This window comes from Natrix helvetica, assembly GCF_964273705.1.
Source record: "Natrix helvetica genome assembly, chromosome: 1".
Taxonomy (NCBI): domain Eukaryota; kingdom Metazoa; phylum Chordata; class Lepidosauria; order Squamata; family Natricidae; genus Natrix; species Natrix helvetica.
This window is the reverse complement of record NC_138548.1, coordinates 271,057,277-271,129,365: the sequence shown is the minus strand read 5'-3', so window position 1 is coordinate 271,129,365 and position 72,089 is coordinate 271,057,277. Positions and strand designations below refer to the sequence as shown.

The following is a 72,089-nucleotide window of genomic DNA, read 5'->3' as shown; positions in this document are numbered from 1 at the left end:
CCACATTGGCTGGGGGAATTCTGGAAACTGAAACCCACATACCTGAAAAGAATCTGGGTTGGGGTAGACTGCCTAACTTTTTATAATATCAAACTGATCCAATAAAAATATTTTAGGAGCAATATTCTGAATCTGTACAGCAGACAATAAAATCATTAAACCTTTTAAAATCAAGGGTCAGGGTCAGGGTCAGGGAATGGCAATATAATGGTTATCAACATATAGGAATTTGACATTTTAAATGCTTTGGTCTTTAAATAAATGGTTTCCTGTAATGCTGCAGTACAAAATGTTTGGCTCTGGTGTTTACAATATCTCTTTCTCCAATCCACTCACTCGATAAATGCAGTGATTTTTTAAATAATCATGGTAATTGTTGCATCTTTGTATTTGGAAAAGGTTCACTCACGATCCTCTCCCCCCGCCCCCGGAAAGAAACCCACACAAAGATAAGATGAGGTTGGTAAAGGCCACTCAGTGAGACAAAGGGTGTGGCAGGGATCAAGATAATCTGTTTGCCTTTTGAGAATCAAGAATTATGTTTGACTTTCCAGAGCCCCCGTGATGATCTGGATAAACCCCTATAAAGAATTGTGTTTGATAATCCACAAGTTTAAAAGACTAACTACACCTAATCTACTGTGAAAGCATTACTAAGTTAAGCAGTGATGAGTTGCTACCTAGTTTTTCTGAAAAATAATCATTAGTATGCATGTTAAATATGCAAATTAATGTTAACTGGGGGGTTTTTTCCTTCCATGGTACTTCCACCTACATGTAAATGTACCTACTTTCTCCTTTGCTCATCATTCATTGTTAAACTTTTGGAGGGAATAATTTACTTCATGTTCAGAATAGCCGTTGGTCCTCAACATCCAGGAAGAATCTATTTTCTAAAAGTTGTGAACCCAAGTAAGGTCCTTTCCTTGCTTGCCATTTAAACCGGTACCAGAACACACTGGTAACACTTGATCTCATGACACTAATGTTATCTTGTCCCCAAACCCAAAAATGCAGATTATTTCTGCTTTTGGAAAAGGAAGTTCATGTGAACAGACTAGCCTTGATTAAACTTTGGTAAGAACCCAAGGAGATGCCTGTAATTTCAGAAGATGGACAGGCAACATCTGCCTTTAACTATTCAATGGCTATTCAATACTCTTAAAATATTTTCCCTCAACAATTAAAATAATTCATTTTGCTACCCTCCGGGCAATTACCAGAAGCAAGACAGCATATCACTCTTCTGGCCAGAAATTATTTCAATAGAATAAGAGCTAAGTTTTGCAAAAGATCCTCACTGAAGGTTATTTCAGTCGTTTTTATCATTAAAAATGCACATACACATATGATCTGTTCTCTGACTTGAAGGCAAAAGTGGTTGGGGGTGGGGGTTGCCACCTGAACAGAAGTTCAGGAATAAAGAGGTTGCTATTATGGACAGATAATCTTTGCTTTGTTTTTGGTCTGTAGGAGTTGTCCTTAAAATAGCTCTGGTACAATCTGTACATTCCTTCCCATCCTTACTTCTTTCTTTTCAGGCTAATAAAAACACCAAGCATTCACTTCTCAGATAAAAAGCCATTGATTACATGGGTAAATAACCTGTTTTTAAAATATCTCAGTACAACTTCCTATTGTTCTAAGTATGCGTGAAAAATACTAGGCAGGGTTTGACCCCTATAAATCTTACAAACATTTCATATTTTATCAAATGACTAGGCCTTACTATAAATTCAAAAAATAACTCCTGCCTGAAATAATTGTTCAAATACTCGAAGAACAAACTGGAGAGGGGAGAAAATATTCCAAATCACTTTAAATATCATTCCTTCTGCTATTTTTCTCCATAGCATTAGCTTTATTTCTTTTACTTTATAGGCGTGTAAAAATAGTTATTGGTATTTATTGTAAATAATTACTAAACAAAGTTTCAAAATAGAAAGAAAAGGATATGAAAGTAGCAAAGCACCTAGAATAATCCTTGTAGCTACAGATATTGGGGAAGGAGGAAGGGAGGGAGAAAGGGAGGGAGACTACTCAATCCTATTTATACTACTCCCAGAGAATTACAGTATTTATCATTCAAAGGAAAGGTATTGGACTTTGCCTTATCTCACAGATAAGGCTGACCTTTTCTGATCAGCCTCTGTGTTCATAAAAAGTGATTCAATATTAAGAACAACCAACAAAACAAAACTTCTTCCTGGATCAGATAAAAATCCACTTGATACTGAATCTGGCACCAGGATATGGACACAATAGTGCCCTTTTATGTGAGCCCTCCAGTAGCTGAATGTAAAGCATATACCCTCTAATCCTACAAGTAGGGTGTACTGTTTCTGATTCAAAGCCATTCTGGTAACCTTATCTCCTATGGATTTCCCTAACACTCTTGGAAAGTCAGTTAACATGCCATCTGTCATTATAGCCTCTGATAAAGATTTCTGTAGTTTCATCATGTGTTATTTGAAGAAGTAAAATATTTGACAGTGACTCAAGCTTTCACTACATGCATATACAATTGTAACTACAACTTGGCTTTCTTTTAACGAACTATTTATTCGAGGTTGGACCTGCTCCGCCTGCGGGAGGCCCCGCTCTCGCAGGTATGGCCCTTGGCTCTCTCAAGGGCCTGCCTTGATGACGGGTTTGTGAACCCCGAGAGGTGGAAGAAACGGAGGCTGAGGGGCTTTTTATCCAGAAGTTTTTTATTGTTATTAAGGGGTTCCAGGGAGGGTGTGTGTGATAACCAGGCCGGGAGAGGCGCCAGTGCCAGTGCCAGACGGACAGGTGAGTCCGGGAAGGAAGTGAGCGGAGCGGGGGGGGGGAGAGGGAACAAGTGATTCCAATAGAGGGTTGTTTGATTACAACGGTCGCGGGGAGGGGGGGATGCGAGGACAAGAGAAGATCACAAGGTTGGTTGGGAGACCGTGGTTGTTGGCTATGCCCGGTCGTTTGCACCAACCCCCGCAACCTAGGTGGCCAGGAACTACAGAGCCCGGGCCTACAGCTGATGCTTTGCAATGCAAGGTCCGTAACCAACAAGGCCCCCCTCATTAATGAGTGATCTCTGAGGGGGAGCTAGACCTTGCAGGGATAACGGAAACCTGGTTGGGCCACGAGGGTGGTTTACCCCTCGTGGAAATGTGCCCACCAGGTTTCCGTGCATTCCATCAGCCTCGGGCCCTGGGTAAGGGTGGTGGGGTGGCGGTAGTTATACGGGAAGGTCTAGAGCCGAGGGAGTTCACTGTTCCTCAGATATCCGGGTGTGAGTCCCTTGGTGTGAAATGGGGCCCAGGGAGGCAGTTGGGTTTGCTGATTGTATACTTGGCTCCTCGCTATACATCAGCAGCCCTGCCCGAGCTCCTCGAGCTGATCTCGGAGACGGCGGTTGAGATCCCCAGGCTTGTGGTTATGGGGGATTTCAACCTGCCGTCGACGGGAGCAGCGTCTGAGGTAGCTAGGGAGTTCATGGCTTCCATGACAGCCATGGGCCTGACCCAGTTAATTCAGGGCCCCACACACGAAGGAGGCCACACATTGGACCTTGTTTTTGTATCTGAGCAGTGGACGAGTGATCTGGGTAGAGGGGATTTTACTGTTACACCCCTGTCATGGTCAGATCACTCATGTCTCCGGCTTGACTTCCCTGGCGCTACCCCCCACCGCGAGGAGGCGGGACCAGACGGTCCACGCTGGTACCGCCCCAAGCACCTGATGGAGCCAGATAGGTTCCAGACGGAGCTTGGGCCATTACCTGTAGCCCTGACCCGCGCTCGGTCGGAGGACCTAGCGGCCGCCTGGAATAGGGCGGCGGCTGGGGCCTTGGACCGGGTTGCGCCTTTGCGACCTCTCCTGCGGCAGCGACCCACCCGGGCTCCTTGGTATACCGAGGAGCTGAGGGTGATGAAGCGCCACAGGAGACGTCTAGAGAGCAGGTGGAGGTCCTCACGCTCCGAATCTGATCGAACACAGGTAAGATCCTACTTGCGGACCTACCTTGTGGCATTAAGGGTGGCCAAACGTAGATATTGCGCCACCCTTATTGCGTCCGCGGATAACCGCCCTGCCGCCCTGTTTAGGGTGACCCGCTCCCTCTTGTCACAGAGGACACAGGGGGCACCCTTACAGGGCAGAGCAGAGGAATTTGGGGAATATCTGCAGGACAAAGTCGCTCAGATCTGGAGCGGATGGGCCCCACTCAGTGGACCAGACGGGCCGCCAACAGCGAGTCTTGTGAGACCATCCTGGGAGGAGTTTGATTCTGTTGCCCCCGAGGATTTAGATAGGTTGCGTGGACAGCTGCGACCCACCACATGTTTAATGGACCCGTGTCCCTCCTGGTTGGTACTGGCATCTTGGGAGGTGACCCGAGGCTGGCTTCTGGGCCTGGTGAATGCCTCATTGGGTGAGGGATCCTTACCAACCGCCTTGAAAGAGGCGGTGGTGAGGCCCTTGCTTAAGAGGCCTTCACTCGACCCAATGGAGCTAGCTAATTAGAGGTTAGGTTGTAGAGAATGTGGTGGCGCAGCAGTTTCCACGACACCTTGACGAATCCGAGTATCTAGACTCACGCCAGTCCGGCTTCCGACCCGGGCACAGCACAGAGACAGCCTTGGTCGCGTTGGTTGATGATCTCTGGAGGGCCAGAGATAGAGGTTGTTCCTCTATCCTGGTCCTATTAGACCTCTCGGCGGCTTTTGATACCATCGACCATGGTATCCTATTGCGCCGGTTGGAGGGGATAGGAGTCGGAGGTACCGTTTTGCGGTGGTTTGGCTCCTACCTCTCCGACCGGAGGCAATGTGTGTTGACAGGGGGACAGAGGTCGACCCCGAGGCCACTCACTTGTGGAGTGCCACAGGGGACGGTCCTCTCGCCTCTCCTGTTCAACACATATGTGAAGCCGCTGGGTGAGATCATCCGTGGTTTTGGGGTTGAGTATCACCTCTACACTGATGATACTCAGCTGTATATTTCAACTCCAAACCACCCCAACGAGGCTGTCGAAGTGATGTCCCGGTGTTTGGAGGCCGTTGGGGTCTGGATGGGGGACAACAGACTTAAACTCAACCCCTCCAAGACTGAGTGGCTGTGGCTACCGGCACCTCAGTTCAGCCAGCTGATCCCATCGCTGGCCATAGGGGGCGAACAATTGCCCCCTGTGGAACGGGCGCGCAATTTGGGCGTCCTTCTTGATGCCCGGCTGTCAATGGATGACCATGTGGCAGCCGTGGCAAGGGGGGCGTTCCACCAGGTTCGCCTGGTGCGCCAATTGCACCCCCTACTGGACCGGGATGCCCTACGCATGGTCACTCATGCGCTGGTGACGTCCCGCCTGGATTACTGCAACGCTCTCTACATGGGGCTGCCCTTGGGACGCGCCCGGAGACTGCAGTTAGTTCAGAACGCAGCCGCGCGGGCTGTGATTGGGAGTACGAGGTACTCCCACGTAACACCTCTCCTGCGCGAGCTGCACTGGCTGCCTGTGGTTTTCCGGGTGCGTTTCAAGGTGCTGATTACCATCTTTGAAGCGCTCCATGGCACGGGACCTAGTTACTTGCGGGATCGCATCCTCCCACATACATCCCTGCGGCCAATACGCTCACACAGGGAGGGACTTCTCCTGGTGCCGTCCACTAGGCAATGCCAGCGGGCGACACCGAGGAGTAGGGCCTTCTCTGTGATGGGCCCAACCCTCTGGAATGACCTCCCCCCCCCCGACATTAGAACCACTTCTGACCTCCGCTCCTTCCGGCAAAAACTGAAGACCCACCTGTTCCGACTGGCAGGCCTGGCATAATTCAACTGTCCCTCCTGGCAAATGTATTATATCTGGTTATTTTAGGGGTTTTTTAATTTACTGTATTTGTTTTTAGGGGTTTGAATTTATTTTATATCTGCTTTGTACAGTTCTTTTAACTACATTTTAACCTCCTCCATGTCAATTGTCAACTGTACATATTTAATTTAATTTTATTGTATCCTGTTTTATTTTGTATGAACTGTACACCGCCCCGAGTCCCTTGCGGGAGAGGGGGCGGTCTAGAAGCATTAAATATTATTATTATTATTATTAAAGCTGGAAATAATTTCAGAACAAAATATACTAAGGCCCTTTCCCATCTTTGAATAAAAATACTATCTCCCATCTTGAGTCAACAGAAAGCAATACCAGCATAAAATTTGCTCTATGCATTGACAATTCTTACCCAGCCTCTATTGCATGTGATCTAAATCAATACCACTAAATGGCATTGTCCTTTCTTATTTGTGAGTGTGCCACGCCTTACAGGTTTGCTGCTGTTCTCCTTCAGTGAATGACGAGCCAGCAGGAAAAACATTAATCAGTGGCACAAGGGAGGAGACAGTCTGGCCACTGGCCACGATAGTCATCTGGAATGGAGTTGTTTGCCTATGATTAAATGAAGTTTAGCAGTTACTGCAAATTAAGATAGTACCACTTGATCCAGCACCAGTCAGGAAACAGGGAAAAGATGGCCGACGGTTGCCTTCTGAATGGACTGGATAATATGATGCACTTTTGCCTATAAGAAATTGCCAGCCTTACAAGATAAATTAGGCTAAAAAGCCAATAGCATATAGGTCAGTACTATTTTTATTGAAACTGCTATTGCAACAGAGTCTTGCAAATCTGAATGTGCTTTTCCATACATATGAACTTCATGAGAGGGCTTACTTGATACATTTCCTCAAGTTACTTCCTTGGCCAAGGCTCAGCTCCTTCTTATCTGACTGTTGTCTTGTTGGTAAGCCCTGTTCTTCAAAATCATGCTATCTTCCCTCTATCTATAGAAATGGCCATTGCCTGTAATTGCACAAACTGGTCAAGAGTTACCAGTTACAATCAAATATAGATGTCATCTCAGAGCTTTTCTTTGATCTTTGAGAAAGGGATAGTTCAAGGAGTGAACAATGTTGTTCATGTCTTCAAAAGTGGGAGAGGGGAAGACCCCTACAACTATGTAAAAATCAGCTTAACAATCATACTGGGGAAAATGCTGTTTTAAAAAATTAAGCAATCCACTTATGGGAATTTAGAAAATAATGTAATATCTAAAAGGAGCCATTGATGGTTTATCAAAACTAAATCATGCCCAATAAACCTGTTTATTTAACCATGGGAAAGTAGTGGGGAATGTGTATCTTGACTTGAGCAAAGCATTTAACAAAGTCTCCCTCGAAGATTCTGGTAAAAAAGATGACAAAATGTGGGTGTGACTATACTATCTGTAGATGGGAACAGAATTGGTACTATAAATGCACCCAACTAGTGCGCATCAAGCCAGAGGAAAATACTGAACAGGATACTACAGTGCTCTATCCAGGCGCCATACTGAACAACCTGTTTATAAAAGATTTGGGTGATGGATTAAAATATGATTATCAAATCTTGCGTGACACAATGATAAGGGGATAGCAAAAAAACTCAAGAGGACAGTTTCAGGAAGCCCTTTATAAGCTGGAGCACTATGAAAACCCCAGCAAGATGAATGTCAATAGGAATAAATGCAAAGTTCTACAAGATCAAAGGTTTGACTCAGGGGTGGGTTGCTGTTGGTGTTACTGCGGTTCTCAACCCGCACGCAACAAGCACGGGCATGCACTGTTCTATGTAAATTGTTCTGCGCACTTGCGCAGAGCAATTTACAGTGAACTGCACACGCGCAGTCACTAAAATTCAAAATGGCGGTGCCCAAGTGACAGTGAGGGAACTGGTTCAGAAGCGTGTCAGGCCTGGGTCACTGTCAGTTCTGCGACCCAGGCCAGAATTCCACTACCAGTTCAGCCAAACCAGCAGCAACCCACCTCTGGTGTGACTATTGAATGGGGGAAGCAGTAATATATACATCGGGGTAACTTAATGGATCATAAACTGAACATGAAACAACATGTCATGCAACTGAAAAAAAATTGTGTGGTGCTGGACTTTGATATGTAATATCAAAAACAAGATAAATCATTGTTTCTCTTTATTCTGCATTTGTCAGACTGCACTTAGAATTTCATGCCCCACACTGGACACTTTTTAGGAATATTAATAATAAATTAAAGTATGTCTGGAACAGGGCAACTAAGATGATAAGGAAGGAAAAACTCATGAAGAACATTTAAAGGCATTGGGAATGATAGCTAACTTCACTATCTCAAGGACTCTCGTATACAGGGGAGAATTCTTCAAAGTTGTTCCAGAAGATGACAAGAAATTAAAAAGAAATAGATGTTAGAAACAATTGGAAAAGCTGTGGTCACAATTAATTTTGCTAGTAGTGGCCAGAACTAGAATTCATGTCCTGATTGACTGGATTTACATCTGCCTCAGACTGATCTTCTGCCTTCCCCTTTTAGTACAAATCATCAAAAACTTTGCAATGCAATATGTCCTCAAGAGCTTGACACCCACCAACAACTACAAGAGCCATCCCTTTGGTCAACATTCCTGTGATTTTGACACAGGAAACCATTTCCCTCACCCTTAAATGCCTAGGAGACATGAATAAAGTGCTAACCACCACCGAAGTACAAAAGTGAAGGGTTATGTAATTGCACCCAGAATGCTCTGCATTTCCCTTACACAAGCATTTGCCATGAACACAGATGAGTTCCTGGCTTCAAGTAACGAGAGACGTTGTTCATGGAAACAACTAGGGAACTAAGGAAACAAATTCTGGGAAAAGAAGAGTGCTAAGACACATTATTGGCACAATCACAGAAGGTCAGCATCCTTCTGATCCTTGTATTGATATGACTCTCAGCCACATGATAATGACCACAAGGGCAGTAAAAGCTTGTACATGAACAGAAATGCCAATCAGGCATTATGTGGCAGGTGCCATGTACTAACTGTACAATCTCTTCTGCCTCCTAAGCCAAAATGGCCACAGAATGCAGTGCTAGTGACTGGAAGGAGGGACCGTGTCTGTAGCAACCTAAAATGGGCAATGGGAATTCTGCAAATCCTCACCCAGATCAGGAGCTGAGAGGAATAAATAAGGAAGAGCTGTAAGGCAGTTCCAGTCAAGGGCCAAGATGAGATCAAGATACTATTGCATGAGCCGAAGAGAAGATCAAGGTCATCAGGGCAGATTTGCGCCATGGGGGAGTCAAGCGAGGACACGGCATAAAACTGGCTATCATCACCTTTCACTGAGTTGATATTTCAGGACAAGGGATTTGCATATGTCACAACAGATGTAAATTAAAGATTGAATAACATTCTGTAACGATATTTGCATTACATGCTAATTCAAACCGGGACCAAAAAAAACCACTACAGATTTTAAAAGAGAGATAAATCATACTTGCTAAATGATAATTAAATTCTAGGAGTGTTAAATTGATAAGTAGCATCACCATCTCTCAGATTTCCTCTGCCTATTTACTGCACTCTTTTCTGGCAAAACTAAATCTTACTTTAGTCAACAAGTACTTTTAAGAATAAAATAACAATATTCTTGGGGAGAAAAACCAATTATTCAAAGAGTCAGAAGATGGAAACTCATTAATCTTTTAACAGCTTTACTAACTGGTGTATGTTTCAGATGTTATTATAGATGTTTACGTAACCCAACAACTGTAGATAAGATTTCCTTATGTTATTCTGAGTTTGCCCCCTTCCCATAAGGTATTTAGTAAATGGGCATTACATTTTTTAAGTAATACATCCATAATGGACTCCCAAGAAATGTTTACTTAGCCACATGGCTGCCGTCATTTACCTAATCAGAAGATGTGATTTATCTTAGAAGGCTTTTCTGAAATACAGCTTTTTTCTTAAGGATTTTCCAAGGTGCTTTTTAATCACTTTGTGAACTAAATTGCTTCAGCTGCTATTTTATTCCAATAGATTGCTGCTTTACTGTTTATAAGCCACTTGAATACAAAAGTAGAGTACAAATGTCAGATTCTTTAGAATTTCCTATTAATGATTAAATACAAACATGAACCATGTCAAGATTTCAGAAGAAATAAATAAAAAATATGACAAGAGGATTCAACATTTTCAGATGTGTTAATGAACCATTCCTGAATAATATTCAAGATTTAATTGTTGTGACTGTAATAGTAGCAGTTGTATAGTAGTGTAATATAGTAGTAGTAACATTTATCATAAACAAAGAGAAAGAAAGGGGAAAAATCTTGTCTATAGTTCCACTTAGCATGGAAAATCATGGGACTCCAAGACATTGCTCATATCTCATCCCCAGCCAATGAGTAGGACAGCCTTCAGTTATCCTTAATGTTACCATTGTAAAAATAATTTCCCCATTGAAGTTGATATTACCTCATCACAGCTTTAAAACATGTAAAGTTTGATATGCTCTGTCAGCATTCTCTTGAAAATAAGATCAGACAATCTGTTGTACATAGGATCAAAGGCGCCTTTTGAATGTTTCAGATGATGAAGGCATAGTCTTATATCTCATCACTAGTCATTTATCCTCCAGTCTCTACCCTCTCCATTACTCCTTTGTACCCCGAGTTCCTTTTATATACTAGCTTCCTCTGCCTCATTTTTGACACCAATTTCTTTCTATAGAGAAGTTTTGCCATAGAGTAAAAAAGAGCAGATACAGGTTCAATACAGAGATAGAAGTGAACCCTCTTATTTATGATATTTGGCTGGATCAAAGATAGAGCTACTGTGAGTCTCTTGGTACTATTCAATTTCTCAACAGCTTTCAGTTCCATCAATCATGATTATCTTCTGAGCTGTCACCAATAGTTAGGAATTGGAACAGAGTAGTCCTCCTTCCTCAAGGGACAGCTCCAACTGGTGATGGTACAGGGTAGTCCTAGGCCCCTTAAGTGGGTTCAACACTTACCCCACTCCTATTCAAGATCTACTTGAAATTGCTGGGTGAGATCATCCATTTTCCTGGAGTCAGGTTTCATCAGTAAGAAGATGTTATCTAATTGTACTGTACACCTCTCTCTGAATAGGGGCAAACAGGTTGAAACACAATTCTGACAAGGCAGAATACTTGTGGATTCCAAAACCCACCAATTCCAGCAAGATTCTACGATTAACTCTGAATTTGGTTACACAACTCTGGGCAGAGTTGTTTCTCAATTTGGGGCTGCTACTTGAACAGCAGATGAGAACGATGGTGAAGAAATTGCATAGCCCCATCCTATGCACCTATTGCAAATTTTCTTGAAAAGGCAGGCATCACTTTCATTCATGACTTAGTCACTTACAGAGTGTAATTCAAGATGTTGGTTCTCACATTTGAAGCCTTTCATGGTTCGTTAATCAATTACTTTAATTCATCCATAGCTGATGTATGAAATAGGCTGTGTCATCATTACCTACAGGTACAGTATACTGGTACAAAAGCATTTTCTTCCCTATTCTAATACAGTCCAAAGCCAGGATGATAGTAATGGGAGATTTTAACTACCCTGACATCAACTGGGAAACAAACTCTGCACCAAGTGGAAGATCCAACAGGTTCCTAACAAACCTAGCAGACAACTTTGTTTTCCAAAAAGTAGAGAAGGAAACAAGGGGATCAGCCATACTGGACTTAATTCTCACTAACAGAGAGGAAATGATAGAAGGTGTTGAAGCCATAGGAACCCTGGGGGCAAGTGACCATGCAATATTGGAATTCAACATTATCCAAACACAAGTAGTAGAACAAAGTCAAACTAGAGTCTTGGACTTTAAGAAAGCTAATTTCAATAAACTTAGAGAGAGCTTGGGAAAAATTCCATGGATGAGAATCCTCGAGGGGAAAACAACTCAAGAAGCTTGGGAAATTTTGAAAAATGAGATTAGAAAAGCCCAGTCTAACACAATACCAATGAAGAAGAAAAACAACAGCTCCCAAAAGAAACCAGCATGGCTGCATAAACAACTATCTGACAAACTGAAAGACAAAAAAAGTAAGTATAAAAAGTGGAAGGAGGGGGACATAACTAAGGCAGAATATCAGCAAATAGCCCGAGCCTGTAAAGATGAAGTGAGGAAAGCTAAGGCTCACAATGAAGAAAGGCTTGCCACAAAAGTAAAAATTAACAAAAAAAGCTTCTTCCAACATGTTAAAAACAAGAAAAAAGTTAAGGAAACAATTGGTCCATTGCTAGGAGAAAGTGGCAAGAAGGTGACAAGCAACAGGGAGAAAGCAGAACTATTTAACTCATGTTTTGCATCTGTCTTTACACAAAGGGATAAAACAGTCCAACCTATCAAAAGCAGCACCACAAAATTAGGAACACAAATTGAAATAGGGAAGAAAATGGTAAGTGAGCACCTGTCTACCCTAGATGAGTTCAAATCACCAGGACCGGATGGATTACACCCCAGAGTTCTGAAGGAACTAGCAGACGAGATCTCAGAACCACTGAATTATATCTTTCAGAGATCCTGGAACACCGGGGAACTACCAGAGGACTGGAAAAGAGCTGATGTGGTTCCCATCTTCAAAAAAGGGAAAAAATTAGATCCAGGAAACTACAGACCTATCAGCCTAACCTCAATACCAGGAAAGATTCTGGAAAAAATAATCAAGCAACGAATTTGCGAACACCTAGAAGCAAACAAAGTAATAGCCAAAAGCCAACATGGATTTGTCAAAAACAGATCATGCCAGACTAATCTTATTGCATTCTTTGATAATGTGACAAAATTAGTGGACCAGAGGAATGCCGTTGATATAGTTTACTTGGACTTCAGTAAGGCTTTTGATAAGGTAGACCATAACCTACTACTAGATAAAGTAGAAGAATGTGGGTTAGACAGCATCACCACCAGATGGATTGGTAACTGGCTGACCAACCGCACTCAACGTGTAGTTCTCAATGGAACTGCATCTACATGGAGGGAAGTATGCAGTGGAGTACCCCAAGGCTCTGTTTTAGGCCCAGTACTCTTCAACATCTTCATCAATGATTTGGATGAGGGAATAAATGGGGAACTCATCAAATTTGCAGATGATACCAAGCTGGCAGGAATAGCCAACACTCCAGAAGATAGGCTTAAGATACAGAAGGATCTTGACAAACTTGAACATTGGGCACTATCTAATAAAATGAAATTCAATGGTGAAAAGAGTAAGGTTCTACATTTAGGCAACAAAAACGGAATGCACAGGTACAGTATAGGTGATACCATACTCAGTAGTAGTAACTGTGAAAGGGATCTTGGAGTCCTAGTGGACAACCATTTAAATATGAGCCAGCAGTGTGCAGCAGCTGCCAAAAAAGCCAACACAGTTCTAGGCTGCATCAACAGAGGGATAGAATCAAGATCACGTGAAGTGTTAATACCACTTTATAATGCCTTGGTAAGGCCACACTTGGAATACTGCATTCAGTTCTGGTCGCCACGATGTAAAAAAGATGTGGAGACTCTAGAAAGAGTGCAGAGAAGAGCAACAAAGATGATTAGGGGACTGGAGACTAAAACATATGAAGAACGGTTGCAGGAACTGGGTATGTTTAGCTTAAGAGAAAGAAGGACTAGGGGAGACATGATAGCATTATTCCAATATCTCAGAGGTTGCCACAAAGAAGAGGGAGTCAAACTATTCTCCAAAGCACCTGAGGGTAGAACAAGAAGCAATGGGTGGAAACTAATCAAGGAGAGAAGCAATTTAGAACTGAGGAGGAATTTCCTGACAGTGAGAACAATTAATCAGTGGAACAGCTTGCCTCCAGAAGTTGTGAATGCCCCAACACTGGAAGTCTTTAAGAAGATGTTGGATAGCTATTTGTCTGAAACGGTATAGGGTTTCCTGCCTAGGCAGGGGGTTGGACTAGAAGACCTCCAAGGTCCCTTCCAACTCTACTATTGTATTGTATTGTATTGTATTGTATTGTATATAAAACCGAAAGTATATAAAACCTATGACATTTTGCCTTCCTCAACTTTAGAGAGATCTGATGACAAGTTCTTAGGGTGAACAGAAGTGTTTTGTGGTCTATCAGTTTGCTGCAGGCATATCTCTTCCTCTCTAGCCAGCATTCACTATATTATTTCTCTCCTAACCTATTGCACTATTCGTACTTTATTTTCTGAATTTCTTCCAGATCCATTATGTCTCCAACTCCCTTTTTTACTCCATCTTGTCAGAAAGGTAGAGAAAGGAACAAGCCTCCACCAATTAATATAGGAAAGGATGAGATGAATCAGTCCTTGTTTCCCACTTTCTTCTTATCACAGATAACAAAATATTCAGGTCATTGCTCTGAAGTCTTCCCATTCCTTCGCCAACTGGTGCAGTGCTGTGATTGGTGGATGTTTTCCCTACTTACTGGTGAGATGCTAAAAGGGAGCTTCAGCAAAATCAGAAAAATCCACTCACCTTAACTATAACAAGTGGCATACCCACAGGAGACAAAAACATTTTGCAATTTACTCTGAATAGACCCAAAATAGAAAATATAGAGGTTGGCAGTAAGGACAGCTAATTTTATGCTAGTTTTGTTTTGTGATGACTCACCGATGGAGAACAACAGGGAAAGACCCAGAAGAGAGAGGCAACTGAACTCTACAAAATGTGAGGCTAAACACAGTCTCTCACAAGCACTCATTTAGAATGGATAAATATTACAAGATTTAGGCAAGGTCTCACCATATGCCACCACATCTTAGTTTTAGAGAAGAAATTTAAATCTTTCCTTCAAAATCTCCAAAAACAGCAGAGATATTTAATAACTGGAATATTCAAAGATTTCTTGCCCAGCAGTAAATTGAAAATATGAATTATTATTATTGGAACTTTAGTGGGAAGGATACAGCTACTAGGATAAGAGAGGAAGGGAAAAAGAAAATTATTTGGCAAACGTAAGAAATCCCTATAATTAGTTTACAAATTAAAACAATACATTAATAATTATGCTTCAAATGTTCTGAAAATTCTGTTATTTATTATTTCACTTCTATTACCAGCTCTAAGTTTAATTCTCCTATCCTCTTAACCAAGAACTGTTCTATATATCATGTTCCTGATACCTATCTATCTTCCACCTTCAGGAGTTTAAACACAAGATTTGAAATCTGATGCAACATTTCTATGACTCCAATTATAATATTTTTTTAAATGTTGAGAGTGTTTCTGGTGCTTGTTTTTAATACACCCTAGTAATTATAATCATTTTTAAAACACAGGCCAGATCATTATTGTTTCATTTAATGATTTAATGCATACTTTTCACATACTGTGTATTACCTAGTATACAATAGAGCTAGGTAAGGGCTTGGATTTGATTCCAGAAAAATGCTTCAGAGCACACAGCAGTGCAAATGTAATACTCGTGTGCATCTCTTTAAAACAGCTGCCAAGTACAGCTATGTGATCTCAACAAAAGAGTTGCGAAGAGGTGCTGTGTTTTTGCTCCTACCACTCCAAAGCATTTTTCTGGTAGAGTTAAATCCTCAAATTACAATCATTCATTTAGCAACTGTTCAAAATAACAACAGCGTTAAAAAAAGTAACTTAGAACTGAGCCTTGTACTTACGACTGTCACAGCATCTCCATGGTCACATGATCAAATCTGGCAATCAGCATGTAGTCATGACGGTGGCAGTGACCCAAGGTCATGTGATCACTGTTTGCAAGCTTCCCAGCCAACTTCCAACAAGAAAGCCAATGGGAAAAGTAGGGTTCGCTTAACAACTGTGTGATTTAGTTAACAACTGCTGCAATTTGCTTAAAAACCATGGCAAAAAATGACCATAAAATGGAATACGATCACTTAACAGCCACCTTGTTTAGCAACAGAAATTCTGTCTAAAATGTGGTTTCAAGTTGAGGACTATCTGTATTGCATCTGAAGCACTGTGTAGTCCCAAGTAAATAAGTCCCCTTAGAGGATAATACCAAAAACATGTCCAAAATATTTTTCTGACCTGATTGATGTATAGGTGTTCCTGATGAATATTACTTGCATTCCTATAAAGGGAGACAAGAAATTCAGCATGTAAAAATGTAACTTGTTTCTTCCTATAAAGTTCTTATTTACCTTTAAAGCTTCTTGGATGAGAAGCGAAACATCTTCAAAGAAAAAACCAGAAAGTTCAATTGCCTCTTGAAAAAGCACTTTTGGGACAACCATGACCTGGATGACTGAGAATTTCCATAGACATTTATCTTTAAAGTTACTAATTTATGTGTGACACTATCCAGTAGCTTTGTTCTACACGGAACTAAGTCCTAATGAGGTTTGTAAGGTTCAGGGTTTCACACGTTATCTAAGAACGTGTTACAGTTAGTATAGCAGAGTTTACAGTTTGGTACTTTGCAAGACATTCCCCATGGCCTAATTCTTAAGAAACATATTCTATTCTCAAATATGTCGGCCACTAAAGTGTTTCATATTTATTACAACGCACACACATACACACACACACAAAGAATACTTTAGTTTTGATATCTAAACTATGTGAGTCTTACTGCTGAAATAACTACACTAACGTCCAAGAATAAAAGCACCCTGGGGAACACTAGTTTGCTAGAACATCATGCACCGCATTAGGGTATTTTCAGCATTAATTTAGTATGAGATATGTATGGTCTCCAGGATTAAAGGCATTTTTAGGTCTAACGCATCACTAAAAGAAAAGCAAAAGCAGTAGATGGAAACCTAACTAGCTATAGTTTGCAGTTTTTGAATGGACGTCCCACATGTCCGTTTTGCTCCATTTGACTACTCCTTCCACAGCTTCTAGAATAGAAAGTACATCCTGCCCTGGGTTATAAAATCTGATGTAAGAGATTTGTAATATTTTGGGTGCCTCAGGAACTGGAAGGAGGTCCAGATCTGCTCTCTCCACTAAAAGCACATAAAACCGTAACCTCTTGAAACACACTATTTCTGATTGTATGAATACTTCATGTTACAATGATTCCCCACATTATGCAGTGACCACAATACACTGCATAGGAGGAATTTATATATCATTGCATAATCTTTTTCTGTGACATCCTAGCCTCCCTTGTGCTCTGTGTCTTTACTTGGGGATTTTTTTGATGCTAGATATTTAAACATATTCTACCTTACCTGCAATTTGTAGCTCACCTGGTCTTTGGAAGCCTTTGCCATGTGCTGCTTCTTCCCATTTGAATCAGTCCTGGATCAGCCACAACCTCAAATCAACATTTAACAATGGAAGAGGGAGAGGAGTAAACTGAATTTTCAGAGTAAAAAAAGCCTCCAAAAATGTGGAAAACAGATGAGACTGGGATCCAGAGTTTATCCAGCTAGATCACACTAGCTCTATGAAAAAGGTGGGATTTAAATATAAAAAATAAGTAAGACCTTCTGAAGACTGGGATGGGGAGTAATAAGAGAAGAAGCAGCAGGATAGGGATCGACACGAGAGATCAACAAATTTCATCCTGGTATAGTTTGCTGCCAGCTCATCAATGGGAGGAAAGCACTTCAAGAGAAAAAACTCAATGTTGCCATTATTTTCTCTGCAGTCCATAAGGGAAACTGTCTTGAATCATAATCAGTTCTACTGGCATTAAGAAATTTTCTTCCTTTTTCCGTCATCCAGGGTTAGATTCAAGGTGTGCAAAACCTATTATGTTTTGCCACTCTCCACCTTGAACAGGAGGTGGTTAACTCCTATTTCTGCCATGGTGCCCCAGCTGGCTGATGTTTTCCTGCTCTGTAGTATTATACAGTACTTAAAAGGGAGTGTAACAAAGTCAACCAGGAAAACCAATCACTTAGCTATTACAGCTGGTGTACTCACCATCTAGAAGTGAGTCTGAAGAAATGCAGTAGGGAAAGGATAGAAATTAATTATAAGAACATCATTAGTGTTGCCATTATTTTATTCTTATTAAATATATTATTATATTGTGATGATTCATAGACAGATGGCCATAGTTCAGCAGTGGAGAAAGACTCTACATTGTCAATTTGTCCATTGGAATGACAATAGTATTTTGGATGCATTCCCAAACCTTGAGCTCCTAGAAGAAAGATGACAGATTATTTGCACGTAAATAAAAGGTGACAAAGCATAAACATTTTGAAAATGTTGAAGCTATAAGAGGGCATTGGCTGAAAGGTAAAAAAAATGCCACTATTATTCCAGTATAGCTAGTTCAGAGCCTTTCAACATTCCAAAAATTAAAGTGCTACACATTCATTCTTGATTCAGCGGAGTGAGGGGGGGATGGGGGGGGAGAGGAAGAACAGCTTTAAATTTTCTATCTGCCTGCCAATCTCTATTCTGCTTCTACTGCATCTATTGTAACTCACTCCTGGAAGGTGCTATCCCAATGTTGTATGTGTGCACAGCATAAGATAAGCACAGTTAGTTTTGGTTGATTCACCTATTTGCTTTCCTGTGTTCTGTATGTAGCCAGCCACCCAGGAAATCTGCCAATCATAGAACTGCAGTAAGATCTTCCCTCAAGACCTGGGCTCTCTCCTGTGTCCATGCTCATATACCCATCCTGTCGTGATATAAGGTGAATAAAGGGTTTTTAAAAAAAAGAAGACTGGAATTGTGAAAAGAAATCAATCCCAAACACTACTCTCCTCTCCTTCATTTCCTTTCTTTACAAAGAGAATAAATGCCAGATTCTGAATTTCTCTGTGCTTTATCCTTGAGAGACAAAGGGGCAGGGTATCATTGCAGTCATTTGTTCCTTTAGGCCTGCACAAAAACAGGAAGGGCCATAGAGTTAAAGTACTTACAGTTCTGCGCGCTAAGCAATCTGGCATTATCATACAATTCTGACAGGTTGTCAGCCCTGGGTTTAGCTTTTTTGGAGTCAACTACAGGTAGTCCTCGACTTACAACAGTTCGTTTAGTGACCGTTCAAAGTTACCACAGCACTGAAAAAAGTGAATGATGATCATTTTTCAGTTATGACCTTTGCAGCATCCCCATGTACATGTGATCAAAATTTAAGTTTTTGGCAACTAACTCATATTTATAATGGTTGCAGTGTCCCAGGGTCATGTGATCACCTATTGCGACCTTCTGACAAGCAAAGTCAACGGGGAAGTCAGATTCACTTAACAACCGGGTTACTAACATATAAACTGCAATGATTCACTTAACAACTGTGGCAAGAAATGTCGTAAAATGGGGCAAAATTCACTAAATGTCTCACTTAACAAGAACAATTTGGGGCTCAATTGTGATCATAAGTAGAGGACTACCTATACATGAGATTAATCAGGGAAAAGTTAAGAAGGAACACTCCAACATTAGACTGAAACATCTAACTATCAGATGTTTTGATCCCATCCACTACTCATTACCTGAACTTATTTTCCAAAATGGTGAAATATAAAAGATTTTAGACAAATTATGGCTACTGTTGGATGCCATTAGCTTGAGGGAAAACTCATTACTTTAACATCAGTTATAGCTAGACAACTTAAAACCATTTCACTTCAGATCAAAGCAACATCAGGAGACAGGAAAGGAAAAATATGTTGTTGGAACATGTTTGTACACAGTTAGACATGCATGAGGAATACCCTTTATCCGTAGTGGGCAAAGGCCCAGAAAGGGAGCTGAATTGAAAGAGAGCATGGAATAGCCACGAGTCATCCTATGTGCTGAAACGGTATGGCAATAAAGTTAGAAATCACCTTGATGGCAGTGGCTGTATCAGTGGAATCAAGATAGATACCATTTATCAGTGATTTAGTAGAAGCCGTGACCAAAGGACACAATGGGAGAATCAATTTCATGCTAGCGTTATTTGGTACCCACTCAACAGCATTTTAATTCAGGAGCAATGCAAGGTCTTTGTGCTTTCAGTTAACCAGGTAAAAGCACCGAGTTGTAAATGAATCTATGCCTAAGCCAGTGTTTCTCAAACTTGGCGACTTTAAGTCCTGTGGACTTCAACTCCCAGAATCCCCCAGCCAGCTATGCTGGCTGGGGGATTCTGGGAGTTGAAGTCCACAGGACTTAAAGTCGCCAAGTTTGAGAAACACTGGCCTAAGCGTACTTAGCAGAGTAAACTACTGCTAGGCATTTTATAGTAAACTATTAAAAAAAAACTCATCATTTTTGTTAGTCTCTTTCTCCTCTGGTAAAACCTGTAAATTCTCCATCTTTTCTCAAAATAATCTTTTTTTTTCAATTCAGTCATGCATACTGGGGAACTATATTAGAATATGGTGGCATGTTAATCTATTGAACACAGGACTTTTTCAGTGGTGGCAGCCCAATGTTTTTTGGAATCTCCCCTCTCCCCAAATGCAAAAAAATATATACATCTTTACTAGCATTCAGAAGGGTCTTAAAAATTATATTCCAGGCTCGCTTTTAATTAAAAATGGAACTCCACAGACTTTGTCTTTTGTTTTAAACTGCTACTGTTCTGAGCGTCTGGCTTGTGGCCTACAACAATTATTTTTGGCTTTTAATGGTCCTTGAGAAATCAATGACCACTATTTTGTGAAAAAAAATAGTGAACATAATGTGAAAAAAGCGGACTGTCCGCTCAAATAGTGGACACCTGGCAACCTTAGAAGTCATTGCGATGAAAGGCATGGTAACTATTGGAAGGAATGACCCGGGTTCCATCATAAGTAAAAAGCCAAAGCCCACAAAATAATCTTCCCCTGAATTACCCTCCCTTCTTTTTTCTCTCTCTCCACAACGCAGGGCCTGGAAAAAATCTTAACAAAGAAACTTGGTGATGCTTTGTACAGGAGGCGGCTTGAAAGGAAGCGTGGTCTCTATGCCTGGCGCTGGATGAGGCTGAGGGGGGTGGGGGAGCTAAAGAAGGGATCTCCATGGCTCTGCCGCGCAGTGTCACGTCTTCCTCCCAGAACACCGCTTGCTGCTGGAGGTGTGAGTGGATTCTCTCAACTGCAGTTTGACAGCTGGGAGCAGGAGAACCGCGGCGGCGGCGGCAGCTGAAGACATTCCTCCCTGCGCTGCGCCGCCCCTCCTCCTCCGGGAAGTCAGCTTGGCCCGGCCCTAACCTAGAGCGCCGGGATCGAGCCGTCTGCTCTTTCTCCTCCTCCTCCTCGGCTCGCAGCTTCGCTCGCACTAGCCAGACAGGCTCGGGGAGTCCGCGTCGCCTTTCCCTCGCAGTACAGCGCTGGAGGCAAGAAGTTGGTGGCGCGTCTGATGAAATTTCCCAAGTCGGTTGCCGCAGCTTCAATGCAGGGAAGGCGGGAGAGAGTTAAAAGGCGCGCCCCGCCAGCCGCCACCTGCTTTTCCCGCCTTCCTCTCTTAAGCAAATAGGGAGGTGGCCGCTTGATTTGAATCGATGATATCGATAGTTTGCACTTAGCGGCCGCCGGATGACTCAGCCCGGAAGGTTTGGTTTCGGCGAGAATCCGAGGTGGGACCCACTTCACCGTCCTTACAAGAGGTTTCAATTGCTTCAGGTTCCATGCGGACCGGGGGTAGGGGTAGGACAGGACTTTTTAAAAGCAAATCCATGAGTATAAAACAGAGATGATGCAATAACAGCGGTGGAGTTACAGAAGAAAGGGTTTCATCTCTTCCCGCGCCCCCCCCTCCCCACTAGTAATCCGCAGGCCTGCAAATTGAAATCCTCGTGACCGGGAGCGCGGTAAAATCGGGCATGGAGACGGTTCAATATGGAGCAAGCCCAACTCTTTTTTCCCCCCAATGGAACATTGTCCATCTTTATTTTTCCATTCAGCAAAAAAGGCACAAACCCTCCCACCCCGTTTCAGTGAAGGGAGCATTGAGTTGTATGCAGTTATAAACGCCTCGTGCTACACACTTAGTTGCAAATACAATGAACCCAGATCATCCAAAAGGCTGCTCGTAACATCAACCTGGGCGTGCATGAGTATTGTGCGCGCGCCTTTTCCCAATGGAAGAGCCCTCTGGGACGGACCCAGAAACTCAAGTGGGTCTCGAGTCAAATCTCGACCGTCTTTCCCTTCCACTTTTCAGAGCAGATTGCAAATGCTGTAGGCTTCTCTTGCCACGGTATGCTCTCTCTTATTCGAAATTGGATCTTCGCAACCTACCCCCAGGTCGCGCCTTTTGCTATTCGTACTAATTCAGTGTGCTGTTATACAAGGCAGAATCTTCCATTTACCCAGAAGAAATTTCTCTTGAACTAGTGACCTTTATCTACCTTGACAATTTATTTATTTTTTGCTAGCATCACCGGTGGGTATGGTCTCCTGCTTACGTACAGAGGGGGGGTTACACTAAATTAATGAATAAATTAAATTACTCCAAATCCTGTTCTCTTCCACTGCAATAGCGTGGCTTTTCCCGCCGATCTTGCATACGATGCAAAGCCCTCGGCGTTGTCGCGGTTCTCCTTAAGCGCGACCACCGCTGCTTGCTTTTGCAACCTGCAGTTTGATGCAGCAACTTCGCATCCCGAGATATAATCGCGGCTTCCTCGAGTGCGTAGTAATACTTTGGGGGAGGCCACGCCCCCGAGCGTTGTGTCAGAGTGAAATAGAGGCTCCGGTTGGTCGGGTTGGCGGACAACATCTGCTGGACTCCTTCATTCAAGTGACACCCGAGCTTTGAGACGTATTTGAGGAACCATCCGTTGCCTTTCCGGGCCACTTTCAGTACTATCAGCGCCGTTGGCTTCGCACAGTCTCCGCGTAGTTGGGACGGTAGGAAGAGTGTGGGTCTTTCGCAAAGGAAGCCGAGAGAGAAGGGCGGAGAGGGGGGGCTTGGCGGCCTCCAAGTCGGCGTGGTTTGGGTACCCACAAGGACCATGTGTGCAGAGTACTTACGGAAATTGGTGACCCTGGTGTTGGTCTTTGCAAGTGTGGATGCGGTAGTGGGCACCGAAGCCACGCATCCTCCGGAAGGTGCCCAAGACAGAGCTCCTCAGCAAAAAGGGCGGATGTCTCTGCAAAATTCAGGTACGTGGTTATTTCTTGGAGGATCTAAACGCATCCGTGCATGGCTTGGGTTTCGGAGGCGAGGAAGCTGCGTTTCAAGCCCAGGACCAGGTGTGCGGGGATTGCGTCGCTAGGTGATAAGCATCGTTCATACAGACGCTGGGAGTCGACAAGCAGAAGAAGTCAGCGAAAGAAATAGAAGTGCTTCCCCAGCAGCTTGGAAGCTCCGGCTAGCCAAGCACGTGTTCCACCATTTGAACTACTCTAGAGAGCCGACACTTACATCTTTTTAACTACTAGGCAAAGAGTCGTCCCACGGGGAATGCAATCCCGTGGTCAAAGTTAAACCAGGTTACCATCTTCATCGGAAGGACGGGGCTTCCCTCCGCTCTCTTGCTCTACTTTGAAATAAAAGCCCGCGATTAGAAGGGCAGCTTGCAAGAACCATGTTTGCTTTTGCACGCCTTAAACTGCGCAGTTCCCATCCTCTTAAGTAAAAGGAAGGCAGGGGGGGAGGGCGCAGGCGTCGGCGGAGGTTTAGTATTTAATGCAGAAAGGGGGAAGACGTTCAGAGGCGACTGGGCTCGGACAAAAGTCCCGAAGACCCTTTTTCGGCTGCAAGCGAGGCATCCAACTAGTAGGGGTGGGGTGGGGTTATTTTCTCCCATCCTTTTTGCTTTTTTAAAATAATGTTACCGGGTCCTTTGCCTAGCATAAATGTAAAGACCTTTGGGAGACCACTTCCCGGGTTATTCCCCACTTGTTCACAGTAGGGGCGCTGGCTGCCCAAGTCTTTGAAGCTACCAGGCAAGCAGGATATATAGACGCTTCTGATGCCGGGAGTAGACAACTGCGTCCACACGTGAATCCCCCCATCCAGGCAACGCTGAGCCTGCGGAGGCCAGGGCATGTGATCGGAACTCTTACATCCGACCCGGTGCCAGCGTAAAGCTAAAAACGGCTCCGCACCTAAATCCAAGCTGCACACTTACACAACGCTGGACAAAGAAACACTTTCCCTCTTAGTTATGTGCAGCTTCCCCTTTCTGTATAAAACAGCGCAGGCAGCCTGGTTGAAAAGAAGGCAGTATCACCTTTTGCTTTTTAAGGCTCTGGTCTGATCTCTTCTCCCCCGCCCCCTTAAAGGAGAGGTTGGCTGCATTATTTCTTTTGCAGTATTCTATTTCTATGCAACTCCTGTAATCCCAGGATTGGCTTGTACTTGCCCTTTTTAGACATTCCTGTTTTCTGTAACTATTAGAAGGAAATCTCTAGGGTCTTCTGGGGCTTGAATATCCTTGGAGGAGGCAATTGTAGAATGTCTAATTTTTTCTATTACTGTTGTCAGTGACCTGGGTTTCTCTTTGATATTGAACTCATTTAACAATGTTGTATGCTGGTAAATATGCATAGAATAGAAAAAATATAATCCATTTTCAAGAGTAGTCAAGGAAACCAGAAAATTTAGGGGTGGGGAGCTCTGACCTGCAGATTTATCTGAAACTTTGTGAATGATTTCACTAATTTAAAGATGAGCTTGCTTTAAAAGAAGTATTTGGGGTCACTGATTCAGATGAGAAGACCCAATAAATAGTTGCATCACTTACTCAGATGCAGTTTTCTTTGAACTAATATTGAATTTTGGACCTTAATTCATGACGGTCAAATCAATCCAATATTTTAATTACCTTTCCTTACATGATGATGATCAAAAAGGTATACTTGAATCTCATTCCATTTATCTATATAACAACCCTTTGAGATAAATTAAAATTAGAGTGATTTTCATAACTACCCAGTGATTTTTGTGGCCTGGATGGGGATTTGAACTTGTCTCTCCAATTTAGTGTAATAATTTAAACTACTGCATCATATTGACTTGTGTCATTAAATTAATTCAGATATGGATTTAACACTGACTTTCTCTTCTGATTATATAATTATTTGCAAAGCAATAATCTCCTACATTATCACTCTGTTCCCCTTTTGGAATGAAGAAGTTGTTAACAAGTATTCTTTTGCCTACAGGTATATATAATAGTTGTAGACATTTACTGTGGTGACTGTTCATTTTCAGCTGAAATCCAGCACTGCCTGGTCAGTGCTGGTGATGTTGGCTGCAGTGTATTTGAATGCTTTGAAAACAACTCTTGTGAGATTCGAGGTTTGCATGAGATCTGCATGACATTTCTCCACAATGCTGGAAAGTTTGATGCCCAGGTAAGCAAATGCAATAATTTCAGGCATAGACAACTAGACCCAGAATCTGTTAATGTGAAAGTATAAAATAGTGTGGACTTTTATGAAAATGACTAGTTAAGGTTTTAATCAAACAGAGCAACTTACTTGAACAGAATATACCGTATTTTATAAGATACACCTTAGTTTTGGGGAGGAAAATTGGGGGGGGGGGTTCTGCCTCTGCCTATCAGGTATTCATCTGGCTAGCATCCTTAGCCTGGTCAGCTTCAGCTGGTTGTGATCATGTGTTTACATTGCCGCCGATCATTGCCCAAAATGTGACACACACAGACCAAAAACAGGGCATGCAGAGCCTAAAACATGATGCGGAGAGGCCAAAAATGTGATGCGTGGAGGCAGCGATCGGCGGCAATGTGCTCTCAAATGGAGCTTTTGGAGGGTGAAAATGCGAGGCGCGGAGCCAAAAAATGCGAGCCATTGTCTGTGGCAGTCTCTGCAGCCAGGAAGAGGACGCGTGGAGGCCGAAGGGTGGGGGATTGGTGGGTGGGCGCGGCTACATTTGGAGTATAAGACGCACCCAAATTTTCAGCCTCTTGGGGGGGGGGGAGTGAGTCTTATACTCCGAAAAATAAGGTACTTATAATGTAGAGTATTAATTCTTTGTAAATATTCTGTTGGTTAACCTATCTGACCTTTATCGCCTCTTTTAGTGCCCTAACATATACTGCAGCTCTCTTTCAAGCCCTTGCAGTGAAATCATCATTCCACATAAGGAGCTTTTAGATCTATAGATAAAACAAGAATGGATGTTACACATTTGTACAACACTGATTGTACTACTGTATGTGAAATACCAAATGCATAGTTAGGAAAGTGTTGATAGGGGGTAGGTTAATATATATGGGAAATAAGTTTCAACCCACAAATAATTGTGAAAAGACTACACAGTAGAAAATCCCATTGCTAAAGAAAATTGTTGGGTTTGAAAAGCATTTTGCCTCCTGTTTTAAGGATACATCACTGATCCAGTGGAAACGAGGTTTGGATTAATGGATACTTATTCCCATCCAATATTCCTTATTTGAGGGGTCCTTGGTGCTCTCTGAGCTTGCTTGTTTTCTTGAAGACTTTTCATTACCCTGACTAGCACTGATGATGTTACCTAGTTAGGGTAATGAAATGTCTGCAAAAAAATAAGCTCAGAGAGCACTAATTCAATCCTGAGCTACAAATATTCTCCTTTATTGATACTCCTTAGTTATTTGATCTTACTATTTCATGTCTCGTGCAGCATCTTTCTTAGGTATTCTACAATTAAATATATTAAAATAGTACAATAAATACAATATGAAAAAATACTAGGGGAAGGACTATAAAACTATTCATAACATTCACACAGAGGAAACCTGGATGAAGAGGAAAAAAATTCAGCACATGCCTAAACAATATAGTAGATGCCCTGTGAATTTAGAAGAAGAGCTATTGATTTGGAAAGCTCATTGTTCCTGGTACAAATTAATAAGTATGGCAGATCCAAGCCATAGTGACATTTTAAACAAATTAATTCTGGATGATAATGCAATGATATAACAGTAGGTCATCCTTTAATGTCATGTCAAGGCAGCTCTTGCTGCTTTGAAGTGCCAGCATTTCCAATTTATCTTAAAGTCCAGAAGTTGAAACCTTTCTAAAGTGACTGAGCCCTCGGTGGTTCTTAGCACATTAAAATGGAAGGGGAGGAGGAGGGTTTATTTTGGATGCCTCAGTCCAAGGACGCCAAGAGAGGAATTCTCTTTTGTTCAAACTTATCTCTGACTCCCTTTATATGATCAGTTGGATTCATTTCTGCAGATGAATACTGAGCCACACTGTCATTGGAAGTAACTGTCTCTGCTGCTTTATTCTAGTGATTCCTTGGCAGCCCACCAACATCGAAGTACATTCCTTAGCAAGAATCTGATATTAAGTTTGCCTCTTTCAGTTTCTCTCCAAACTGTTTGTACATTGTTGAATCATCCTGTTATTATGCCTTGTACGACAATTTTCCCATTTCAGCAAAGATAACAAAAAGATTACATTGGTTAGATGTACTTGGCTTCCCTGGCAATTTACAGAATGTGCATTGCTAATTAAAAGTTTAAACTTAGGGCTTAAAAACAGATTTTTCTAGAAATGTTTTATTTGCTTTTCCAGAAATATAACAATAAATGTTTCCTTCCAAATTAATAGGATTTTTTTTAATCTTCTCATTACTGTTTTGAAAAGCTTTGAAAAAATATTCTACTTTGGCCTTTTCTTTCTTTACAAGACCTCATTTTATATTATGATGTACATTTGTCAAAATAGGATTTTCATTCAAGTCCATAGCGCATTATCCCATAATATTTTTAAGTAAAGACGTCTAAGTAACAGTATGTTTATTCAAGTGTCACTTCAATATTTTTCATATTCTTGCTGACCATTTCTATGAGAAAATAATCTCTTATATACTCCAAATAATATTGAAATTTCTTCCTTTGCTATTACCAAATGAATAAAATATTTTGTTGCTGATTAGCGGAGAGTACCCTTCCCTTCAAATGCACGGTAGTTTTGTAAGACAAAAATCTAATCTGTTTAAGCAATGAAGAACCAATAGAAGTTCCAGTTTAACAGATAAAATTATATTGCCATAAAATTTGAGTAGGAAAAGTTAGCTTCTATCGGTATGCCTTATTGATTAATGACGGACTGCTCATTAGCTAGGATGAGGAAACTTTTTTAAAAAGGAGGGATGCCATCAACTATTCAGCAAAATTTGCAGAAGTTTAAAAAAAGTACTCCAACCAATCTACATTCATATCAGAATGCTGTGTGCTTTCTGGGCTTGGGAATGATGTTTTTTAGCATTGAAAAGTTTATCTGAATGGTCATGGGCAAAAGGAAAAAATGAGAAAGAGAGAAATAGACTTTAACAATTACAAGAGATAGAACCTCGGTCCTAGGATACACACCTGCTTATCAACAAATGTTAACTGAATTTAATAGACTTGGTCAATGCATAGGATAACACTTTTTCACTAGGAAGCATCATTGTATACATGTGGGTTTATTTCCACACACAAATAGGGTTGTGCCTCTGAAGATAAAACCCACATTGCGTAACCTGCAGAGTGGGAAAGAAGATACTTAGGATAGCAAATCCCCATCTCTTGACAACTGGAAACTCATTTTAGTCTTCTTTTACTTCCTCCAACTTCCATGATTCCTCTAATGGTTGAAATATAAAAATCATCTTTTTAAGGGCTGAAAGCTTTATGATACAACATATCATAAAGTCATTATGATTTCTATAATGGATGGGCCCACATAATTATATTAAGCCATGAACAAACCTTATTATTGTGCAGTGTGTGAATCCATCCATTATATACTGGCTATCTTTCAAGACCATACTGTGATACTAGTTGTGTTACCAATTTAATATTGGGATTGGGTTGTTCTTGCCAATTACCATTATCAAGGTTTTTCTCTCTCCAGAAAAAGTGGAAAATAAATCCCTGTCCAGGTCTTGATTTGGCCCAAGCCAGGGTGGAATGGGGAGGGCACAAGCCTTATAGAGGTCAACTAATAGCAAGATTGCTTTGCACATTGGTAAATCAACTCACTGGTTTCATCAGAACTGTGGAATCTTCTTAGCTTCAGGTTGTGATGAAGCTTTAAACTCAGAAAACTCAATTTTTCAACAGAGCCTCCTTTCCCTCCATAATCATTATGAATGAAGTATTTCCAGTCTATCTGAGTAACTCTGAAAAGCCTATCCAAACAGTGAAAGTGAGCAAGCAGAGTCCTGAAGAGAACAAACAAGTGGCATGGACACATTGGATTTTTGTTCTCCTTGCATTCTCTCTTCATCTTTGCATTGTGTGAAGTAGATTTGGGTATCCTCATTTGAGAAGGAGTTCCCTCACAATATAAAATCAGGGTCTCTTCCTAGATACTCTGCAGTAGCACGGGATTGGTCTTGCAGTGTACTTCCTGGTAGCTTACTTGGTAGTGACTGGCAATATTGCATTAATTGGATTTTCCACAGCAATAAGGACAGGATCACTCAAATACATTGTGAAAAGTTGAAGTGGTTGCTTTCACCTGCTAAGCATGATGGATGGCAAGCAGGGGACTAGGACAGTGCAACTGTTGGCAACGACAACTATCCAAAGAATGTTATATTCTACAGCCTGATTTTGGACTCTTCCAATAGACACTACTTGTAGGATAATGAGTAACGTCAGCTTGACAGGTCAGTTTCCAGAAGGATGTCACAGCACGACAATAATAGTAATGGCAGATTGGTATTTTTGTACCAAACTTTATCACAATATAGTCTCACAGCCTCATGGAGAGATTTTAGGCTGACTTCTGCTGGCATGAGAATGAGCTGCAAATCAGCAAAGATAATGCACTGGTTTTGAATTGTCTGGTCCTCACCAATGGATATGTTACAGTAAAGCATATTCAAATCCTATGCATAAGTATCATTGATAAGAATTGCTGGCTAATTACAGTTTGCAGGATAGAAGACATTAAAAGAGAGCCAGTTTGGTCTAGTGGCTACAGCACCAGACAAAAAACCAGGACACCATGAGTTCTAGTCTTGCCTTAACCATGAAAGTTGACTTTGGGCCAGTCACACTGTTTCAGCCCAACTCATCTCACAGGTTTGTTGTTGTGGAAAAAATAAGAGGAATAAGGTGTGTTGGATATGTTTCCTGCCTTATCTGTAAAAATAATAAAGGCAGGATATTTTTTAAAAATAAATAATAATTATTATGTGTAGAAAGCAGAATTGTGTTGATTGAAATTGTTCCCATTAATTACCCTCAACACCAAGGGCCCTCCTCCTCCTGCCACAAGGAGCCCAAGTGGTAAAGATGGTCTCCAGAATTTGCCTCACAAAGGGGTTGCTTTCAGGGAACAGGTTTTATAGCACTGTAACTCTCTTTTCCCCCTCTACTTTCAAAATTGCTCGGTTTAGGCACCAGTAAAGGGGGAGGTTAGATATTATTAAGGATTCAGTGTCTAGCAGACACTGAGCACCTGCTACAATCAAAGAAAGAAATTATCTGATTGGGATTAGAGCAAAATATTTGTTATTTTAGAACAGGCCTGTCAAACTGCCGGCCCGCAGGCCACGCCCACCCTTGCTCTGCAAAGGCAAAAAATGTTGTGAAATGTCATGATACATCACATGACGTGATCGAGTTTGACACCCATGTCTTAGAACTTTTAAGAGTAAATAAAGCAACTTCCTTTCCAGCTGTTAATTGAAAAATGGAGATGGATCTCAAGACATATGCTTAATGGACATGAGTTTAGTTTTGCTTTTTCTTCTTTTCTCATCTCAGGGGAAATCCTTCATTAAAGACGCCCTGAGATGTAAGGCACATGCCTTGCGGCACAAGTTTAGTTGTATCAGTCGCAAATGTCCTGCTATCAAAGAAATGGTGTTCCAGTTACAGCGAGAATGCTATCAGAAGCACGATCTCTGCTCTGCAGCCAAAGAGAACGTCCAGGTCATTGTGGAGATGATTCATTTCAAAGACTTACTACAACTTGAGTAAGTAAAGAGGGAGCATCTAATCTGCTAGTGTAAGTTCCGGAAAGTTGCATGTCGCTTAATTTTACTCATTAGAGGAAAATTTTAGTCCACAGCATTTAGCCATACAAATGAGCCATAGAGTTGTACATGGCTACAACACTATGGCCATGCCACAAAGGTGAACTAAAACGCCCAATTTTTTAGAATCCTTCTGTATAAAATGGATTCCTTTCCTTTTCTTTTTTGAACAAATAAATGAATGATCATTTTCTGATCATTCTCAGATTTTTCCCTTTAATATACTCAGATATAACAGTGAGATCTGAGGTTTATTTTTACATGTTATAACAATGGAATAAAATTAAACCATGTTTTATATATAAAATGACTTTTTTTGTTGTTGGTCATTTGCGATGAAAACCCTCTGCTTTCTAATGTATTGTTCAGCTTACAATACAATAGTAGAGTTGGAAGGGACCTTGGAGGTCTTCTAGTCCAACCCCCTGCCTAGGCAGGAAACCCTATACCGTTTCAGACAAATAGCTATCCAACATCTTCTTAAAGACTTCCAGTGTTGGGGCATTCACAACTTCTGGAGGCAAGCTGTTCCACTGATTAATTGTTCTCACTGTCAGGAAATTTCTCCTCAGTTCTAAGTTGCTTCTCTCCTTGATTAGTTTCCACCCATTGCTTCTTGTTCTACCCTCAGGTGCTTTGGAGAATAGTTTGACTCCCTCTTCTTTGTGGCAACCTCTGAGATATTGGAACAATGCTATCATGTCTCCCCTAGTCCTTCTTTCTCTTAAGCTAAACATACCCAGTTCCTGCAACCGTTCTTCATATGTTTTAGTCTCCAGTCCCCTAATCATCTTTGTTGCTCTTCTCTGCACTCTTTCTAGAGTCTCCACATCTTTTTTACATCGTGGTGACCAGAACTGAATGCAGTATTCCAAGTGTGGCCTTATCAAGGCATTATAAAGTGGTATTAACACTTCACGTGATCTTGATTCTATCCCTCTGTTGATGCAGCCTAGAACTGTGTTGGCTTTTTTGGCAGCTGCTGCACACTGCTGGCTCATATTTAAATGGTTGTCCACTAGGACTCCAAGATCCCTTTCACAGTTACTACTACTGAGCAAGGTATCACCTATACTGTACCTGTGCATTCCGTTTTTGTTGCCTAAATGTAGAACCTTACTCTTTTCACCATTGAATTTCATTTTATTAGATAGTGCCCAATGTTCAAGTTTGTCAAGATCCTTCTGTATTTTAAGCCTGTCTTCTGGAGTGTTGGCTATTCCTGCCAGCTTGGTATCATCTGCAAATTTGATGAGTTTCCCATTTATTCCCTCATCCAAATCATTGATGAAGATGTTGAAGAGTACTGGGCCTAAAACAGAGCCTTGGGGTACTCCACTGCATACTTCCCTCCATGTAGATGCAGTTCCATTGAGAACTACACGTTGAGTGCGGTTGGTCAGCCAGTTACGAATCCATCTGGTGGTGATGCTGTCTAACCCACATTCTTCTACTTTATCTAGTAGTAGGTTATGGTCTACCTTATCAAAAGCCTTACTGAAGTCCAAGTAAACTATATCAACAGCATTCCTCTGGTCCACTAATTTTGTCACATTATCAAAGAATGCAATAAGATTAGTCTGGCATGATCTGTTTTTGACAAATCCATGTTGGCTTTTGGCTATTACTTTGTTTGCTTCTAGGTGTTCGCAAATTCGTTGCTTGATTATTTTTTCCAGAATCTTTCCTGGTATTGAGGTTAGGCTGATAGGTCTGTAGTTTCCTGGATCTAATTTTTTCCCTTTTTTGAAGATGGGAACCACATCAGCTCTTTTCCAGTCCTCTGGTAGTTCCCCGGTGTTCCAGGATCTCTGAAAGATATAATTCAGTGGTTCTGAGATCTCGTCTGCTAGTTCCTTCAGAACTCTGGGGTGTAATCCATCCGGTCCTGGTGATTTGAACTCGTCTAGGGTAGACAGGTGCTCACTTACCATTTTCTTCCCTATTTCAATTTGTGTTCCTAATTTTGTGGTGCTGCTTTTGATAGGTTGGACTGTTTTATCCCTTTGTGTAAAGACAGATGCAAAACATGAGTTAAATAGTTCTGCTTTCTCCCTGTTGCTTGTCACCTTCTTGCCACTTTCTCCTAGCAATGGACCAATTGTTTCCTTAACTTTTTTCTTGTTTTTAACATGTTGGAAGAAGCTTTTTTTGTTAATTTTTACTTTTGTGGCAAGCCTTTCTTCATTGTGAGCCTTAGCTTTCCTCACTTCATCTTTACAGGCTCGGGCTATTTGCTGATATTCTGCCTTAGTTATGTCCCCCTCCTTCCACTTTTTATACTTACTTTTTTTGTCTTTCAGTTTGTCAGATAGTTGTTTATGCAGCCATGCTGGTTTCTTTTGGGAGCTGTTATTTTTCTTCTTCATTGGTATTGTGTTAGACTGGGCTTTTATAATCTCATTTTTCAAAATTTCCCAAGCTTCTTGAGTTGTTTTCCCCTCGAGGATTCTCATCCATGGAATTTTTCCCAAGCTCTCTCTAAGTTTATTGAAATTAGCTTTCTTAAAGTCCAAGACTCTAGTTTGACTTTGTTCTACTACTTGTGTTTGGATAATGTTGAATTCCAATATTGCATGGTCACTTGCCCCCAGGGTTCCTATGGCTTCAACACCTTCTATCATTTCTTCTCTGTTAGTGAGAATTAAGTCCAGTATGGCTGATCCCCTTGTTTCCTTCTCTACTTTTTGGAAAACAAAGTTGTCTGCTAGGTTTGTTAGGAACCTGTTGGATCTTCCACTTGGTGCAGAGTTTGTTTCCCAGTTGATGTCAGGGTAGTTAAAATCTCCCATTACTATTGTGGTGTGCTTCCTACATACCTTAGTTAGCTGACTAGCAAAAAGTTCATCTTCTTCCTCTGCTTGGTTGGGTGGCCTGTAGTATAGACCTATGGCAATGTCATTTCCCCCACAACCTTTAATATTGACCCAAATGCATTCAAGATAGTTCTCATTATTGTTGTGCTCTATTTCTGTAGAGACGTAGTTATTTCTTATATATAATGCAACTCCACCTCCTCTTTTATTTGGTCTATTTCTTTTAAATAATTTAAATCCTTCTAGCTGTATGTTCCATTTGTCAGTTTCATCCCACCAAGTTTCTGTAATGGCAATAATATCATATCTGCCCTCTTTTACTTGAATTTCTAATTCTCCCTGTTTATTCCTCATACTCTGTGCATTGGTATATAGACATTTGAGTCCATTTTGATTGACCTTGTGTTTACTGTCTACATAACCTGTGTTATGCCTGACTGCCCCTATTTTCTTGCCACTTGTGTGATTCATGCACATGGTATGGCAATCACTATTACATGCTTGGTTTTGCTTGACAGCAGGAGTGATAATCTTACACACACACATATCTATGTTACATGCATTTATAACCCTATGAATTTTAGTTTTCTGGGGACAGAGATGTTCTGTATCTATTAATTCTCTGTCCCCGCTCTTCAGTTTAAATGTTTATCAAGAAAATCTGTGAATTTAATGCCAAGTAACTCAGTCCCTTTCTTGGATGGGTGCAACCCATCTCTTTTGTACAGTTTTTCATTGGACCAATTACAGGCTTCATGTCTAATAAAACCAAGGCCTTCCCTTTTACACCACTCCTTTAGCCAAACATTAAACTCTGCTACATGCTGGCCCTTCCCTTTTTGTTCCTTATATACTGGTAAAACCTCTGAAAAGATAAGCCTACAACCTATACTATTAAGTTCATACCCCAAGTTCTGGAAATCATTCTGCACAGAAAGTACATCTTTCTGGGATAGATCATTAGTGCCAAGATGTATAATAGCATCAACGTCACAGTCCTTACTTGCATTCTTGACTATCTTAAGAATACGCCTCTTGTCTCTGCTGGCAGTAGCACCTGGCAGACACCTGACCTCTTTTAAAACCTCCATATCCTCTCCTAAATTAACATCTCTTACGATTGAATCACCAACCAGAAGGTGACTTCTCTTTTTACATACCTTGATCTTCTTCTGCGACTGATGTGTGATACCTGGTTCCCCTTTTCGCCTTTCCGAAGAAAGTTCTTCGTTTTGGACCACAATCCCCTGCTTATTTGAGTCAGCATTATCACAACTGCCTTGACCTATCTCTTTAGTGTCCCCATTAAGGTCAGCAAGGGCACTATATCTGTTTTGCTGGGTCACAGCAAAAGCTTTGTGTTTATGGTTCACAGCTCTCAACCTGCCAGATCCCACAGTTGTCCAGACAGCTCTTCTCCTGCAAGATCTTTGTGGTAGAGGGGGCTGATAGTGTGGCTTCGCCATAGAGTGGAATGGCTGACGTAGACACCTAGTTTCTGCTTGGAGAGCACAGATTACAGATTCTAGATAGGTAATCTGCCTATGTAGACTCGTAATTTGTTTACAAAGGGGACAGTATCCAAATTTGAAAAGAGTACTGCGAAAGACAGGTGCAAAACAGCTATTACATTGAACTAAGCCAGTCATTTTGAAATAAATAAAATCACAATCTCAAACACACTAATCCAGAATGTATTATTGCTATTTTGGTTTATAGATATATGATTCGCGCACCGTTAGGCGCGCGGGCCCCCACCTCAGTGTCTTTGTCTCTGTGACTCACCCCGCCTTCTCTCCAGCAGCTCCAATCCTAGCTTCAGGAAGGTTCAAATGATATGGAGTTTAAGGGCCCCCACCTCAGTGTCTTTGTCTCTGTGACTCACCCCGCCTTCTCTCCAGCAGCTCCAATCCTAGCTTCAAGAAGGTTCAAATGATATGGAGTTTAAGGGCCCCCACCTCAGTGTCTTTGTCTCTGTGACTCACCCCGCCTTCTCTCCAGCAGCTCCAATCCTAGCTTCAGGAAGGTTCAAATGATATGGAGTTTAAGGGCCCCCACCTCAGTGTCTTTGTCTCTGTGACTCACCCCGCCTTCTCTCCAGCAGCTCCAATCCTAGCTTCAGGAAGGTTCAAAAAAAAAAAAAAAAGCTTCATGCATTAGGAAGAAGACATAAGATTATCTTGCACCCAGAAATGAGAATGTACTCAAGCTTGAATATAGATATGCTCCTATTATGATGTGAGATTTGGCCATGGTGTAAAAGAAAAATAATAATTACGTTATGATATAGAGAAGCAGGTGCATCCACCAGGGAGGTAGAAAAAGTCAAGATGGCAGGCATTACTATACTACTTTTGTCCTTTGGCAATAGCAATAGTCCGTAGATTTATATGCCACTTCACAGTGCTTTACAGCATTCTCTAAGCAGTTTACAGAGTCAGCATATTTTTCCCAACAATCTTGAGTTCTCATTTTACCAACTTCAGAAGGATGGAAGACTGAGTCAATCTTGAGCCCCTTCAGGATCGAACTCCAGGCTATGGGCAAAACTTGCCTGCAATACCATATTCTAACCACTGCACCAACAGGGCTCCTATACTCTTTTTATATGCATGCAAAACACATTTAAAAGAGGTGGGGTTTGGATCATACTTACCATTTTGAACTTTACTGTTTCTAAGTATTCTGTGAGTGCTGCAGCACATGTTGCATAATTGGCTTACACATCGTGAAGGAAAATGCCAGTCCTCACCAACACATAACCTCTCAGTATTTGCTGAATCTTTAAAATGTGGAATTCTATTGAAGCCAACTTTTTGTGAATGGCTGGCAGAAACCTTAACTCTTAATATCTAACCTGCCAAAATATAGGTACAAATACTCCACTTAACTCCTCCAATCTCTTATTCAAAAGCTTATTTTTTCTGCTCCAAGAATGATAACAAACAGATACTTAAAACCTACAATTATGAGACCTTTAAATTGAAATTTTCTGTGTTAGACATTTGTTTGGATCAGAATATCTTTAAAAATAATACAGTTTTGATAGCAACTTAACCATTAAATCTGGAAACATTTTAATGCTTCTAAAATTAACATCAACAGTTGTTGATGAAACAACTTCCGCCTGTACTCTTTATCTTACTTCATCTACAATTCCACACTTAATTAATTGCTTTGCATTGCTTGGTGTTGGAGATGAGGTGGAATAAATCAGAGGGGTTTTTTTAACAGATAGTAAAGATGCTCAGTATAGCTGTAAAGTGCAAGATGGGAAGCAAATAAATAATAAAAAAACTTGTAAAAATCATCTCACTGGAACTAGGATACTAAATACTTGAATCACCATGGGAGGAGATCTTAGCTGCAACAGTGTTCATTCAGCTCCACATGCTGCTCTCTAAGAATAGAGTCTCCTTTCTTATCTGTTCTGGAAAATGCTCCCTTGTGGAAATTTTTTGCTCTTTGCAAATTGATTCATGCTGCAGAAATGGAATAGAATTTCCGCTCTGGAGGAGGAAATAGAAATCCTTTTACAGACCCTTATACCTGTATACTAAGTTAATAACTACATGGCTGTATAGAAACAACCAAGGAACATGGGAGTAAAATTGTCTATCCTGAAGTAACTCTTTTTTCAGTAATTTGCATAATTATATCATATTACATTTGTATAGTTCTTATCCTATATATAAAACAATGTCTTAGTACAAGGTCACAAATTATAAAATACTATCAACCATAAATACAGGGGTGGGCTGCTATGGGTTCACCCGGGTTTGGGAGAACCCGTAGCTAACGTTATGGCCAGTTCGGAGAACCTCCAAATCCCACCCCTGGCTGGTCCCTCCCCTCCCAGGAGTCTCCACCTTCCGTTTTGGATGCGAGGTAAGTGCAGAGCCCGCATGGAGGCTCAGGGAGGGGGGGGGACGGGCCTCCTGGAGGGCCTCTGGAGCCCAGGGGAGGCAGTTTTCGCCCTCCCAGAGACTTGAGAAAAGCCTCTAAAGCCTGGTGAAGGCGAAAATGGCACACCTTCCATGGTGCAGGAGGCTGACTAGGCCATGGCCACACCCACCCAGCCAGGCAGAGAACCCGTTGCTGAAATTTTTGAAGCGTACGCCTGCATAAAATAGTTCATGACATTTACTAAATATTTTCTGCTTGCACGAGGTATCTACTCAAAGAGTAAAATTCAGGGCACATAATTACATCTCTTGAAGTATGGTTAAATTCAAAGCTAAGTAGTTGATTCTAAGATGGAGATATGTCAGAGAACTTTGTATTAAAAAAGCTACCCTCTTACATTTATCTCTGCATGACTTCAGAAAATAATAATCTGCCTTGTTTTTTTATGCTTATTAGGTTATTAATGTTTGTTATAGCCACCCAATCCCAATGGACTCGTGGCGGCATACAAAAAAAATCCATAAAAACAGATAAAGCCAGACAAGTCATCCAAAGTAAAACATTCTTAAAACAAACAAAAAGAAAACAGAAGAATCCTCAAAAGTGCAATACAGCAATAAATTAACCCTAGGCCTATTGATACTACTTATATATTTATTGGCAAGAATGTGTCCATGAACATCTGACCTGCATTCAAATGTGTTATTTAGTTCAGAATTACAGTCATTTTTACAACCCTTTTTACTTGGCTATTCCTTAGCATTTGTAATAATGCACTGCAATTTACTTCAGTGGTAGATAAATGGCCTAAAGCAGTGGTGCCAAACTGTTGCCCCTTGGGCCAGATGCATCATGCACAGGACACACCTGCTCCGGCTCTGCAAAGGCAAAAAAATGTCACAATATGTCACAATACGTCATGTGATGTGATCGAGTTTTAACACCCATGGTCTACAGTGTTTTACTTATAATCCTAGTGCAACAAACTCAAATGTGCCTGAAATTTTAAATGCTTTGTGTGCAAGCAATGTATTTGTGGATCTATATCTATAGAGAATATAACTCGGATCATCTTTTAATGGCAAGTAGGGTTGTGAGATTTATTTATTTTTCATCCTAAAAGATGGAATGGTGCCAGGGATAATAAAGGTTTTGCTTCAGTTTCAGACCAGCACTGATACTGCATTGGAGTGGCAAGTCAAATAGCACTTGCATGCTGGGTGAGATAATGTCTTAGGTAATTTTGCCTCCTTGAGTAATTCTGCCACAGAGTGCCAAGACAAATGCCTCTTGCATGCTGAGTGAGACAAATATGTCCTTCAGATTCCTGTGGGCCCCTTCCATGAAATTGGCAACCAACTAAATTATAAATGACTGGTAGTTAAATGTGATAGTTTAGTTCAGTGGTTTGCAGACAGTGTTCTGTGGCAAGATGGAGAAGCTGACAGATTGCACATCATCACTGAGCTTACCCAGGAGAGAACGCCATGTGCTTTTCCCAGCTCATTTAATTTGATGGTGAGATGCAACACCTAATCATGGCCCGGCCAAACAAAGCACACACAAGAGAACATGTCCCAATTTAAATTTCAGACCAAATGTTCAACTTTTCCAATACTTGGTATTCAACAACAGTAAATAAATTGCTCTTCCTTCAGCTTGACCTAGAGATTCTGGAAAATTTGTAAAACAGTAGAAAAATATGGGGTTTTCCAATATTTTTGCAGAAAGAAATAGACTTGGGGGACAAAGACTTGAAATATAGACAATGATATTTTTTAATCATCCTTTATAACTAATTCTAAGTAAGTGGGTGCTGCTTCCAGCTTCTGGCCAGTCCGGGATGTTAAGGCCTAGTGGAGAGCCAGAACAATTATCTCTAGATCAGAACTCAGTAAGAGCAAGGAAGTGCAAGAGCATCATTCCTTTGTGACTACTGCAAACCTTAATGCATCCTGGAGTAAGAAATACATATTAGCAATTGTATTATATAGTCGTCTGTGTACCCAGACTGTGAAGATCTGTACACTTTTGGCTTATATGGCATTTAAGATGCAATTTTATTTATACCACTTAAAAAGAAAATATTAAGAAATATTTCATAATCCATGATTGGGGTGGGGAGATTTTCTTTTTTCATTTACACATATCTACAGCTCATACTTCATAACTGCAGTGCAATATTACAAATGCTAAGGAATAAGCAAGTAAAAAGGGTTGTAAAAATGGCTGAACTAAATAACACATTTGAATGCAGGTCAGATGTTCATGAACACATTTTTACCAATAAATATATAAGCAGTGTCAATAGGCCAAGGGTTAATTTATTGCCGAAGAGGCTTGAATTGCCCATTTCCAACCAAATTTCACCATCTAGGCTTCGTCTGTTACTGTGTTTGTATACAACAGCATAATTCAAAGTTTAGTGAGGATTAAGTCGTTTGTAACAACAACAAAAGAAAATGCTAACATTTTTCAAGATAGGAAGACTCCCTCTTCTTCCTTCTTTGCTTTGGCTTCCTGATAAAACCCTGACCCCATTGGGTAATGTCTTTAATGAGCCCATAAACCATAATTCACCTCAATTATATATACGTATATATTGAATTTTTTGCTGATAAATAAATGAAGGTATCATTTCAAGCTATTTAGCTCTCATCAGCTAGCCATGCCCTATATATATATAAATCCAACATTTTTACTAATCACTACCTTAAATGATAATTACATATTCAAAATAGGCCAATTGAGACTGACTTCTATTCCATCGGTAGTTCTCGACTTACAACAATTCATTTAGTGACCATTCAGAGTTAACACCAGGACTGAAAAAAGTAACATGACTATTTTTCACACTTAATTACTGTTGCAGCATCGGTCACATGATCAAAATTCGGACATTTGGCAACTGACATATTTTTCTGACAGTTCCAGTGTCGCAGGGTCATGTCATCCCATTTTGGCGCCTTCCAACAAGCAATGAGGAAGCCAAATTGACTTAACAACAACTGTGTTATTAATGTAGCAACTAACTTCAGTGAGTCACTTAACAGGTGTTTCATGAAAGGTAAAATGGGGCAAAATTTGACTTAACTGTTTTGCTTAGCAACAGAAATTTTTGGCTCAATTGTTGTCCTAAGTCAAGGACTACCTATAGACTTTATATTTTTTTCTGCAGTGGTTGTTCATAGCATTATGCAAAAGTTTTTCAAATACCTTATTAGGCATGGTGCTCATACATTAAATATTTGAAGAGTAGTGGAAACTAATAACATAAATTACTGGCTGTTTATCGTATGTTTAACTGCTATGTCTTAGATTAATGAAAAATGTGGTCATACACTGAAGAATCATGCAATTATATGGCTGATGCTGTCATCCACTATTATGTGGACTTGGAAGATAATTAGCAAGATTTGTGAACCATAATTCTAGGAAGAGACTCAACATTGGAATGTATTCAGTTTCTGTCATTCATCTCAAAACCAGTAACTGAGCAAATTCCCCAGCACTGAGAAGTCTGAGATTTATGGGCAAAAAAAGACCTCTTGATTATTATAATGTTCTTGCCAATATAAAATCTAAAGTAAAACACAAATAACCTCCATTAAGCTAAAAGATTCTGCAGCAGATATAATGACCTAAAGGTGACGATGGGATTACTGTCATGTCTATTTGCTGAAATTTAAAGTGTACTACCCATTAATGAGTAGAATCACATGAAAAGTTTCCAAATTTGCAGAGATGGAGTAGTATCTTGTAGATCTAATTAATGACGGTAAGGCAAAGGACAATTTCCCCAAAATACAGGATACCGCTGTAAACCAGCAGAGCAAAGAATCTTAATAATATCGGAGAACTGCTTATGTGCTGTATCCAAGGGAGCCTTGCTGCTCAGTTGCTAATGCTGAAGCAGGAAACAAAAAGTAATTCAAAAGGGAAAAAAAAGAATTGGTGATTCTTCAATTAAATGCACGAATTAGTTAGTAAAGTCAAGAATACATCTGAAAAATCTCATCTTGGGCAATGAAGGAGCCCTCTGGAAAACTTACCAACTCTGATTTTATATAACTCTTAGTCATGCTAATTGGGAATTGTTGGAGTTGCAGCCAGCATATTTTAGGATATCAGAATAAGGAAGATTGTTACATCCAATTGTAAAGAATTTTGAGAAACGCTTTTCACTATTTGTAATTACCATAGATAGTCATAGATGCATAATTAATTAGTAGGTAGTGATATCGTACTGGGTTTTTTTGTAGGAGATTTAACTGTATTTTCTTCTGGAGACATGCAAACATTTGATGCATACCATATTTTTCGAAGTATAAGACGCACCAAGGTGTTTTGAAGAGGCAATTTAAAAAAAAAAGTTTTTGCACTCTGCAAACCTCCCCAAAAAGGCCCGTTCTTTTGCAAAAATGGCCCCCTTTTTTCCCCAAAAGGGCATGAATAGCCCTTAGGAGGCTTGTAGAGTATTCCTGGGGGAGGGGGTGGCCAAAAATGAACAAAAAACGGCCCAATTTCACAAAAACTGGCCCGTTTTTTTCCAAAAAAAGGGCATGGATAGCCTTTAGGAGGTTTATAGAATGCTCCTGGGGGGGGGGGGGAGTGAGCAAAAAACAGCCTGTGTTTTGCTCATTTCTGCCCTGCCCAGCTCCCGGAAAGCCTCCTAAAGCCTATGCACAGCCATTTTGGTGAAGGGGCGGTGTTTCGGGAGGCAAAAAAAAGCTGTATTCAGTGTATAAGATGCACCCAGATTTTCAGCCTCTTTTTTGAGGGAAAACGTTGCATCCTATAATCAGAAAAATACAGTAAGTAGCCCATAAAGCTGTTTTGGATGGTCCTTGGCCAAATTGAAAGTTGCTGTTTGGGTGCTTTAATCCACTTACAAAATAAAATAGGACTGTTTTGATGAGCATATGGACCAAAATGTACTTGTCCCGGGCAGAAGTGTTTCAAAAGTGGAGCAAGCATGAGAAACAAGAGTCAGCATTTGCCGATAGCTGAGGCAGGGGGAGGAAAGTAAGAAGATAGTGGGAAGATCAGGCTGGGTGAGGCATATCATGCTTGAAATCAGTTCTTTACACACAAACCATTGCGCTAAGGAAGGGGACAATACATTGGTGTCAGCTGAGGCAAGGCAAGGACAGGAAGAGGCTGGAGAGATGTGAAGCGAGGTATAGTGGGATATGCTGGACTGGGACATTAGCATTGGCTGATGAAGAAGGGAGCAGAAGGATCTGGGAAGATGAGGCAGGAAGACCAATATACTTGCTTTGGTGAGAAAGGAAAAAGTGGGTACTGCATGTCAATCCTACCCTATTTGACTCATATAATCATGACAGACATTCGGGAACAATGCAAGAATCCTTGGTTTTATTTTCCTGCTGATCTGCATCCAATATGGTTAGAATTCTAGAATATGATATATCGTCTAATGGATAAAATAATACATAGCTACTGATTTACTTAATTTGAGTGTATCTGCTACTCTTCCATAACTATATCTTTTTTTCCCTTCAGACCGTATGTTGATCTGGTAAATATACTGCTCACTTGCGGAGAAGAAGTCAAAGAGGCCATCACCCATAGTGTCCAAGCCCAGTGTGAGCAGAATTGGGGCAGTCTGTGCTCCATCCTGAGCCTCTGTACTGTGGTTCCACATGGAGAGTCTACCCTGGAATCTGAGAAAAAGCCAAATGAAGTCTCAAGAATATCCACTGGCCAAGGAAACCTTGTAATTCACCCTCTGTCTGGTACCAGAGAGAATTCTCAAAATCCTAGAGGGGAAAGAGGTAGCAGGCTGCCTATGAATGCTCACACTCGCACTAAATCTGGGGGTCATAATTCCAAAGCAACACATGAGACCTTTGAACAGAGAGATGAACCTTCTGACTTCTCTGATATCCGAAGGTGAAAGGAGTAGACAACCCCACCTTTCCCCCTTCGCCAAAAACTTCCTCCGTTGAGTTCATTTTATCTAGGGGCATTCCAAAAATATTTACAAGATAAAGGGGCTACGTCAAGCATAGGGCATTGCGGGTTATGGGGCAGCAACAGCATATGTATTATAAGCTAAAGAGGAAAAACAATGACTGGGTCGCTGATTGTATCCAACAAATTCAATGTGTAGATGCAACAAATGTCTTTTAAACTCTTTAATTTCTTGAAAAACAAAGAGATGCAGGTCTGGGTTGGCAATATTATTTTTAAATCAGGGATAGATTAATACAAATTATGATTTCTCCACTAATGGCTTAGACTGTCTAGATTAAATTCAACATGATTTTAAATATAAAATAATTCAGTCTCTTAACAGAAATTATAAAGGTGTAACTAACATGGGCTACCGTGGTATTTGTAAGAAGATTAACAAGTATGGTAAAGGGGACCTTCCAATTGCAAACTTAGTTATCCTCTGAGCCTACATTCTGCTCCTTTTTAAGTGACACCATCTGCCTTAAGTATTTCCTTGTGCTGGTTTGGGCAGTTTATTCCTCCCTCTCCTTTGAAAATTGGTTAATTACAGAAGCAGTTCCAGATAAGGCGAATGGGCCTTCTCTGCTAGTTCAGTATTACACAAAACTCTTCTTTAATACTGTAAATCTAAAAAGCCCCACTCCACTTCTGATTTAAATGGATTTCATATTTTTTACATATTTTTTCAGTCTTGATGGAAAACCTCTTTGTATGCTGTATCAGAAATCAATATCACAAAGGTTACAGGGTTGCAGTGTTTTTGTGCTTTAAGGGCCACCGTTATGTAGTAGCTGTTAAAGAAAAGTGTCAGTGAAGTGAGGATAAACCAAACACTACAATGATTTAATCTGGTTAAATATGTGAATTGCACACTTCTCCATACCTCCATCCTCATTGCATTTTCTTGGAAATATAGCTAACTTTTGTCAAATTAATGGAACTTATTTCACTGAGTAAGTTTGGATTGCAACTTCCATGGTCCCAATTTAGTGTGTTATATTTCATTTTGCTTTTAACCATGTCTGTTTATTATTATTGGAACATATTCAAGATATTTACACATTGAAACTTCAGTCAACACTTTACTGGAAGAAGGTGCTCCTAAACCTTTTAGAAAAGTGTTAAACCTTTCTGGAAAACAGGACTGTCTAAAATATTTTGGGTGTATTATATCCAACTGGTAAAAATGTTGGATGTGTTGAACTTCAAGTTTCATATTGCTGGATGGGGATTGTACTATTTCTAAGCCAACTCATTTGAATGATCCCAGCTTGGAGAAGGCAATGTTAGCTGTTCTAGTCTTAGAAGGAAAGACTAGACCTTAAGTTACTTGTTCACAAAGAGTTTTATATCTAAGATTTTCCTAGTTAGTACATCTTTGGGACAGCTGTAGCTGTTTATATGCATAGAATATGCAAAAGTAGTCAACGTTGTACTGACAGGATAACTCATAAATTGCAGAAGTGAAGCAGCTTAATATGAATTGCTGTTCCATAATCTAGCATGGACTTCAAGTTCCACTATGAAGCTGTGGATGGAAGTATGAAAATATCAGGTTCAGTAATCTCAAATGAAACTCATTCCTCTTATTGAACGTAGTTAGAAAAAAGTATAAGGACATTGCATTGTATCTGCAGCTAGGAAACATTATTTGCATTTTGGGGGAGGGAAACAGCTTTTTATGATTATGATGGTCACAGTCTAAATTACCCCTTGAAACAATGAAATGTACGAGAAATTATATAAGTACCCTTTTTCAAAATGAACTGAGAGAGGAAGAATTGTGACCACTTCAGAATAAATCACGCAGAGGTTTAAAAGCCCAAAAGATCTATTAGTATGATTCCCAACTTCTAAATTTCAGTCTATGAGAAGTCTCTGGGAATCAAATCATGGTTGTACCATTGAATGTCAGCAGATCATCTCAGTGTGCATATAATTTATCTTCAGTGATCTAGGGATGTTAATATTTGTTTCACAAATATCGTTAAAAGAATTTGGGGGGAGGGGCAAAGAAATCACACAAGGCTAATTTTCCTACTTTCTCTCTGTGTGAAAATTGGATATATGTGTTCATCTACTGATTCCACATATTCTTTAATGTAAATATTTGACATTTTTATTTATTATATTTTCTCCATTTATAAAAATTGAACTGAGCACTGCTGGCTAAGGTAATTTAAGTATATGTCAGGACCTGTGTTGTATATATTCATGCCACAAGTACATTTTTGTTATTGTTTAGATCAAGGAAAATATAATTTTATACACTCCATAAAGTTATTGACAGCATCAGTCATTTATTTATTATTATTATTATCATCATTCATTTCTAACAGATACAAGTGCATTTAACCTAATAGTTTTATCAAGACATATATAGCTACTTGAAATTTTTAAAATAAAAAAATCAGCTGTCCACTAAGGCATTTAGTGACATCTTAACAAAAAACTTATTTTTAATTACAGACATAATTCAGAACAAAGAATATCATTTGGGGTATATAGTTTTGTTCAGGCAAAGGCATTCAGAACTTAACTTACTTAGAGCCGACATGGCGCAGTGGTTAGAGTGCAGTACTGCAGGCTACTCAGCTGACTGCTAGCTACAATTCAGCAGTTCAAATCTCACCGGCTCAAAGTTAACTCAGCCTTTCACCCTTCCAAGGTGGGTAATGTGAGGACCCCTATTGTTGGGGACAATATGCCAACTCTGTAAACCACTTAAAGAGGGCTGTAAAAGCACTATGAAGCGGTATATAAGTCTAAGTGCTATTACTTCTAGGGAAGCTTGCGGTTGCTTTGTCATAATTAAGCAAGTGTTCTTGCTTAGTTCTATGAGAAAGAAATCCTACCCCAATTCTAAAGAAATGTTTTTTTCATTGTGACCTCTTCCCCATAATTCTAGCTGTAAGAATGAGTTCCCATGGTGGGAATATCACTCATCTTTTCTACAAAATGTTATAAAAAGTAGCATAAGATACATCACATTCCACTGAGTTTTTAAACACAGGTTTTTGTGGAAGAGCAGAGTCAGATCTGAGACCACTAAAAATAAGGTTGTTTGGTGAGCCGGCTCAAAAGCAATAAATGGAGGTCTGGTTGACCAAACCCTAAATGTTGGATTCCTATGTTAAAATTAGAAAGAATGAAACAAAGCCTGTTTTATTTAAACTGATTAAGAAAGTTCTGGTGCTTCAAAACAAAACTCAAAAACCACTCTTAAGATTTTTTTTTCAACCTTTCAAGGAGGTTTTGCAAACATCTCTAGAAACGACTACCGTACTTGAAGTTTCCCGCTGCATTCTATGACTGGAGCATAAAATTGCCACTATTTGAAACAATTTAATTTATACCGAAATCCAAATAAAGCTATTTTGTTCCAACTTCAAAACAACATAAGTTCGAGTCTGGAACATTTGAAACTTGATTTCAAAATGTTCCCTTTCAGAATTGTGCTGCAGCAAAAATACATCTCTGGCGTAGTTTCCCCATTCCTTGGAGAACTCCAGAGCTCCTCAGAAAATCCGAAGAAGTAGATCTTGAAAGGATAATTTCAACACCCATCACTAAACTGAAATAAAATAATTTCAAGTAAAGAAACAAAATCAGGCTGTATGGCCATTGGGTTTTTAGCCCCCCAAAAAAGTTGTCATTTAAGAAAAAGTCAGTTTGGAAATGATTTCTAGCCTTATTGATGTAAAATAATTATGTTGAATGTTTTGGTTTTGCTTTTAATGCAGAATATAATTTTTCTTTACACCACACCACACCACTCAACTGGCATTAATAATTAGATGGATACAGATCAGTGTATTAGAAACTGGGTTCCATGAAAATTTTGTAAATCAGCAGCATATATTAAGAGGCTTGTTAAAAGAAATTAGAAACCAGATAACGAGGAAAGGGCTAGTATGAACATGGGGAGGAAAATGTGTACATCCTGAAGGATGTTGATACTTCTTTCTGAGTTTGGCAGCATTAGCAAATTGAATAAATAAATACTGCCTGTACTTTTCCACAAAAGTTTCTTAACAAATGGTTTTTGTAGAAGAAAGCAGGTGAGCAATTGAAAAAAATATTTGGGGGGGGGGGAGTCATTAGGGAAAAGGACAACAGAATAAAAGCACTTACATTGGGAAAGGCGTTCCACTCATAATGTTAGGAAGTAAAGCTAGTCCAAGGTGAGCTATATGATCAAGCACCAAGTTGGCCCTAGTTGAAAAAGCCACCAATCCAAATAAGTGCGAGACAAATGCAGAATTTTGATATTACTTTGGCTGCGGATATCCAGAATACTACTAGGTAGCAGCAATGAAAGACAAATCCAATCTTTTGTTGCCATCGTGTGGTCATCGAGATATTTTTAGTCTAGATATACGGTAGTAACGGGTACTAGAAGAAAGACAGACAGCGCTAACAAGAAATTGTGGGAGATAATGACCATGACTCCAGAGGTGGGTTCCTACCAGTTCAATAGAAACAGTAGTGGTTTGGCGGCCTGGGTCACTGGAACTGGCAGCAGTCCAGACCTGCCATGCCCCCAACTGGTTTTCCTATGGGGCCGCCATCTTGATTTTTGATTCTGCGCATGTGCAGAGCAATTTTCATTGCAGAAATTTATTTTTTCTTTTTTTAACATGTTTTTAAAGGTTTTGCGCATGAGCAGACCTAATTTTGTGCAAATGTGCATGCACAAGCAAAATGTTTGCATGCATCAAACCGGCAGTAATGCCAGGAGCAACCCACCCCTGAACGACTCCCTTCAGGATAAGGCAACATGAAAAGACACAAGATTAGAGTCCTCAATTAAAAGCTGACTAGCTCTAAAGAAATCTATAGAATATCAATTCCTATGCCTACAACTCTAGATGAAGACATCAAACTCAAAACATTCTTGGTTACATTTGTACAAATAGCATTAGATATCATCGTGTTTTTCGGTATCCTCCCTTCATCAGAATGAGCATCCAGAGAATCTTACTCATTTCTTTCACAACCATCAAAAATACAGTGGGGCAAAAAAGTATTTAGTCAGCCGCCAATTGTGCAAGTTCTCCCACTTAAAAAGATGAGAGAGGCCTGTAATTGGCATCATAGGTAGACCAACTATGAGAGACAAAATGTAAAAAAAAAAGACCAAACAATCACATTGGCTGATTTGGAAAGAATTTATTTGCAAATTATGGTGGAAAATAAGTATTTGGTCACCTACAAACAAGCAAGATTTCTGGCTCTCACAGACCTGTACCTTCTTCTTTAAGAGGCTCCTCTGTCCTGCACTCATTACCTGTACCAACGGCACCTGTTTGAACTTGTTATCAGTATAAAAGACACCTGTCCACAACCTCAAACCGTCATACTCTAAACTCCACTATGGTGAAGACCAAAGAGCTGTCGAAGGACACCAGAAACAAAATTGTAGACCTGCACCAGGCTGGGAAGACTGAATCTGCAATAGGCAAGCAGCTTGGTGTGAACAAATCAACTGTGGGAGTAATAATTAGAAAATGGAACACATAAAAGACCACTGATAATCTCCCTTGATCTGGGCCTCCATGCAAGATCTCACCCCGTGGGGTCGAAATGATCACAAGAACGGTGAGCAAAAATCCCAGGACCACATGGGGGGACCTAGTGAATGACTGCAAAAAACTGGGACCAACGTAACAAAGGCTACCATCAGTAACACACTACGCCACCAGGGACTCAGATCTTGTAGTGCCAGACGTGTCCCCCTACTTAAGCCAGTACATGTCCGGGCCCGTCTGAAGTTTGCTAGAGAGCATTTGGATGATCCAGAAGAGGATTGGGAGAATGTCATATGGTCAGATGAAACCAAAATACAACTGTTTGGTAGAAACACAACTCGTCATGTTTGGAGGAGAGAGAATGCTGAGTTGCATCCAAAGAACACCATACCTACTGTGAAGCATGGGGGTGGCAACATCATGCTTTGGGGCTGTTTCTCTGCAAAGGGACCAGGACGACTGATCCGTGTACAGGACAGAATGAATGGGGCCATGTATCGTGAGATTTTGAGTGCAAACCTCCTTCCATCAGCAAGGGCATTGAAGATGAAACGTGGCTGGGTCTTTCAACATGACAATGATCCCAAACATACCGCCCGGGCAACAAAGGAGTGGCTTCGTAAGAAGCATTTCAAGGTCCTGGAGTGGCCTAGCCAGTCTCCAGATCTCAACCCCATAGAAAACCTTTGGAGGGAGTTGAAAGTCCATGTTGCCCAGCGACAGCCCCAAAACATCACTGCTCTAGAGGAGATCTGCATGGAGGAATGGGCCAACATACCAGCAACAGTGTGTGCCAACCTTGTGAAGACTTACAGGAAACGTTTGACCTCTGTCATTGCCAACAAAGGATATATAACACAGTATTGAGAGGAACTTTTGATATTGACCAAATACTTATTTTCCACCATAATTTGCAAATAAATTCTTTCCAAATCAGCCAATGTGATTGTTTGGGGTTTTTTTTTTACATTTTGTCTTTCATAGTTGAAGTCTACCTATGATGTCAATTACAGGCCTCTCTCATCTTTTTAAGTGGGAGAACTTGCACAATTGGTGGCTGACTAAATACTTTTTTGCCCCACTGTAGGTGCATAAAAAGGAATGTTAGATTGGGTAATGGATAGGCAAACACAGGCTTAACGGTAACAACTGCTCTTTATTAAGTACAACAAGTGAGAACAATCCAGCGAAGGTTGAATCTGACAGCAGCCCACTTATAGGGAGCTGTCAGACCCTTCAACCAATAGGATTAAACCTCTGTTCCCGCCGGAACAGAGGACCTTGGTGGAAACCACTGTAGTTAGAGCAAGTAACACCCCTCCCCTCTTGGATGGAACAACCCTACTAGTTACGTAGTTACGCAGGTAGGCGGGCTTTTGGGTAGCTCTGCCTGACCTGCACAGTTCAGTAGGAGGGGTTTCCTTGGACAGGTTGGATGGACCTGTTTGTTCCACAGCTCCGCTTGGTGGAAGCTCCTGGAACCTTTCACAGACCGTGGCTGGAGCTTCTAGAGCCGGTTCGCTCGGAGCTCGCTGTGGGCCTACAACAAAACCAGATAAGTTTCCCGGTATCCTCGGACTTGAGCTGGCCATAGAAAGAGTGAGTGTTTGCTCCGTTTGGGTAGGGCTTTGGCTAACGCGTGCAGGAGTTACCTCTGGTTGTCTAAGAGTGGAGTTGGAGAGGCAGCCACGGAGTTGGTCAATATGCCTTCTCCAATTCCTACTGTCCTCGAGCTCTAGGAGGTAGAGGAATCCACAGAGTTCCCTCGGCGTAGTTGTGGGCGTATACCGAATCTCCTACGCTAAAAGTCCAAATCTTGCTTATGGAGTCTGGGGGCAATGAGGCAGAATAATTGGGGTGTAGCTGGTCTAAGTGGGACCTTAGCCAGCGACCTATGAGAAGCTTGGAGGGGCTTCTCCCTGTAGTGCCACTGAGTGTGATGTGCTGAATTAGCAAATGGTGGTCAACCTGTGTTTGCCAATCTCCCAGGCCCATCCTAGAGAGGGCCTCTTTTGCAGATCTCACCATTCTCTCTGCCTGACCATTGGAGGCCAGATGGAATGGCGCGACCAGGGCATGCCTGATTCCCTGAGCTGCTAGGAAGGTCTCAAATTGCATGGCCATGAATTGGAGCCTGTTGTCAGAGACCAAGACATCGGGCAGGCCATGCATAGAGAAAAGTCTGTAGCACCTTGATGACCGCTTCTGCCGTAGTGGAGGTCATAAGGACTACCTCTAACTATTTCGAGTAGGCGTCCACAACTACGAGAAATGTCTGGCCGGGAACGGGGCCAGCAAAGTCAATGTGCACCCTAGACCATGGTGCTTGAGGTCGCTCCCACTCCAACAGGCCCCTTGGGCCACCCCCTCCACACCCAGTTCAAAATTTGCTTGATGGTGGAATCCTTTGCAGAGTGACGGGCAACGTCACTGGACGAGACAGGCCCAGTCTCCAGGCAGTCAATGAAGAGGACTGGCGTCTCGGGGATAGGGTCAGCGAGAAGTTCAGGCAGCAGGCAGCGGCTGAGAGCGTCAGCGTGCCTCAAAGTGGAGCCTGGTCGGTGGATGAGATGGTAGGAGTAGGCAGCTAGGAAGATGGTCCATCTGGCCATGCGGGGTGATAATGACACTGGGGTAAGTCGGTCCCCAGCCAGTAAGCCCAACAATGGCTTGTGGTCCGTAACCAGTTCGAAATCCCGGCCATATAGATACTCATGGAACCTCTTTACTCTGGCCACTGCAGCCAGAGCCTCACGGTCCAGCTGGCTGTAGTTCCGCTCTGTGGTGGACAAGGTCCTTGAGTAAGATGCAATAGGGGCTTCGGTTCTGTTGGGCATGCAGTGGCTGAGGACAGTGCCAATGCCAAACGGGGAAGCGTCGCAGGTCAGCACCAACGGCAGGGTCTGGCTGTACTGTACCAGGAAGGAATCTGCCGACAGGAGCCATTTTACTGTGGCAAATGCAGCAGCCTCGGCTTTGCCCCAGGAGCACTTTGCATTTTTAGCCAGGAGACGGTGTAAGGACTCAGCAATGGTGGCTTTCTGTTTAAGAAAGACGCTGTAGAAATTAAGGAGCCCGAGAAATGCCTGCAGCTCAGTTTGATTGCGAGGTGTGGGGGCATCCTGAATTGCTTTGATTTTTTTTTGTGGTGAGGTGAATCCCAGAGCCATCGATTAGGTACCCTAAGATTTCAACCCTTGGCACGTTAATTTGGCATTTCTCTTTTTTGAGACGGAGCCCTTTGTCTCTAATTCGAGTCAAAACTGTTCGTACACATTTGAAAAGTTGCGCCTCGTTTGCAGCCAATACCAAGATGTCGTTGAAATAGGGGATGACTCCTGGAATCCCCTGCAAAAGCCGTTCCATGATGCTTTTGAACAGTCCAGGGGCAATACTAACGCCGAATTGCAGGCAGTGACATTTGAATGCATCCCAATGGTTTGTGCCTCCCCTAGAAGGCTCTGCAGCTTGCCGCTGACCACTGTCACTGGGAGTTTCCCGCTGAACTGCTTGAACTTCATCTGGGAGGTGCCTTGGCCCACGATGGGGACCTGGTTTCCCTGGTAATCGTGTAGGCGGATGTCAGGGGTGCGAAGATGCTGCTTCTTTAAGCTAGGGATAGCCTGCTTTAGGGTAGCCCACGGTATCATGGTCAGTGATGACCCAATGTGAATCTCCATCTCGCATGGAGAGTCCTCAATGAGGGCTGCGACCTTCAGCTTTTTTGGCCGCCTGGTGCAGACTTGGCCCTATTGATGTGTGGTGGGTGACTCTATTGTCGCCCTCTGAGCGCCGTGGTGGCTTCTGCCAGGCCTTTTGGCTGGGCCTCTGTTGGCGGTTTGGTGCACTTTTAGGCTGCCAGGCAGTGGCAGGGAATTCGCTCCGGCACACCTTAGCGATGTGCCCCTTTCACTCACAGCACTGGCAGGTTGCATCGCGGAAACTGCAAGCCAATCTGGCATGGTCTCCTCCGCAGCTAGCGCAAGGCGGGAGTCACGGTTTGAATTTGCACACCGGCTGGGTGCAGCTACTGCGCTGCGGCAGCTGTCATCTTCTTTGCCTTCTGAGCTCTCGGGCTCTGCAACCTCGCGATATATGCATGTACTCTTTCACGCATCTTGTGGAGCACTTTGGCGCTGCAGAGTCTCAGTAGATTTGACGGCTGATTCGGATGCCCTGGCTTCATCCAAGGCAATCTGTAGAGTGAGGTTAGATTTAGCGAGTAACCTCCTCTGTAGGTTAATGTCCCGTACACTGCAAATTATGCTGTCCAGAATCAGCTCGTCCAGGTCTCGGAATTCGCAGTACGCTGCGGCCTTGCAGAGCCCCGCAATTTACTCATTAATTGACTTGCCCTCCTTCTAGTTTCTAATGTTAAATTCATGCCAGCGAACGTCCTTGGATGGTTTGGGCACATAGTGGGTCCTTAGCGTCTGCTGAAGCATGGACCAGGCGACTGATTGTAGCGGTGTCGGCTCAGAGAGGTCTTTCTCTGTCTCGAACACTTCCCAGCCACAATACCCGAGGAACCTGTTCTTCTTGCGGCCTTCAGAAAGGCCCATGAGGTCGTTTGCCTTGAGGAAGCAGTCAAATCATAGCATGTACGAGTCCCAGTGCTTGGTGACTGGGTCATACGGAGTCGGTGGGGCGTGCATGGCCATTTTGTGTTCAGAGGGTGTTTTGAGTTTGCCACTCAAAAATGGCTGCTCGAAGCCGCGCTGAGCTCCGGGCTGGATGTAATTTTGTGGTTTCATTGAAATCTTGCCTTGGGGTTCAGAAAGAAGATAAATTCTCTCCATCCACACACTCAAAATCTGAATTTTTATTAAATCAACAATTAGCACAAGCAAATTACTTGTCTTGTATCTCCTAAGAATGGGCTAAGAGAGGGATTTTGAACATGCCTTCAGCAAGACTTAACAGTTGGCCAAAATGCATGTTTCAGGCCCTTTTCTGTAGAATTTAAAAGGTAATCCCATTTATACCCTCAGAAGAGAAATGATTTTGCAAACCTAAATTTGGTTTCCAGGAATCTATGACTTGCAATGTCCTTGTTTAAAATGTGTTTACCATCCACAGTTTTTCATAATCCTAATTCAGATCAGCCACTGTTTCGTTTCCAGTTATATAGGAAAATGATTTCTTACCCAAATAAGATGCAAACCTGACCTACTTGCTATGCATAGTAATTAAAACCTGGCCGGAGTTGTTGTTTTGCAAGCACTGGTTTGGCATTTACAGGGCCAAACTATTTTTTAAAAGACGCTGGGAGTGGCTCATGATTTTGCATTTCCTCTCTCTATTTCCCTCATTTTTATGAGGAAATTAAAAACTTAAACAATATGGTGTGATGTCACTGCATTGTATGCCTCCTGATCCCTACTTAACATAGTTTGCGGTGGAGTGAGGGCAGGGCAAAAACATTGTCTAAGGATAGCATGCCACACCTTGTTATAAGGAAGAGAAGGGAAAGAGGATCATAGCAACAGCCATTCTAACACTCACTTTGACCTTTGGCCAAATGCCAGGCCATAGAAATCCTGCCAATTTTCTATTGTTACTGATGAGGAAAGTTGTTACTGTGTGCATTCTACCTTAGAAATAGCTGGACCCTCTGTTTGTTGAAGGAGTCCAGTTTGCAAAACAATGAGTAACGTGAAAATGCAAAAAATATCAGTCTAATTGATTACACAGCTTCCTTCAGTTGAGCTCCGATAAATCTAGTCCATTGGCTTCTATACAGAATTAATTTAAAATAATGGTCTTTATTTATCTTGTAAGATTCTCAGAAGCTTCCGATATGGCCTGTTGAAGTGATCATGATGGCACTCTCATGCCCTGCAATTTCCTTTCTCTCCTTCCCCCTCCCCAAATTCCTTCCATGGACACTGCTGCAATCTTGTCTGTTCTGGAAAGAAGTTATAAGCTCTACTCTCTGGCACAATATTGCTGTAGGTGTTGTTGTAATTAGAGTATACCCCAGTGGTGGGATTCAAATTATCTTACTACTAATTCTGTGGGCATGGCTTGGTGGACATGGAATGGTTTGGTGGGCGTGGCAGGGGAAGGATACTGTAAAATCTCCATTCCCACCCCATTCCAGGGGAAGGCTATTGCAAAATCCCCATTTCCTCCCAATCAGCTGGGACTCAGGAGGCAGAGAATAGGTGGGGGCGAGGCCAGTCAGAGGTGGTATTTACCAGTTCTCCAAGCTACTCCAAATTTCCGCTACTGGTTCTCCAGAACTGGTCAGAACCTGCTGAATACCACCTCTGGTGTACCCTGGGAATAATCTTTGCATGGCCTTTTCTTAGCACATTCAAGAAGCAAACATGAGGTGTGGCGGGGGGGGAGATTCAGACTTGATGAAGAAGATCCAAAACGACACTCCCAACACTTTGAGCACCCATGTCAAACTACCAAGGGAGCTTTTAGAGACTGCCTGCCTGCTGTGAGCCCAGATAGACCGGCTAATGAAAACCAACCAAGCCTATGTTTGACTCAGGCCATTTCCTCACTAATGATTTATAGTGCTTTTATAACATCACACAACTATTGTTGAATCAATATAAAGCCTATTCTTACTACTCAGATTTTGGCACGACAGCAGTTTAAAGTCACAAGTAGGGAAATGACCTCATTTATGTGAACCCAAACAAGCATGGTCTATTCCGTAAACAAAGCATTTTCAGAGAACCAAAATATTGACAAAGCTTTTATGCAATACTTTTAACCCCAGACTTAAACAAATGACACTGTCTTGAAATGGGTGCTTATTTTTCTCCTTCAAATCAAAACAAAAGGCCAAGATAAAGCTGTCCATATTCCTTCCATACTTGAAGTTAGAATGCTCTCCATGTGTTCTAATCAGGGCTCTTTCTCACACTCTTAACTACACACTTTCCCAATGCTGCTATGAAAATGGTCCTTTTATCACACCTCTGCAACAGGGCAAGGAAGGTATATGAGTAAGCCCTCAGTCGGTTATCATTATCATTTGGATGGCGGGGGAGAATATAGGACTTCATGTAATAAAATATTTGCATCTTGAAATGCATGTGTTGGGAAAGTAACAAATTATTACTCATGCGCTCACAAACATTTGCATAGGTTGAGAAAAAGAGGATACCAATGAATTTCTTTCTCTGCTGCTTTCATATTTTAAAACCCATTTTGGACACGTTGACTATCTCTTCTTCATTCACAGATTTCACTCAGCAGCCTCTCTTTGCCAATGATGTTTTTGATGTTTATAGGTATAGGTAGTGAGCTCCCGTTACTTGCCCAGCTTCTGCCAATCTAGCAGTTCGAAAGCACGTAAAAATGCCAGTAGAAAAATAGGGACCATCTTCGTGTGATGGTAACAGTGTTCCATGCGCCTTCGGTGTTTAGTCATGCGGCCACATGACAACGGAGATATCTTTGGACAGTGGTGGCTCTTTGGCTTGGAAACAGAGATGAGCACTGCTCCCTAAAGTCGGGAATGATTAGCACATATGTGCGAGGTGAACCTTTACTTTAGGTATTACATTAGGATACCAAAATGAAAAATCCAACTTAAATTTGGAATAGGAAAAGCACCTCTGGGTACCTTGATTAATCCAGAGTCCATAACCATATACTGCACTAATCAGACTAGACAAACTATGATGGTCCAATGTGAATGTAGCAGGAACCAATTACAAATGTCTTTCACACCAAGTGGTATAATTTAATGAATTAACAGAGTAGCATATAAAACTGCTTCTCTATCCAATGCAGATAAGACCTACATATTGCCCTTTTTAAATGGTTACACTGTCTTTATGTTTATTTTGCTGCAAAATACTTTCTGGAATTTATAGTTTTAAAACAAGGTCATCAGCACAGATAAACGCACAAATGGTTCCTAGAATAGACAAAATGAAAAAGAAAAGAAAAGGTATTTAAAAATAATCAAAGGCATGTACTATCTCATATAATACAAACATGAGAGAAGACAAAGTTAGAAATAAGATTTAAAAGAGAAACGTGTAAGCTTTTGTGTTGTCTGTTTTATATTTGCATGATATATTTGCATATTATAGGTAGAGTAAGTGGAATCAATTTGCTGACATATGAAATAATGTGTTGAAAGAATTAACCTTTCATTTATTTCTGAATCCCAGCTATTTGATTACTTGTAATCTGTAGTAGTATCAGTGTTTTAACCTGGTCTCCAAATGTCCCATTTCCATTATGCAAGAAACTAATTCTGGGAAATAGGACACTTCAGGAAAAGCATATACTCATACAGAATATTAACAAGAAGTCATAACAATCTGCTCGGCAGACAAGTATGCTACGGTATTTATCCTGATCTCCTGGATAATTTCCTACACCAAGGTACTTCTACTTTAGCTACTATGATAGTAGAGAGATGAGACTAGTGTGGCTAGGATAGACTATACCATCATCCTCACTCCATCCAACCAGAGGTGGGTTGCAAATCCCGGCGCTACTGGTTTGCTTGTACTCACATGTGTGCATGCATGTGACGCTTCTATGCATGTGCAGAAACATCCAGGCAGGTGGGCGGAGACTCCCGTCGCCGCCACTACCAGTTCATCCGATCTGGGCCAAACCAGGAGCAACCCACCTCTGCATCCAACCCTTCCAGAATTGATGTGGGGAAATATATATATTGTTTAAAAGAGCTATTCATTTTAAAATATAAATGCCAATAATTTTAGTAACCTTATTATATTATGAGCTAAGTAGTGAAGGCTGGACAAAATGAACAAGCAACCAATTAACTCAGGGTCATAACTGGGGTAGCACTGTGTCATGGCTCCGTCGGATCCGGGTTCAGAAGAGGGGGAGTTGGAACTGAGATCTGATGGGGGAGGACACAATTCTCTCCAAATAAAGTGGAGAGTCCAGGGGTTGGGGACAAGGCAGTCCCAGGGCTGTCTAGCAGCGAGGGGAAGGTGGCAGCCAACCTGATGGAGAGCTGCTTGCAGGAGTGGTGCAGCTGCAGAGAGCCAGCAGAGAAGACAGACTCCAGACCACCTCTGATGAGGAACAGTTCCCACCCCACTGATCCATGGATGTGGAGAGCAGAGCAGAAAAAGTCACAGAGTTGGTCAGTGAGGCTGCTTGCGAGGAAGCAGCCCCAGCCTCCTCACAAGGAACAGGTGGGAAGGTTGATTGAACAAGATGCTGGGGGAAGGTCTGTTTATTGGGAACTCCTGCTTGTTTTGATGTGCTCCTTCCCAGCTTTCTTGGATCCTGTTTCTTGAATTTTGGACTGTGTTTTTGGATTCTGAACCTTGGACTCTTGTGGACCTGGACTTGGCTCTAGGACTTCACACTCTTGGACTGTGTTTTGGTTGCCGGAACTCTGGACTTGTTGGCATTGTTACTTCCCTCTTGTCTCCTGGGTCAGCTGGGAATTAGTCTGCGAATCCAGACTGAGAGAAAACTGAGGGCTGGGATGGAGCTTCATCGGCACCATTGGGGGTTGTTTGTCACTGCCATAAATAAGCAATAAACAGACCTTCTTTAACCTCTGCCTTGCCAGCATGACTTGGGTCAGAACACATAGGCATTCAGGAGCCCTCTGGAAACAACTGCCCACCACAGCATTTCTTTATTTTGCAACCTCTTCTAAAGTCAAAAAAGCAACTGACTGAAAACACACACAGTTACACATACTCTTGCACATTAAATTGCTGTACAGTAATTGTAATCCAGAAGACACTGTGCTTATTCCATAATGGAACTTGGTTGTCTAAAGAAGCAACCCTCCCCCCATAAAACCACTGAGCCCAAGCTTTAAAATTGACAAATGGTACACATCCCCCATCATTATGCCTCTTCACTCTAGACGAAGTCTGCCATTTTGTTTGCCAGCTAGAGGATACAGGCAGATTCAAGTTGCTCAGCGACCACACAACCTAGACTTCTTGCTTCTCCTTCATACCATCAGCAGTTAAATCCAGGGAGCCCAGAGATTTGCCCCAGGATGGAAAATGTAACGTTCCAGTCTTTGCCATGCATTTTCTCCCAGTGTAAAAATCCCTGTGTTAGCATAAGACATGGTGCTTAAATCCAAACCTCATGACCAGGAATTGAAAACCATGACTCAGGAATTTAAAGATGAAGCTTTCTGGGGAAGCCACAAGGGACTGGAATTCCTACCTCCGTCAAAGCCTTAGAGCTATAGCCCTGAATTATAACATTTTCTACAAATACCAAGGTCTCTTACCAAAGAAATTGTGGCTTGGAACTCAAGAGAAAATTCAATTAAAAACAGAGCCTGTCTTCTTTGCAAAATGCCATTGCATGTTTGTATTTTTTTCAATACAAAAGGGGACAGTGCCTAGAACATCTCAGGTTGGGGAGCTTCAACTTCCTCGTACACTGGAAAAGGGGGACTTTCATCTACTCAGATGGGTAATAATTGGGCATTCTAATATCATGAGTTACCCTGCCACTTCAGCTCTTCCAGCGAAACCTCAGGGCAATTTTTGAGGCCCTTGCAGTCCAAAGAGCCAGGACTGTTTCCTGTTTGCGACCAAAGGCTAGTTCTCCATGTCTGTATTCAGCAGTAGGGTTCACATTTTGTTACCACCAGTTCGCCCCCCGCCCCCGCTTACTTCACGCGCCCACTCACTTCACATGCCCGGCCCTCGCAGATTTGTTTTGTTCACATGCATGCCTTCCGTGCATGTGCCCGGCCTCAAAAATGTGCCTAAAAAGGGCAGCATGGAGCCAGGATGGGTGGGCGGGTCCACTGTGATTTCTGCTACTGGTTCGGGCAAACCGGTCCAAACCGGCTGAATACTACCTCTGACTGTATTCTCTCCTGCGGTTTTTCCTGAGCCACAAAAAGATTTCTTCTACATATACTTGCAACCTGCCTCTGCCAACCAGAAATCACAGTATACTGGCCTAGTTATGGGGATTATTTCAGAATATTTGGTATCAAGTTCAGCATCAGAGCTTTAGCCTCCTTTCAGGCCTTTACAGAAAGATCATTTGCACAAATGGCTTCCAACAACAATATTTCCTATCAAACAGCACTGCATGTGCTCTTCCTGCATTTAGCGAAGCATTTTATCATGGCCAGCCTTCACAAGTGAGTACTGAATTGGTTCGATTAGTTCGAACCGGGTTTCAAAGGGTGATCACATGACCCCAGGACACTGCAACCGTCATAAATACGAGTTAGTTGCCAAACATCTGAATTTCAATCACATGTCCATGGGGATGCTGTAATGGTTGTAAGTGTGAAAAATGGTCGTAAGTTACTTACAATCTGAATCTCAATCACATGTCCATGGGGATGCTGTAATGGTTGTAAGTGTGAAAAATGGTCGTAAGTTACTTACAATCTGAATCTCAATCACATGACCATGGGGATGCTGTAATGGTTGTAAGTGTGAAAAATGGTCGTAAGTTACTTACAATCTGAATCTCAATCACATGACCATGGGGATGCTGTAATGGTTGTAAGTGTGAAAAATGGTCGTAAGTTACTTACAACTCGAACTGTTGTAAGTCGAGAACTGCCTGTACAACCATTTCCTTGTCGTAGACTCTCATCTGTCAGCCAGCTTTTCCAGATGTTCCCACTGGATGTGCAAATTTCTCAAGTCCACCAAGGAGAGTGGGATTGGCTATTTTACTGTCTGAAGTGGCTATTTTCCAGTGTCTGCATGTTAGGAAAAAGTCCCTACAGAAACCAACTTTTATATTTTGGGTGGGGGTGGGGGGGGGTAAGGAGCTGCTTGAACAAAAATACTTCAGGAAATGGACTTGTTCAATGCAAGAATTAGTTCAATTCTGATTCTGCTTCAAGCGCTTTGTATGCCACCTTTTAAATGTGTTCCGTTTAAAAATGTCAGTAATTTGAATCCATTCATTTAGGGAGGGCATGCTCTTATTTACCTGACGCGTCCTGCATATGTCTGTATTATTGAGAGCAACATCCCTGCCTGCCCTTTATGTTAGAGAAAGCAAGGCCAGACTTCTGCCTCTTCTCTCTTTCAGCACCACGACTACATCCAGCTGGCCAGCAACTCTGGAAAATGCAACTTTCTTAGAAGGCCTGTCTTTCATATGAACACCAAGCACTTGGTGGCAAGTACATACTCAAGTCATCCTATGATGATTTCAGAGAACAGGATCCCTAATGAGAATTGGAACGTTTATTTAATGAGCACTGTAATATTTATGCCGTGATCAAAATTTTCCAGACATAAAAGTACAAGAGGGATTTAGAGCAAAGACTTTTTCGCATCTTACCCACAAACGGATGGATAAAACGGGTGGTGCAAGAGAGGAAGACCAGGATAGGATGGACCTAGCAGTAAAGACAGGCATCCCTGCGTTCAGGAAGCAGATATCCCTGATTTCTAAAGGAAATGAGGATATTTTTAGATGTTCTCTACTGACGGATCCAGTTCCTGTGGACAGGAAAGAGGCTGAATATAACACCATTGCTCAAGCTGGGCAGATTTATGAAATATATAGGCCACCTAGGGCAGCTGAGTATTAAGCATGAACTAAGATTACTATAGAAAAGATGGGATGAAGAAAGGGAGCTTGAATGGAGGCGAGAGGAGATATTTAGAAAACATGCTTCTTTATTTAAAAAATAGTTCTTAGGCTTGCTTTACAGGCAGGAACCAGAATTTATAAAAATAATCTCTCTCTCTCTCTCTCTCTCTCTCTCTCTCTCTCTCTCTCTCTCTCTCTCTCTCTTTCTCTCTCTCCCACCCTCCCTCCCTCCCTCCCTCCCTCCCTCTCTTTCTCCCTCTCTCTCTTCCACTCCCACTCCCTCTGCCCCTGCCCCTCCATCTCCTTCTCTCTCCCTCTCTCTCCCTCTTTCCCTTTCCCCGTCCCATGCACCCACACACATAAAGGAGGGACAAAAACACAATTTCTCCATGAGGTCTAGCATCTTCTACAGTCACCTGACTGTCAACTACCATGTTTCCCCAAAAATAAGACAGGGTCTTATTTTCTTTTGACCCCCAAAATAAGCACTTGGCTTTATTTTCGGGGAGGTCTTATTATTTTTGAGGTTCAAGAGGCGGCAAGCGTGGTCACCTCATGGCTGCTGCTGTGTTGCAATGTTTTCAGGGATGGCTTATTTTAGCACATGTGCTCAAAAGTCCAATTGGGCTTATCATCCAGTGAGGTCTTATTTTTGGGGAACCATGGGTACTCTACTGTATCAACAGCATTCATAGCAAAATTCCAGTTGGATAAGTTGAATGGTAGTGCACTTCATAAAAACTAGAAAATTGTAGTGCCAATTAGATTTGTAAATAGTTACCCACTTATTTTTACTTTACATTTTTACATATTTATTTATTTAATTATTTATGTCACCCATCTTAGTACCCAAAGTGATTCTGGATTTTATAATATAAAAATCAACATATGTATTCTTGATTTCACATACATTTTATTGAGACTACTTTACTTACAATAAGAGCCTGAGTGAAAATTTAAACTGAACAAAGCACTGCCTTCCAGTAATTTCATATCCACAGAAGTCCCTGGCTACTTATTAATACACTAAAAAGCAAATGATAGGAAATAACTTTGCTAAATTAATGTAGTGCCTGTCTAATTTTCTCAGTAATAGTACTTCAGGTTTCTTTCATACCTTGTGAAGAAACCTTTAATATTTGGCATCAACACAAAAAAGAGATACAAGTACAAAAGAGATACAAATACAGAATTCCACCATTCCATCCATCTACCAGTGGAGGGGAGTGCCAAGGCTTGTAATAAAAGATCGTCTTTCTATTTAAAACAAACCTGATTATAAGACCTTCTCTATCAAATATCTTTTAATGTGTCTTTATTGCAGCTAAGCCATTGGCTAACCTATTATGAGAATCATGACGTATGGAGTCAAATTTTCATGGAACATAGGTTTCTAGACAAGTAATAGTTTATCCTCATATCATACTGTAATTCAAAAAAAACCCAACCCTATTTTAGAATAAAATATATCACATTATGATTAGGATCAATTTGAAAGGAATATACCAATACATTAGCATAGCATAACCTGCACAATGACAAATTTCTAAATCAATGTGCCAAGACTTCACTGGTTGCATAGTCTGAGACAAACTTACCAGAGGATTCACTAACTGGAGATACAAATGCCTTTTGGGATTCAGGGTAATCTTCTAAAGTAATAATCTTTCAAAATACTTACCCAACAATTGAGTATTTTTGGTTTTGATTGAGAGTCACAGATAGATAAAATGGAATTGTTATTATTTATTTAGCATATGATGGGAGCATGACAGAAGAGGAGTAAACATATACTCCATATAAAATGGTATAATACAATATTTCCTGAATTATGGAGTATAAGATTGTTTAACAGTTTTGATTATGTGCCATCAAGTCAGTACTGTGTCTTTTCCAACCCGACTCTTCAGATCTTTCAACAGTTCACCTATTGCTGCTGGTTATTTTTTTTCTACCATTCCAAAAGTTACTGTATACACTTGTCAAAAGAGGTCTTCACGTAATGTTAAAAATATGAAAATTTGAGCTTGGTCGCTGAATAAGAACTCTAGATTGTTTTGTTTTTTTCTAAATCCATTTACTTGCTGTCTTGGCTATTCATAGCATTCTCAGGAATCTTCTCAAACACCGATATTCACAAGCATTAATACTCTTTCTAGCCTGCTTCTTCAAATTCCAACTTCTGTTTTCATATAGGACTTTATGTTCCTTCCTATAATCTTTGCCTTCCTTGGCTTTGATTTCCCTTTTCTGTGTGTCAATTACCATTTGTCTAACATCCAGTTTACTTTCTTCTGGATTGGGGTTTGTTTATTTAGGTCTTTAGCAGTTTCTTTTTTACATTCTTCTTAACAACTTCTTTATTTCATTCCACTTTATCTTTATCTGTATCCATAGAATTCAGGAGTACACAAACTACAGGTAGTTCTCGACTTACAACCATTCATGAAGTCACTGTTTGAAGTTATAATAACACTGAAAAAAGTGACTTATGGTCTTTTTTCACATGTATAACTGTTGCAGCATCCACACAGTTACATGAGGAAAATTGGGATGCTTGGCAACTGGTTCATATTTATGACAGTTGCAATATTGTTGTGTTGCAACTGTCTGACAAGCAAAGTCAATAGGGAAGTCAGATTAACTTTACAATTGTGTTACTAAACTTAACACCTGCAGTGATACATTTAACAACTATGGCAAGAAGGGCTGTAAAATGGGACAAAACTCACTTAACAACTATTTCGCTTAGCAACAGAAATTTGGGGCTCAATTGTGGTTGTAAGTTGAGGACTAGCTGTATGACCAAGGCAGTGGAAATATATTATTTACTCCTGAAACACCCAACTCAATCAATCAGAAACAAACTGGAAAGAATCTTGGGAGGTCTTCTAGTCCAACTCCCTGCTCAACCATTTCAGACAAGTGACTGCCTAGTCTGATCTTAAAGACCTCCAATGAGACTGGACTGGACTCTTACTTTCCTATAACAGAATAGGTATCTACCGAGGCAGAAATGTACTTACTAGTTCTAGATTCCACTATTTGTATATAACTTGCAATTATTCATTCCATTTTCCCTCTCAAATACAATTACATTGGTCTTTCACACATTAATCTTCAGATATGTACTCCTCATTTTATCATATATTTGGTCTAAAATTTGCTTCAGTTTTTGGGTTCTCAGCCAAAACATGGCATCATCTGCATACAGAAATACATACACTTCTGTATGTGTAAAGAAGTACATTTACTTCTCCAGCCAACACATCTCTAAGTCACTACAAGCATTCCTTATATATTTATTAACACATTAAACAACCGGAGACATCACATTTTCTTCTATTATTATCTAGTCAACATTGTGTCATTCATTGAGCATTTTATTTCTTCTCAGCCGTACTTAACTTTCATTGTATCTCACTCTTTTCACATTTGGCAACCTCCCTTCAACTTTATATTCGTCCAAAATGCTCTGCAATTGAAATTTCTTAACTTTGTTGTTGAACAAGTGCACTATATATTTTTCCTTACAATTATATGTTTCTTAATGACCTGAAGAAGAGCAAAAATCTGATTTACACTACCTCTGTCTCACGTAACATCATTCTGGCTTCCCCAAACTGGTTCGTTGTCACTTTTGTACCTTTTCAGTCAGAGCTCTGCCAAATAACTTCCCAAACACATCGAGCAAACTAATCCTGCTATCTACCTCTTTCTAGAGGGGAATCTTAACATCATGCTTCCAGTTTTTAGGCACAAAGGCAGTTGTCACAAGCTAAAGAACTCACAAGTCATTCTGTAGGCCAATCACATATTAATATTTCCCTAATTATACTATCTAATCATGCAATCACACCATTTTCCATCATTTTCACATCATTGTTAGTCCTACAAGATAGATGAGATTAGGAAGCCAACTCTGTGACTCTAAGACTAAAACAATCACAGGAAATCCACCCCCAACCACCCTGAGAATGGAATATTTTGGGGAATATTAAAAGAGGCAGAATATTATATTTCCCCAAATGGAAAAAAAAAACTTAACTAAGGCAGAAAGCAGCCCCAATAGCCTCCGGCAGGTGCCTGAAGTCTTTGAGATGGATGTTTTGTGCCTATTAAGAAATCCAGGCCAATCTATTCCTAACCAAAACATCTTCAATTCCACCTGATGGGATTAAGGAGGACAGGACATGACCTTCAGGACATAATAGGATTAACCCACCACCGTTAGAATAGCAACAGACACCAGGCTCACTGCCTTTCACAATCCCCTGCAGCATCTTTACACAACCTCCTGCAGCATCTCAGAATTGTATACAAATCCTTGCACTCACCAAGCTAATTTGTCAGCTGTCCCAGAACTACATACTGTTGTTAGTTCTGCTCATCAATAAACAGAGTCCTTTTTTCCAATCAGCCTCCATTTTATTTCCAGTGCCTTTCTCCCAGCTTGAAATTGGACCAGATTTTTCTTCCAACACTATATTTTATGGAGTTGAACTATAATAACAGAATTCGGCAAGTCTGATTGTGTTTTTCCTTTCCTCCTTAGTCTGCCTCAGTGAGTCAGGAAGAGCCAAGCTGAGGCTCTTCTTAATGTTCGTTCTCAGGACTGAAGCAATACTTCTGCTCTCTTTGTTTACGTAACGCTTTCTGAATATCTGCTTCAAGGCCATCTTCCTGGCTCGCTTCAGTTAATGACTGTGATCATGGTTTTTTTTTCCTTAGAGGCTAATATTTCAGTTCCACTCTTCAACAATTCACTATCATTCCCATAAAGAATCTCCAACATGTGTTCCAGGATTCCACCACTACATTTTCAACCCAAACCATTGCATGTCTTTTATTTATCATTCCGTTCATTTTGCTGTTTAGCCCTCGCCAACTTTCAAAGCAAATTGAAGGAGCAAATGCTGGCCCATCATCCACCCAAATCAATCTGCCCGGTAGCCAAGCCAGCCAAGTTATTTCAGTATGTGAGGCAGAAAATCCCACAAGGGCCTAGCAGGAAAATACAGAAATAAGACATGCAATAATTAACCATTGCTGCCCTTTCATGATGAGGTAACTTCGCTGCCGCAGGCAACTGCCTTAGTTAGGCCTGGCCTTTCCCGCTTATAGTCACCCTCCCTTCCATCATCCCATGCTGGAACAAAAGTAACAACAAGACCCAACTTACAAAAATGTTTCCAAATATTTAATGAGAGAAGAGCAGTCATAGAAGGAAGCTCTTCGTGTATAAACTCTTAGGTGCTGCCCAGGCAGTATTTGTCATTTATACACGCTCCTCACTATGTCTGCACTGGACACTCCAATTGGAGGGGGGGGGGAATCAGAAGCCCTCCATCTTGTTCCAAGTACAAAATGTGCTTGTGATTAACTTGCTAAGTGGGTGGTTCAGAGTAAGTTTCAGATGCTAAACCTTCACAGTGACACTCCCACTGTAACATTTGTTCAGTGGTACACAAAATTATAGCCAAAAAACAAAAAAAGCCCAATTAATTCAGAAACCTGTTTCTAGCAGCATCCATTCAAGTGGGTCTGGCAAGCCCACAAATAAGGAAAGAAGTTACTAGTCCTCACCAGGACTTGTTTTCTTAACACTGCCTTCAGAGGTCCATGACCTTGGAGGGTGGGATCGTACTCATTTCAGAATCATCATACACCACAATTGCTTTTGTGCTCAGATTGGATGCATGAAACTTATCACAAGCAAAAGGATTCTTTTTCACTACAGGGCAAAGGATATCAATGTACTGTATATGTCTGTGATGGCGAACCTATGGCACACCAGCATGCATGTGTTTGCAACCAGCACCCCCCCCCTTTTTTTGGTGCACTTTTTTCACCCTCCCCAGGCTCCAGAGGCTTTCTAGGAGGGCAAAAACAGACACCCCCCTTCCCCCCCGGAGGCCCTCCAAAGGTTTCAGGGAAGCCTCCTGAAGGCTCCGGAGGGTGAAATCCAGCCCTATGGACATACCGGAAGTCACCATTCTCAAACCTCCGGGTTGCCCCTAGGGCCATTTTTCACCCTCTAGAGGCTTCAGGGAAGCTCCTAAACCTTTGGAGGGCCTCCGGGGGGGGTCAGGGGGGCTGTTTTTGCCCTCCTAGAAAGCCTCTGGCACCTGGGGAGGGTGAAAAAAGTGCACCAAAAGCAGGGAAGCGCTGTCGCGCACACATGCACGCTGGGGTCGTGCACATATACACGCTGGGGCCGTGCGCCTAGCATTATGGGTGTGGCCATGCATGCGCATGATCCCCCATGTGCTTTTGGCATGCAATACAAAAAAGGTTATCCATCACTGGTATATGTGCAGTGACTTTCTACAAAATGCTTCTGAGGGTGACTGCAATAATCATTTTTCATAAATTGTTGGCTATCCTAATGAAAGATCGTCTGCTTGTTTTGTATTTAGATTACACTTCGCTAGTGTAGTGTAGTTATTTCATTTGATGCTCTCTGTATTTCACTTGATGATTTCTTATATTATAAGAAGGCTTTGTTCTATAATAAAATAGCCACTGCCAGGACTTTTCCTTTTCTTCCCTAAGAAGACATGTTTCCTTATTCGCCATCGCCATCTTGCTGTTATACAGAGGACAGCATCTTTGGAAAGCTGATGGCATTAGAGTACATTGCATCTTATTACCAACAACCATCATATCCAGGTTACTCCAAGAAAACATGTATCAATATCTAATAGAACAGGGGAGATGCTGGTTCTAATCCACCCTCAGCCACACACAAAAAATCACTAGATGACTCTGGGGCCAGTCATCTCCCTCAGCTCAGTTATAGGGCTGCTGTAAAGTTCTCCAAATAAAGGAAGAACTTTAAATAAGCAAAAATAGCCCACTTTATCAAGGATGGTCATTTAGGCTAAAGAACTTTTCAAGAGTTCAAGCTTCTCACTTAACAGAACATAGAGAGGGTATATAATCTGTTAAAAAAATATCCATTTATTGGTATTCCACTTCTGTGAAATACAATTTCGTTGATATGGGCTGTTCAACAGTATAAATATATTTTATTAATAAATATAATAAGTTCCATGACATAAGATGTTTTGGAACAGAGTTCCACAATCCCTGATCATTAATCATATTGGCCAAACTTTGACCTTTTTCCACAAGCAATGCCCTATCAGCATTGCTAATGTATTCAGCTACAACTAGGCGAAGTATCCATCTATATTAGTCTTCTAAGGATGCCAAGCCACCTTCCCATGATTCTAGCCACTCAGTTTGTTTAGATGAGTATTTCTCAACCTTGTCAAAAGGTTAAAAAGTATGGACATCAATTGCCAAAATCCTCCAGTCAACTTTAATTCTGGGAATTGAAATCCACCCATCTTAAAATTGCTACACATTGGTTTATAATATGAACCCACATTGAAAATTTCATTCTGAGCATGGAAGTGCAGAAAAATCATTTGGCCTCAATCTGAACCTCAAAAAGTGGCCTCAAATGTATACTGCATACATTAAAAAGTGTAAAACTTTACATTATGCTTCACGTTTTGTTTGGGGGGCCTTTCCCTCCACTGACTTCATTTTCAGAAGTTTTATTATGACCAGGAGCCTCCCGTAAATGACTTCAACCACTCTGAATCCCTTGGTTGCCTTAACCCAGGAAAAGGGCTACCATGTCTGAATTGCAAAAATCTAGAGAACCACTAGGCATTATCAAAGGGTTAGAAATTTATGTATTTCTTTCAGGTCATCTTGTGTTTGTCTGGAGTTTTGAAGTATTAGGATAGCATCAATGGAATATATTGCTGCATAGGCATGCATAGTAATAAAAAGAGAGGAAAGGGTTTAAAATGAGCAACTACATATGATATAGATTAAAGCTGTGGATATTCTTTTTTTTAAAACAAAGTTTTATTGGTTTTTAAAAAAATGAAAAGGAAAGGGGTGGTGGAATAAGTTACAAATTTTGGCAGTCACAATATGTAGGAGGTGTCCCCACCCCCCGTGCTCATAATTTTCATTTATACATAAATTAGTTTAATACTAAATAACAATATTTTGTCAGCATATAAATTCAAATAATAACTTCAATCAATTTATATCAAGCAGGTTTTCTTACTCATTTTTGTGATCTGAGTTTTCTTGGTATTGCCCCTTCTCACCCCGCCAGCAGGGCTCCGGCCCCTCCCGTGTCCTATAAATCTGGTGTAGTAAGCTGTGGATATTCTTGATGGTGAGCTAACAATGATATTAAAGATGAAGAGAGAAAGAGAGGGCAATTGAATTTATTTACAAACAATGCTATTATTAGGATAAGAGAAATAAATCTCTAAACAAATAAAGTATCTAACGAAAATAAATGTGATCAAAGAAAGAAAGCAATCCCCATAAAATATAAATTATGAATGTATCATTGATGTTTATATGTTTAGCCACAGAAAAATATGGTTATCACTCAACACGGAAGAAAATTTGCTCCAGTTTTCAGTAGGTTAACTATTAGCCCAAAAGCTAATTCACTGTGGAACTGTCTTGACTCATTAACGCTAACCCTACATATTGCAAGTCTGTAAAACTTCCCTGCTTTGATTTTCTTTTTCTATTCATGCAGATCCCTCTGCTTTCCACATGAAGGCACCCCTGTATCACATAATCCCCTTGTCCACCTGAAGCCAGTGAGATTGACAAAGGCAAACTCTTCCATTTCATAGTCTGAATTCAACTGGTCCCTTGAACAACAATACGTTGGGTTGAAATTTAATGTCAGCTGATTTTCATCCCACTCAAATCAGGACAACTATTGAAAGTTAGGCTTGTCCATACCATAAAGAGGCAGGAAGCAGGGTTATTTATTCACATAATTTTAAAATCACATTATTATGTTGCTCTTTTTTACATGCTAAACAAAGAAGGGGGGGTTGGCACCAAAAAGTTTTAAGAGGATAGCTTGATAACTCCTTTTGGCAGATGAACAAAAATATAAAAGGTGAAAAATTCAGAAACGGGTTTAGCTGCCTGTGAGCTTTTTGTAAAGCTTTCAGCCTGTAATAAGACCTTCCCCAGCCTGATGCTCTCCAGATTTTGAGGGAGCCTAGTTGCCAGAATTCAACATTTCAAAAAGGTTCAGGTTTCTTGAAAGCAGCTTGCAAAACACAGTTGGCACAATCAATGCAGGCAGAAAAGGAGGTTAGATTTTTCCACCCATTAGAAAAAGCTTGTAGACCAAATATATTGTGGTAGGTAATGGTGTGTATTTAAACAAACATGTATTATTTGTTATTTATTTTTTATTATTATCATTATTATTTATTTATTTAATTATTTAGTTTGTCACTCATGCACAAGATAACAGGAATAAGAATAAACATAAATAAGAACACAGGAGACTGGTACAAATAAATGGGTACAGTAGGACAGGGACATTAGGCATGCTGGTACACATATGCACATCCCTACTGACCTCTTAGGAATGGGGTGAGATCAACAGTAGACAGTCTAAAGTTAAAGCTTTGGGATTTGAGGTTGTAACAACAGTCAGGTAGTGCATTCCAGGCATTGACCACTCTGTTGCTAAAGTTGTATTTTCTGCAATCGAGTTTGGTGCGGTTTACCTTGAGTTTGTACCTATTGTTTGCTCACGTATTATTGCGGTTGAAGCTGAAGTAGTCATTGAAAGGTAGGACGTTGTAGCAGATAATTTTGTGTACTACACTTAGATTAGACCATAGGCGGCGTAGTTCTAGGTTGCCTAAGCCCAAAATTTCGAGCCTGGTGGCATAAGTTATTCTGTTGTGAGTAGAGGAGTGGAGTACTCTTCTCGTGAAATACCTGTGGACTTGCTCAATTGTGTTAATGTCCAATATGCAGTGTGGATTCCAGACAGATGAGCTGTATTCGAGAATTGGTCTAGCAAAGCTTTTGTATGCCCTAGTTTGCAGTACAATATTACCAGAGAAGAAGCTTCGCAAGATTAGATTAACAACTCTTAATGCCTTTTTGGCAATGCTGTTAAAGTGAGCTCTGGCACTTAGAACATTTGATATGAGTACTAAGGTTCTTGACAGAGTGGAGGTCGTCTACAAGGGCATATCCATCTAGCTTATATTTGGTGTTCTGATTTTTTTTTGCCAATGTGTAAGACAAAGCATTGTAACCAAGAACAATCAAAGAATCCTGAACAGATCTAACAAAATCTGCTGAAATAACTGGATCTATCCAAACTGAACTTTGTACTGTAATGTGTCCAAAATTTATACCTGCACAATGTACAGCCCAACAAGGCAGTTGCTGCATCCTGCTGGTGTTTTTGGAAAATTGAGCAAATCCACTGCTGCCAGATATCCTCTCTGTTGAGAAAGAAACCTCATGGTTTAGGTTTTTGCAGCCACTTCCACCCCAAAAGGCACATTGCCAAGCCTCCAACACTCCAGACCTCACTAAGACAGCCAGCTCCATCACTGCTACCCAGCTGCTAACCATCAAACAGCTGATAGGCATGCCAGCTACTCCTTTGTGGACCACAATTATTTCATGTATCAAAGTAGCCCTTTCCCCTCTGCAAGATGTACCAGCCTGATCTATCCATTGTGTTATGAACTACTTCCAACAAGTATTTGAGCTCAGCTATTTCAATTTCCATTTATATTATTTCATATAATCAATTGCTCACA

General features: G+C 41.1%; 1 protein-coding gene across 1 annotated transcript; it reads left to right on the top strand.

Moving 5' to 3' along the window:
• Positions 1-22,193: 22,193 nt before the first annotated feature.
• STC2 (stanniocalcin 2) lies at positions 22,194-45,682 on the top strand. Its single transcript, XM_081935285.1, has 4 exons — positions 22,194-22,846; positions 24,903-25,045; positions 30,412-30,623; positions 42,932-45,682. The coding sequence occupies exons 1-4, from the start codon at positions 22,696-22,698 to the stop codon at positions 43,323-43,325; spliced, it is 900 nt and encodes a 299-aa protein (XP_081791411.1). The 5' UTR covers positions 22,194-22,695; the 3' UTR covers positions 43,326-45,682.
• The last annotated feature ends 26,407 nt before the right edge of the window (positions 45,683-72,089 follow it).

What these genes read in the sequence shown, in the direction of transcription:
- STC2 (XM_081935285.1), top strand. Translation starts at nt 22,696, where the DNA reads ATGTGTGCAGAGTACTTACGGAAATTGGTGACCCTGGTGTTGGTCTTT. An exon ending in GATGTCTCTGCAAAATTCAG is followed by an intron (nt 22,847 to 24,902) that starts GTACGTGGTTAT and finishes GTTCATTTTCAG; the next exon opens with CTGAAATCCAGCACTGCCTG. An exon ending in CTGGAAAGTTTGATGCCCAG is followed by an intron (nt 25,046 to 30,411) that starts GTAAGCAAATGC and finishes TTCTCATCTCAG; the next exon opens with GGGAAATCCTTCATTAAAGA.